The sequence below is a fragment of the Rhinoraja longicauda genome, chromosome 3 (assembly GCF_053455715.1).
Source record: "Rhinoraja longicauda isolate Sanriku21f chromosome 3, sRhiLon1.1, whole genome shotgun sequence".
Taxonomy (NCBI): Eukaryota; Metazoa; Chordata; class Chondrichthyes; order Rajiformes; family Arhynchobatidae; genus Rhinoraja; species Rhinoraja longicauda.
Genome location: NC_135955.1, coordinates 79,437,367 through 79,509,455, shown reverse-complemented (window position 1 = coordinate 79,509,455; position 72,089 = coordinate 79,437,367). Strand labels below are relative to the sequence as shown.

The following is a 72,089-nucleotide window of genomic DNA, read 5'->3' as shown; positions in this document are numbered from 1 at the left end:
CCACGGCCCTATGTGGCAATGAGTTCCGCAGATTATCTACCCTCTGACTACGGAAGTTCCTCCTCACCTCCTTTCTAAAAGAGCACCCTTTAATTTACTTCTCCAATTGCAGAGTAAAGACAGCAACCATTTTGTGTTTCTCGCTTAAACAAATTATTTTAGTTTAGTTTATCACTGTCATGTGTACCAAGCTACAGTGAAAAGCTTTCGTTTGCATGCGAGCCAGTCAGAAAAAAGACTATACATGAATACAATCAAGCTGTCCGCATTGCACAGATAAAGGACAATGGGCACAATATCCATCACAAGATAAAACGTTGAAATCTGATAAAATCTGATTAAAGATAGTTCAGAGGTTTCCAATGAGGTAGATGGGTGGCCAGGGCCACACGCTAACTGATGGAAGGAACATTCAGTTGCCTGATAACAGCTGGGATTTTTTTTTCCTGAATCTGGAAGTATGGGGTTTTTAAAATTCTGTACCTCTTGCCTGATAGGAGAGGGGAGAAGATGGAATGACCGGGGTGAGGCTGGTCCTTGATTATGCTGGCGGCCTTTCCATGGCAGGGTGAAGTGCAGATGGAGTCAATGGAAGAGATGCTGATTTGCGTGATGGTCTGGTCTATGTCCACAACTCTCTGCAATTTCTTGCGGCCTTGACTGGAGCTGTTCCCAAACCAGGCGGTGATGCATCTCGATCAGATGCTTCCTACGACACATCTGTAGTAGTTGGTGAGGGTTGTTGGGGACATGCCGAACTTGCTTAGCCTTCCAAGGAGGTAGAGGCATTGTTGTGCTTTCTTAGTCGTAGCTTCGATGTTGCTGTTCCAGGGCAAATTGCTGGTGACATTTATTCCTAGGAACTTGAAGCTTTCGATCATCTCTACTTCAGCACCATCTATCAAAATGAAAGAAATGCAGATGCTGGCAATCTAAAATAAGTAAATGTTGGAAGCATTCATTGGTTGAAGTTGCATCTATGGAGAATGAAATAGAGATACCATTCAGATTCGTGACTTTGAACTGAACCAGAAATAATATAAATCAGCATTTTTTAAGTTGCAGAAAAGAGGAATGGATGTTAAGAGCAAATAGACTATCTGCCTGAGTGAATGATTCAAGTGTGGTGGTGACTGAAAGGTGGGGATAAACCTTCATTGCGGTCATGTCCTTGGAGGAGATATGGTTAGCAGGAGATGAATGAGAATGGAGAGGGGAAAAGAAAGCAGAGCTCAGGCTGTGAGATACAGGATAATACAGTTGCTGGAAATCTGAAATAAAAGAGAATGCTGGAAGTAGCCAACTGTTCAAGCAGGTTCTGTGGAGAGAGCAAGCTACAGGGTGACTGATGACCCCCTGTCAAGACTGACCAGGGTGGTTATTTGTACTCAAGGTTGTGTGCTGAGATGAATATGCTTTGACAGAAGATGAGTTTTTTGAAGAAGTAACCAACAAGTTTGAGGGGGGCCTTTGATATGATTCCGCATGGCAGGTTGCTCTGGGACATTAGATCGCATAGAATCCAGGGAGAGTCAGCTAACTGGATACAGGATAGGCTTTTTGGAATGAAGCAGAGAAGGTTTGTGGAAGATTGTTTTTCGGGCAGGTGTGCCTCAGGGATTGGTGCTGGGCCAATTGCTGTTTATATTTCTACATCAATAGTCTTGATGAGAATGTACAAAGCATAATTAATGTTTGTGGATGGCACTAAAATAAATAGTATCTTGGACAGTGAAGATGCTTATCCGGAATTATAGCAGGATTTTGAACAGCTGGGTAAATGAGCTGAGGAATGGTTAATGGGGTTTAAGTGTGAGTTGTTTTCATTTTTGGGTTGTGTGAGGTGGAACTATTATGGAATAATCTGAAGCTGCATCAATATTCGTGTTGACTTCTTGATTATTAAGTCTTATTCAGATCTTAAAATTGATATTTTTCTTTTTTTATCACCATTACCCTTTTTAAAACTTTTAAAAGTATACTCCTCATACTATTCAATTGCATCATTGCTGCGTTAACTTCCCCATTGTGATTTTTTAAAAACTATAATTATTTACCTTCTTTTGAAATAATGTCACGATGTACTAAGACAGAAATGTCAGAAGGTTACAGCATTAAAGGCCTTTCAGACCATCAAGTCCATGCAAACTTTATGTGAAAGCAATCCGGATTGTGGGTTCAATAAAATGTAACATGGTATTCCTCAGCAATAAATTTCACCTGTCATCTCACCAGTCCATACCAATAGCCCATGTAAATCTCAGAACAAACCTATTAATATCCACAAACCTATAATACAAACATATTATCAAGGCCTCCAAATTTATTGTATAAGAAAATAACTGCAGATGCTGGTACAAATCGAAGGTGTTTATTCACAAAATGCTGGAGTAACTCAGCAGGTCAGGCAGCATCTCAGGAGAGACGGAATGGTTGACGTTTCGGGTCGAGACCCTTCTCCAGACTGATCTGCAATTTATTGTGATCTGCAAATATGGCAGCTGTATTCGATATACATTGCAACAATAGCAGAGCTTTCCCCTAGACTTGTTTTTGTGTCACACAGGCTCACATGACCCAAACCCAATGTCACAGTTTCCACCATAGCCTCTGCCATCAGCTTGTATAACAGGTTTACAGCCAACTAGCCACAATTCATTTGAAGCATATGCGGAGGCCATTTCCATTGAGACAGCTATTTTGCATACCTGTTCAATTGTTAAATCATTTCATGGTACGCTACCAGACATAGACATGCTCATTCACTAGTCCATGCTCAAGATTGTTTCTCAGCTCACATTTTGAGAGTGCACTGCCCTGACAGATCTTTCAGAGCATCTCTCTGGTTACTGATTGTCTCCACTGACCTCTGCTGATGTGTTCCAAACTTTCCATAATCTCTCATGATGCTGGGTTGAAATGTTATTGTAACTTCTTTGGTGCTTTGTTAACTGAAATATTAATGGTCTTTTAAGATGCAAGTAAGTTTGCCAACTTTGCTTTAGTATCTAATCCTATAGAATAATACAATCACATAGCATGCCCTTTGGTTCACCAAGTCCACACCAATTTACCTGAATTATGGAGTCATAGAGTTAAACAGCAAGGAAGTAGATCCTTTGGCCCAACAAGTCTGTGCTGACCATCAAGCACCCATTTACATGAGTCCTTCACTAATTTCTTATTCTTCTCTCCACATTTCCATCCACTCTCCACAGAATCTACCACTTACCCCAGTCTAACACTAAGGACAATTCACAGTGGCCAATGAACCTGCCAACCTGCATGTCTCTAGATGTGGGACACAACCAGATCGTCTGAAGGAAACCCACAAGTCACAGGGAGAATATCCACACAGACAGCAGCAGGGGGCAGGATTAAAACCTGGGCCACTGGAGCAGCGAGGCAACTGCAGAACTATGTCATCCTGGTTGCTTATGGCCTCATTACTGGCATTTTCATCTCAACTCTCTACTTCAATATTGTTACTCACGCAAAAAAACATTTCCATCCTTCTGTGAACATATTGAAGATCCCCGCACCCTCCCGAAAACCACCAAGGATTCTATTACAACTAGTCGGTGACTGCGCTATCACATTGTATTGTGTTGGAAGGAACTGCACATGCTGGTTTGAACCGAAGATAGACACAAAATGCTGGAGTAACTCAGCGGGACAGGCAGCATTCCTGGAGAGAAGGAATGGGTGACGTTTCGGGTCGAGACCCTTCTTCAGACTGGTCTGCCACTTTGCCAGTTAGTACTTTGACTTTTATTTGCTACCATTTCTTGCATTTGAGTCTGTATCTTAGACTATCTCGTACATGGAGAGCTTAACAGATTTCCGCAGCGTACACAGTCATACAGTATAATCATCGTCAGACTGAGGGGTATCCTTTCTCCAGTATGTGTGCTCAGTGTTTACTTAACCTCTAGTGGTCCATTGCGGGATTTTTACATACATGGTATGTGAGGAGCTCAAGCACAGCATGTGCAGTTCATTCAAAGAGTCTTCATACAGATTGCTCCAGTTCCACAAACACTGGTGCAATGTGGAGGGAAGCCTGACCCATGATAAAATCCTAAAGGGTTGACAGCCTTAAAATAACAATTATTGTTCACGACTGATATTATATATGCTATAGCCACCTGTCTGACAATATGAAAAGTTGTCCAGATATGTCCAGTCTACCAGCAGTAGGACAGATCCAATGGGAGTTATTACTGCCCATCTAGTCTACTTTCAATCATCAGAAAGGTTGTTGAAAGATGCTGTTGACTGTGCTATCTAGTGGCACTAACTCATCAGCAATGCTATCTAGTGGCACTAACTCATAACTGTCGATGCTCAGCTTGGCTTCTGCCAACATCAGTCATCTCCAGAACACATCAGAACCATAATCCAAATATAGTCCTGCAACAAGTGTTCTCCTGACACCCAAAAACCTTACCGCCATTTACAAAGCACAAGTGATGGAACACGTCCTACTGGCTTAGAAGAGTACAGTTCCAACTGACCTCAGGAAACTTCAATTTCTCTCGAACATAAAGCAGTCCACTTGATTGGCATCCATCAGAATAAATATTCTCTCCCTCCATCACCAATGAACCATGCTGGTAGTGTTTACCATTCACACACCTTGGCTTGTCCAAAGGGGCATCCCAAAGCAATGACCTTTGCCATTAAGAAGGCCAAAATGCATTAAGTGCATAAGAATACTACTTCAAGTTCTTCTCCATGTCATACTGGCACAGCGGTAGAGTTGCTTCCTTACAGCGCTTGCAGCGCCGGAGACCCGGGTTCGATCCCGACTACGGATGCTGTCTGTACGGAGTTTGTATGTTCTCCCCATGACCGCGTGGGGTTTCTCCAAGATCAAAAGAAAGCTAATGGAATGTTGGGCTTCATAACAAGAGGATTCCAGTATAGGAGTAAAGAGGTTCTTCTGCAGTTGTATAGAAACATAGAAACATAGAAAATAGGTGCAGGAGTAGGCCATTCGGCCCTTCGAGCCTGCACCGCCATTCAATATGATCATGGCTGATCATCCAGCTCAGTAGCCTGTACCTGCCTTCTCTCCATACCCCCTGATCCCTTTAGCAAAAAGGGCCACATCTAACTCCCTCTTAAATATAGCCAATGAACTGGCCTCAACTACCTTCTGTGGCAGAGAATTCCACAGACTCACCACTCTCTGTGTGAAGAAATGTTTTCTCATCTCGGTCCTAAAAGACTTCCCCCTTATCCTTACGCTGTGACCCCTGGTTCTGGACTCCCCCAACATCGGGAACAATCTTCCCGCATCTAGCCTCTCCAACCCCTTAAGAATTTTATATGTTTCTATAAGATCCCCCCTCAGTCTTCTAAATTCCAGCGAGTACAAGCCCAGTCTATCCAGTCTTTCCTCATATGCAAGTCCCTCATATATAGGGCCCTGGTAAGACCACATCTGGAGTATTGTGTACAGTTTTGGTCTCCTAAATTGAGGAAGGACATCCTTGTAATTGAGGCAGTGCAGCGTAGGTTCACGAGATTGATCCCTGGGATGGCGGGACTGACATATGAGGAAAGATTGAAAAGACTAGGCTTGTATTCTCTGGAGTTTAGAAGGATCAGAGGGGATCTTATAGAAACATATAAAATTATTAAAGGACTGGACAAGGACTGCAGGAAAAATGTTCCCAATGTTGGGGGAATCCAGAACCAGGGGCCACGGTCTTAGAATAAAGGGGAGGCCATTTAAAACTGAGGTGAGAAAAAACGTTTTCACCCAGAGAGTTGTGAATTTGTGGAATTCTCTGCCGCAGAGGGCAGTGGAAGCCAAATCTCAGGATAGATTTAAGAGAGAGTTAGATAGAGCTCTAGGGGCTAGTGGAATTAAGGGATATGGGGAGAAGGCAGGCACGGGTTATTGATTGGGGACGATCAGCCATGATCACAATGAATGGCGGTGCTGGCTCAAAGGGCCGAATGGCCTCCTCCTGCACCTATTTTCTATGTTTCTATGTTTCTATCTTCAGTTTCGTCCAACACTCCAAAGATGCACAGGTTTGTAGATTATTTGGCTTGTTATAAGTGTAAATTATCCCTAGTGTATGTAGGATACTGTTGGTGTGCGGGGATGGCTGGTCAGTGCGGACAGTGGGCCGAAGGGCCTGTTTCCACGCTGTATCTCTAAACTGAAAGAAACTAAACTAAACTAAACACTCCCACCAGACTTAGGAATAAATCACTGGTCCATCATTCACCAGAATGATACGTGGATTGGGGGGTATTACTACAGGGAGAGGTTGGACAGACTTGGATCGTTTATTCTGGAACACTGGAGGTTACGGAGAGGCTTGAAAAAGTACATTCAATTATAAGAGGCATACATTCAATTATAAGAGTGCAAACATAGTATATACTTCCGAGGATGAAAATATTAAATACTAGAGGGCACAGCTTTAAGATGAGAGGAGCACTGTTTAAAAAAGGTTTTATACACAAAGAGTGTGTGATGCTGGAGATGCAGATGCAATAGTGGCATTTAAGAGACTTTTAGATAGGTAGATGGATATGCAAGGAATGAAGGGATATATGGAGGGTTGTGGAATATGTGCAGGAAGATAAGAGTTGGTCTTGACATTAAGTTCAGCACAGACATTATGGGCCAAAGGGCCTGTTCCTGTCCTGTACTGTTCTAAGTTTATTATGAGGTCTAAATCTTGGCATTCACCCACATTGTTGGAATACCTTTATTGAAAGGATTGTAAAATTTGAGAAGGCAGCTCACCATATTCTTAACGATAATCAGGGAGGGGTAATAAATAGTGGGCTTGTTAGTGAAGCTCACATTCTGTAAATGAATAGATTAAAAAAATAATTTATTTAAAAAATGGCTGGAATTCAATAGGCTTGCTGAACACAGGTGTGGAGATCGTGAATGAGAAAATCACATTGTCACTCCTATTTGACTAATCCATCCGTGACTGAGGTTTAGAATTCATCACAAATTATAACCATAAGAGAGGGGATTTCTTGATGTGAATGTGCATCATAAACCTATCCTGCATATTTATGTTCTCAAGCATAGTGCACAAGGGAAATGTTGTCTTATTGAAATATTACTGGACTGCTGGCACTCGTGGAACTATTTCCCGGAATGAGTCAACAGCTTTTGAGGCAAAAGAAAGCAAGAAGAACGGAAAGCAAAACAGGGAAAATGAACCTTGTGTCAATGTTTTAACAGCTGCTGCCAGGAGCACGCAATGGAAAATATCAGTTGCAGTAGTTCAAGTGTGCTGTCGAACCCAACACAGATACAAAAAATATTTTGCCTTCAAAGCTTGTATTAAATCCAGGAATTAAATCTGGTGATCATTTAAAATTTTGGTCGACTTTATTTGCAAATGTTGCTCTTGCTTGTAGCACACACGCTGGCTGTGAAGACAGGGTGTGTGAGCATGATAGCAGCTGCTGCTGTCTGATAATCGAGAAATGGCATGTCAGGAGCAGAGGGACTGAGAGAAATGAAGGAATACATTTGACAGACATGAGTCAGCGTGTGACAATGTAAGGTTCCCCAGCTCTAACCTTATTGTGGTGGTCAACAACTTAAGGGCTGGTTAAGGGTTTGGCCCTTCGAGCCAGCACCGCCATTTATTGTAATCATGGCTGATCATCCACAATCAATAACCTGTGCCTGCCTTCTCCCCATATCCCTTGATTCCACTAGCCACCAGAGCTCTATCTAACTCTCTTTATTCTCTTTATTCTCTTTATTCTCCACTTTATTCTCAGACTGTGTCCCCTGGTTCTGGACTCCCCCAACATTGGGAACATTTTACCTGCATCTAGCTTGTCTGATATGATTTTATGATTTTATGATTTCATACATCTCTTTAAGACCCGCTTTCATCCTTCTAAACTCCAGTGAATACAAATTGACTCCAGCATCTTCCCCACCACCGATGTCAGGCTAACTGGTCTATATTTTCCCATTTTCTCTCTCGCTCCTTTCTTGAAAAGTGAGATAACATTAGCTGCCCTCCAATCCACAGGAACTGATCCTGAATCTATAGAATATTGGAAAATTATCTCCAATGCGACCACGATTTCTAGAGCCACCTCCTTGAGTACCCTGGGATACAGACCATCAGGCCCTGGGGATTTATCAGCGTTCAGTTCCATCAGCCTACTCAATACTATTTCTCGCCTAATGTAGATTTCTTTCAGTTCCTCTGTGTCCCTTGATCCTCTGTCCACTAGTACATCTGGAAGATTTTTTGCGTCTTCCTTAGTGAAGACAGATCCGAAGTACCTATTTAACTCTTCCGCCATTTCCTTGTTACCAATAATAATTTCACCCGTTTCTGCCTTCAAGGGACCCACATTTGTCTTTACTAATCTTTTTCTCTTAACATTCCTAAAGAAGTTTTTCCTGTCAATCTTTATATTCTTGGCCAGCTTTGCTTCGTACCTCATCTTTTCAGCTGTATTGTTCTTTTTGCTATCTTCTGTTGTCCTTTGAAAGTTGCCCAATCCTCTGGCTTCCCGCTACTCTTTGCTATCTTATACATCTTTTCTTTTAGTTTTATTCCATCTCCAACTTCCCTTGTCAGCCACGGTTGCCTCTTCCTCCCCTTAGAATCTTTCTTCCTCTTTGGAATGAAATGATCCTGCTTCTTCTGGATAATTCCCAGAAATTCCTGCCATTGCTGTTCCACCATCATTCCTGCTAGGGCCCTTTTCCATCTGACCTTGGCCAGCTCCTCTCTCATGTTTTTAGTCCCCTTTATTCAACTGCAACACTGACATTCCTGGTTTAACCTTCTCCCTCTCAAATTGCAGATTAAAACTTATCATATTATGGTCACTACCTCCTAGTGGTTCCTTTATACCTTGAGTTCCATTATTAAATCTGGTTCATTGGACAAAACTAAATCCAGAATTGCCTTCTCTCTGGTAGGCACCAGTACAAGCTGCTCTAAGAATCCATCTCGGAGGCACTCTACAAACTCCCTTTCTTGGGGTCCAGAACAAACCTGATTTTCCCAGTCTACCTGCATATTGAAATCCCCCATAACCACAGTGGCATTACCTTTGTTACATGCCAATTTTAACTCTTGCTGCAACTTACACCCTATATCCAGGCTATTGTTTGGGGGTCTGTGGATAACTCCCATTAGTGTCTTCTTACCTTTACAATTCCTCAACTCTATCCACAGTGACTCTACATCGTCAGTCCCAATGTCATCCCTCGCAAGGGACTGAATTCCATCCCTCACCAACAGAGATACCCCACCTCCTCTGCCCACCTGCCTGTCCTTTCTATAGGATGTATAACCCTGAATATTCTGTTCCCAGTCCTGGTCCTTCTGCAGCTACGTCTCTGTAATCCCCACAATGTCATACCTACCAATCTCCAATTGAGCCTCAAGCTCGTCCACTTTACTTCTTATACTTTGCGCATTCATATACAGTACTTTTAATCCTTTGCACATCTCAGCTTCCACATTGACTCCTATTCTCTCCCATTCTCTCCCATTGCTTCATGAGCTTTCTGTCCCGTTAATTCTGGGGTGTTTCTTAATTATTCCTATACTCTCTTTCCCCTTAACTCCATCCTTGTCTATCCCATTTGAACCCCCCCCCCCCCCCCCCCCCCCCCCCACTATTTAGTTTTAAACCACCCGTGTAGCAGTGGCAGGGACAGTTGGCAACCCTATTAGCAGTTGGGCGGAGAACCATCGGCTGCCCGTTGGTCCGCGCAGCCCCGCCAACACATCCAAACCTCGGCGGTTGGGGAGCAACAGCGCCCCTCAGTGAGATGCCGATTTCAATCATTTAGCGCGGGGCCCTCGAAAGTGCAGGCCCCGTAGCAAATGCTACTTTTGCTACTATGTTAATCCGACACTGGACATAGTTTCAAAAATAGGGTTTAACTGTCCACGATAAAGATGAGACTAATATCTTCACCCTATGGATGGGGAGTTATTATCAAATAGGCTCAATTTTCAGAGTAAGGTTGATAGAATTTTGGATATTAAAGGAATCAAGGGATAAGGGATTAATGCTGGACCACAGTACTCAGGAAAAATATCAGTCATTATTTCATTGAATGGTGGAAAAAGTACAAGGGGTCATATGGGTTGCTCCTGATTCTTTCAGTGTTTTATGTTCTTATGGGCAGAAATTTGTGCATGATCTTGGAATGGACAGAATTCCTATCTGCTTCAAACATGGTCATTGGAGGCCGAGCCAAAACATTCCAATCTGGGAAATTCCTAGATCTTGGCATCTCAGAAAATAAGTCCCACTCGGCAAATCATTGTTGCTATCCCTGTAATTAATTAGTAGATCGTTTAACTTTTTACAACAGATTCATGTTCAATGTATTGTTTTACTCCTTGCCATTTTTCTGACTGAATATAACCATTTTTAATCTAATGTTCTCTAGATTAGCTTGTTTTTGAGGACTATGCATCCAGCTGCCAAAGGAACATTGAAAGAACAGTTCCAATGTTTACCAGCACTGTTTTGCTTAAATCTCCCCATTCAATGCCAAACATGTGTCTAAAGTGGATTAGGCACCAACCCAATCATAGTTATCATGACATTATTCTAACCCTGAATACTTGGATGGTGTCAGGACTTTCAGTCGTCCATGTCCCCTCTCCCACTATCTACACCGTCAAATTGGAGTGAGGGAGTTTTAAACTTCAATAATCACAGGAATATCACAAATTGGACCAATTATTTAACTGCACCAGGAGATATTAAAAGTGTTAATCGCATCATAAAGCAGCTTTGTGTTAATAGACAATAGACAATAGACAATAGGTGCAGGAGTAGGCCATTCAGCCCTTCGAGCCAGCACCGCCATTCAATGCAATCATGGCTGATCACTCTCAATCAGTACCCCGTTCCTGCCTTCTCCCCATACCCCCTCACTCCGCTATCCTTAAGAGCTCTATCCAGCTCTCTCTTGAAAGCATCCAACGAACTGGCCTCCACTGCCTTCTGAGGCAGAGAATTCCACACCTTCACCACTCTCTGACTGAAAAAGTTCTTCCTCATCTCCGTTCTAAATGGCCGTCCAAAAGGTTACACATGATGGCTCAATTGTAATCATGTATTGTTGTATTGTTTTTCCGTTGACTGGTTAGCGTGCAACAAAAGCTTTTCACTGTACCTCGGTACACGTGACAATCAACTGAACTCAAACTCGAAATCTTAACATTTTATGTCTTCGGAGATGCCTTCAGACCAGATGGATGAAACAGCATTTCTTGTTTTTGCTTCCAATTTTCCAGCATCTGTTTTCTTACCTGCCATCTACATGCACATATGCTTCTAGTACGCAATGGCATTAGGAACAGAAACAGGGATCTAAGCCAACTTTCCACTCCTTAAAAACTAGGGGCTTGCGCTACATCTCTGACTACATTGTACAGCTGATGCCAGCTCAATCTGTGAATTGAACCTTCACCATATGGAATAGTTTAATTGTCTATTGAATAAACTCACCAAGTTTTGGAATCGCAGCCAAATCAAACCTTTAACCTTTGATGAGCTGATGTCAATGGAAAATGTCACATTATAATTATATTTACGAGGCAAGTTCGAAAACCTCAAAATATGAAATATTTGTCTATGTTTCTGGACCATTAAATGAAAATACACAAATGAAACAACGTCACAATGAGCAAACTCTTCTTCATGTTGCAATCTGGCTGTAATATTTTTAATAAATTTGCAACTGTCATGATACAATGTGACCCTAAAAGTAGAGTAACAAAAGCCCTAAATAACTTCACAGCCAATTATTTAGTTGTGAACCACTGTGTTACCGATAAGCATAGAAATCAGCTGCAAGGAAGTTAATGATAATTTTACCTTTCTTTGGTGGGGTTGCTTGAAAGATAAATATTGATCAGGCCGGAACATATGTAATAACTACAGCATAGTTATTGGGACTACACCTTTAGGTTATGAGAGGTCCATTTAGACATAGAGTCTTAGAGTCATAGAGTGATACAGTGTGGAAACAGGCCCTTTGGCCCAACTTGCCCACTCAACCTGTCCAAGTCACCCTGCAACCTCCTAGCATCCTCTTCGCAGTTCACACTGCCAGCCAGCTTTGTGTCATCCACAAATTTGCTAGTATTACTTCTAATTCCATCATCCAAATCATTAATATATATTGTAAATAGTTGCGGCCCCAGCATCGAGCCTTGCGGCACTCCACTCTCCACTGCCTGCCATTCTGAAAAGGACCCGTTTATTGCTACTCTTTGCTTCCTGTCTGCCAACCAATTCTCTATCCATGTCAATACCCTACCCCCAATGCCATGTTCTCTAATTTTGCTCACCAACTTCCTGTGTGGTACCTTATCAAAGGCTTTCTGAAAGTCTAGATACATTACATCCACTGGCTCTCCTTCATCCATTTTACCTGTCACACCCTCAAAAAATTCCAGAAGATTAGTCAAGCAGGATTTCCCCTTCATAAATCCATGCTGACGCCGGCCATCATGTCCCAGCTACACTAGTCCTACCTGCCTGTGTTTGGCCCATATCTCTCCATACCTGTCCTATCCATGTATCTGTCTCCCTGTTTCTTAAATGTGGGGATATCCCTGCCTCAACCACCTCCTCTGGCAGCTTGTTCCATGCACCCACCACCCTTTGTGTGAAAAGGTTACCCCTCCAATTCCTATTAAATCTTTTCCCCTTCATCTTAAACCTATGTCTTCTGGCCCTCGATTCACCTACTCTCGGCAAGCGACTCTAATCATCTATCCGATGTATTCCTCTCATGATTTTATACAACTCAATAAGATCATCCATCATCCTCCTGCACTCCAACCCTCTTCCACTTGTGCTCCATTGTAGTCATTTGACAACAATGAGGAAGAAGCTGTTCCTGAATCTGTTTTCGTTTTTGTGTCTTCTGCCTGATAGGACAGGGGAGAAGAGGGAATGGCTGGGGTATAAATGGTCCTTCATTGAGTTGGTTGCTTTCCCAAGGCTACATTGCAGAGAAATGTGTTCACTCCTCGGTATAGTAGTTTGGAGGTGAGTTTGGTTGGGATTATGGTGTTGAAGGCAGAGCAATAGTCACTGTATCTCAGTACACATAACAGTCTTTCGTAGGTGCCTTTATTAGCCCGATGATCCAGCAAGGTGTGTAGGGCCAGGGAGATGGCATCTGCCATGGTCCTTGGTGATGGTTGGCAAACTGCAGTGATCAAGGCCGTTCGGAAGACTGGAGATAAACCTCTCAAAGCGCTTCATGATAGTGAATGAAGGTGCCTGAGTAATGAATCATTGCAATTAGTTATCATCATCATCATCATATATATAGAGCCGGAAACAGGCCTTTTCGGCCCTCCAAGTCCGTGCCGCCCAGCGATCCCCGTACATTAACACTATCCTACACCCACTAGGGACAATTTTTACTTTTTTTTTTTTTTTTTTACCCAGCCAATGAACCTACATACCTGTACGTCTTTGGAGTGTGGGAGGAAACCGAAGATCTCGGAGAAAACCCACGCAGGTCACGGGGAGAACGTACAAACTCCTTACAGTGCAGCACCCATAGTCAGGATCGAACCTGAGTCTCCGGCGCTGCATATGCTGTAAAGCAGCAACTCTACCGCTGCGCTACCGTGCCGCCCATGGCGGTAGAAAGGTGCTACTACTTGCATGGGATGCCTCAAACCTTGGAGTTTGGGTAGTTATCACTCATATATGTGTCACCAAATACAGATGCTTCTTGCATGCTGTTGTAGGGTGAAAGTAATGTAGTCAGTTCTCTTTGAGATCAACTGGTCCCAGAGGTTTCTTGTGACATGGTCTTTACAACTGTGACAGGTCATAAAGCTTTGCTTAACTCCCAGGATGCAAAAATGGGCTATAATGCTTTCCTAGTGTACAAAATATTGACCCTCAAAGCAAACAGTGCAATGGGTGCCATCTCTGGGCTTCCATTGGAACAAGCAAATGGGAGAACTTGGACAATAAGTCTTTCACAGTACAGGTGATCAATAGCTGTTTATTCTTGACAGATAGGAAAGAGCCTTAGTTTAACTTCTCATCTAAAAGATGCTCCGTTAGAAAATATAGCACTCATTTATTGAGTCAAAGTTCTGTAGTAATGATAACTCCACAACCTTCTGTCTCGGAATTGAGCATGTTATTGTTCATCCAGGTGGGCACTTTACAATAAAATGTAGAGGAAAAGGTTTATATTAAACATTACAGAGATGTCATTACTGAATTTATGATGTGATAGTCAGATTAACAAGCAATTATATGTAAGGAAAAATAGACACAAAAGTGCTGGAGTAACCAGCGGGTCAGGCAGCATCTCTGGAGAACATAGATAGGTGAAATTTTGAGTCGAGATCCTTTTTCAGACTGACGCCTCGGGTGGGAATCCTTCACCAGGTGTATATATTAAGCTGTGGCTCAGCGGTAGAGTTGCTACCTTACAGTACCAGAGACATGGGTTCAATAAAAAAAAAGGGGCGTGGCTGTGTTCTGCAGCTGCGGCTCACCGGCAGTCTCTCTGTCTTTTTTTTGTTTTTTGTCTATTGTCATCGTTTAATGTACGTTTTGTTCTATTTTTAACTCTGTGTATGTGGGGGGGTGGTGGGGGGGTTGGGGGAAACCTTTTTTCTAATCTCTTCCTCAACGGAGATGCGACCTTTACCGTGTCGTATCTCCGTTCGCGCTACGGCCTAACATCGTGGAGTCGGCGGCCTCCAGCTGGGATCGACCTTGAAGACTCCGGTCGCAGGGCCTGGACTTACCATCTCGGAGGCTTCGGCCGTGGGCCCTGCAGACCGCAACATCGGGAGTTCGCAGGTCCCTGGCTGGCGACCGGTTTTTGGGAGCTCCAGCCGTAGCAGCTTCGACCGCCCCGAAGCGCGAGGTACGATTGACCCGCTCGCAGGCCCTTCATCACCCTGTGTGGCTCGGCCGCAGCACTTTCCATCGCCCGGTGGGGGCTCAGGACTTTCATCGGCCTGCTCGGCTCGGCCCTGGGACTTTCCATCGCCCAGTGGGGGCTCAGGACTTTCATCGGCCTGCTCGGCTCGGCCCTGGGACTTTCCATCGCCCGGTGGGGGCTTCAAAAAGTTGGGAGCCTCGATCACCTCGTGGCACCACGGGAGAAGAATGAGGAGGAGATAAGACTTTGCCTTCCATCACAGTGAGGGTGTGTCTAGAGCAATCACTGTGATGGCTGTTTGTGTAAAAATTGTATCTGTGTGTCCTGTGCTTTTTGTTGTCTACTGCCGGACCCTGACGTGAGAGGACGCTGGCGTTGTTTATTCGCCGCTTTTCCGTTAGGATAGTTTGTCTGTTTGTTTTTATGTTGATTGTTTTTGTAAAGCGCTTTGAGCACCTGATAAGGCGCTATATAAAATAAATGCTTATTATTATTATTATTATTATAATCCTGACTACAGTTGCTTGTCTATGGAGTTTGTACGTTCTCCCCGTGACCTGCGTGAGTTTTCTCCGGGAAGCTCCTGTTTCCTCCCTCACTCCAAAGACGTACAGGTTTGTAGGCTAATTGGTTTGGTATAAATGTAAATTGTCCCCAGTGTGTGTAGGATAGCGCGGGAATCGTTGGTTGGCGCGGATTCAGTGGGCCTGTTTCCGCACTGTATCTCTAAACTAAACTAAATAATATATTTCAGAAATGTATGTATGATATAGGCACGACCAATTAAACCCCCAAATAATTTTTCTTATTTTTAATATTGTGAAAAATGGCACTGCAAAGGAAAAGGTAGATTTTACCCAACAAAACTTTGGTCGATTTGTAGTTTTTGACTAAACCATAAACCGAAAGGGTCTCCAGATGGATCGTGAGGCACCAGTCCAACATTAAATCAATTTCATTTACATTGCAGCTACCAGACTCAGCCCAGTAGCTGCCGTCTGGGTTATAACCAATCAAAATCATGTTTACATTGCTTGTTTCATGCTTGGCTGTAACTCTAAATATTATTTAAGTGATACCGCTCTCTGTGACCTGGTCTTCCAAGTGCAAACAGACATTAGATTGGGAAACTTTAAATTGGGATACGATCAATTTGAAAGAAATGTCACCATTTTCATGCTGAGGCGATGTCAGATTCCCTGACTTTGACAGAAAGTCCAGCCACTTCAACATATGACGGCAAGAATGTTGATCTGTTAAGGATATTATGTGCCTTTTGAAGAGGGGAGTGTAAAAGATTTTGTGAAAGGACAGGGGAGATGTGTGGGCCAATATTCATCCATCAATCAGAATTATTAAAAACAGAACGGCTTGTAATTTATCACATTGCATTTGGAAGATCTCACTTTGCAACATTGACCACATATCTTAGACTAAAAACTGCTTTGGTATAACTCAGATCATAGAATCGTGAGTAAAGACAATAGAATAAAAATTATCGTTTGCGTAAAATATGCCCTAATGGTACTAGGCATCGAATGTTTATTCTGGTGGCCTAATGAACATAACTGATGTCATGCATATTTACATATGCTGTTCTGCTTCCCTCCTTTTTTTAAATAGTATAACATGTTTAACAACGTCCACAATCTCAGATGTGTAATTGCTTTACGGATTTCTAAATTCCCTTCCACCCATTTAACTATACTGGTATTGATTGTTGGTGTTGTATTAGCTTCTGGTCCCATTGAAAATATTACTTCATGAATTTCTCCAATTAAGTTCTGTATCAAGTTTTCATCAACTATTATAGGATGACCTCAGATGTATATTCAAATTCAGAATCGTCCTTACTATTTTCGTAGGCATCTCGGACTGAGAAAAAAAAGATTCAAATCGATATTTTCTGAACCTCTCAAGCATTCTCATGAAGTAAAACTTGATAACTAATCTTCCAATTTCCAAGCTACAAATCTAAATCGGAATGTAGAAAATGCTGGAAAAGCTCAGTGGATCAGCAAATGTGGAATGAGAAACAATCAATGTTTTAGGTCTGCAGCCTTTTTGCCAGAAATGGGAAAGAGCAAACAAATAAAGGTTAAAGGTTGGACATACGGAATGAATGATAGGGTCCTAGGAAGCATCAAGGAACAGAGGGCTGTAGATATGCAAGTCCAAGATCTCTGAAATGTGGCAAACAAGATAGAAATGTGGTGAGGCAGATGGGACACTACGCTCTTTAACTAGGGCAAAGAGTATATGAATAACTTTATAAAACATTATCCAAAATCCAAAATCCAAAATAGCTTTATTTGTCATTCGTTCAGAACGAGATTACTTAGCCAGCAGTACAAAAACATAAAACACAACCCCAACACAAACATCCATCACAGTGACTCCAAACACCCCCTCACTGTGATGGAGGCCAAAAACTTCAGCTCTCTCTTCCCCCATGCCCCTCCCAAGTACAGACAACTCGACCCCTACCGAGGCGACCGACCCGCACAGCCCCCGCAAGGAGATGGAAAGTCCACGCGGCCGAGCCGCACCGGGCGATGGAAAGTCCCGCGGCCGAGCCACGCCGGGCGATAGAAGACCCCGCGGCCGAGCCGCGCCGGGCGCTGTTCAGTCCCGCGGCCGTGCCGCACCGGGCGATAGAAGGCCCCGCGGCCGAGCCGCACCGGGCGATAGAAGGCCCCGCGGCCGCACTGGGCGCTGTTCAGTCCCGTGGCTGCACCACACCGGGCGATGGAAGGCCCCACGGCCGAGCCGCACCAGGCGATGGAAGGCCCCGCGGCCGCACCGCACCGGCCACTGTTCAGTCCCACGGCCGAGCCGCACCGGGCGATAGAAGGCCCCGCGGCCGAGCCGCACCGGGCGCTGTTCAGTCCCGTGGCCGAGCCGCACCGGGCGATTGAAGGCCCCGAGGAAGAGACCTAAAAAAAGAAAGATTCTGCCCCCCCCCCACATACACCCCCCCCCCCACATACACGTCCCCCCCCCCCACACATACACAACCAAAACAAAACACCCCAACACCAACACACAAACAAAAAAGGACAAAGGACAAACAGACGGCCAGCGAGCCGCAGCCGTTAGGCGCCGCCACACGTGACCAAATTATGTAGGCAACAGGTGTACCGTGTGCAGCTCTGGTCACCACACCACAGGAAAGGACATGTTTGCACCTGAGAGGCTGTAGAGAAATTTCATCAGGATTGTGCCAGAGATAGAATGTTCAGTTATGAGAAGGTACGAGATAGACTGTGTTTTCCTTGGAGTAGAAAAATCCGAAGGAATATTTACGAGGAGCAGAGACAGGCTTTATGGTAAGAAGCATTCTTAGAGAGGAAAGCTCTTCAGCGGGTAGTCCATAGGGCTCAGAGGACCATCGGAACACAGCTACCAGCCTTGGAGGGCATCTACAACACATGATGCCTCAGAAAAGCCACCAGCATCCGCAAAGACTCTTCACACCCCTGCAACAGTCTGTTCGAACTTTTTCCATCGGGCAGACGATACAAGGCCTTCTACGCCCGCACCTCCAGACTCAGGAACAGCTTCATCCCCAGGGCCACAACTGCTATGAACCGGTCCTGCTGAGCCGGATGGTCACATCGCACAGTGATCCGGCACAGATCTACTTGCACTTTATTCTGTTTTAAAACTGCTACAATTTGTTTCATATCATATCATATATATACAGCCGGAAACAGACCTTTTCGGCCCTCCAAGTCCGTGCCGCCCAGCGATCCCCGTACATTAACACTATCCTACACCCACTAGGGACAATTTTTTTACATTTACCCAGCCAATTAACCTACATAATTGTACGTCTTTGGAGTGTGGGAGGAAACCGAAGATCTCGGAGAAAACCCACGCAGGTCACGGGGAGAACGTACAAACTCCTTACAGTGCAGCACCCGTAGTCAGGATCGAACCTGAGTCTCCGGCGCTGCATTCGCTGTAAAGCAGCAACTCTACCGCTGCGCTACCGTGCCGTTCCGTTTCATTGGGTTGTTTAAATTAGTATTGACTAGATAATTAAATTATTGCATCGTATGGGAGGCGCATTCCCAATCCCGTTGTACCCCTGTACAATGACACTAAAGATATATTGTATTGTATTGTATTGTATTGTATTGTATTGTATTCACAACAGCTGTGGTGTCTAAACCTGGAGGCCATACCTTTAAGGATGCTTGGAGGGGGTTTGTGGAAGTATTTCTTTATCGAGAGGGTGGTTAGGGTCTGGACCACGAATCTAGGCAAGGTACAGAAGGCTATAGACAAAGTGTTGGTACATGGAATTAATATAAATGTTTGTGTGATGGTCAGCATGGACGTGGTGGGCAAAAGGATCCTTGTTTACACCGTATGACTGACTTGAAGAGAGGGAACAGAGAGGGAAGAAAGGGGAAGGGTGGGCCGGGGGTGATGAGAGTGAAGAGAGGGAGGAGAAAGTTGGTATTGGGTAAAGGAGGGTAGTAATAGGAATCTGAGGGGTAACTTTTCACAGAAAAGTAGTGGGCGTATGGAACAAGCTGCCAGAGGAGATGGTTGATGCAGAGACGAATCCCAACATTTAAGAGATAGTTAAACAAGTACATGGATAGGACAGGTTTGGAGGGATATGGACCAAATGCGGGCAGGTGGGACTAGTGTAGCTGGGACATGTTGGCCGCTGTGGGCAAGTTGGGCCGAAGGATCTGTTTCCACACTGTATCACTCTATGACTCTATGAGGGCTGGGGGAGAGAGGGTAGTAGGTGGAGATGTAATGGGAGGATGGATAGAAGGATGAATAGAGAAGGAGGGAGGAAGAAGTTGCAGCTGTAGCAACAAAAGCAACCAATCTGATCTGTTCACTGTTTTATGATTGATCTCAACCCTGTGGATCCTTCCTCTGACCTTCAATCTTCCTCATTTCAACCTCGTCATTATTGGCCAACCCTCCTCCTGAGCTCCAACCCTCTCACCCTCTACATCCCAAGCACCTTCTCTGACTTTGCATTTTTCCCCTTCTTAGCTTTCTAATGCCTGGCTGTGGCCTGTTGCCAAATGATAACAGTTTTTCCAGATTGAGCTTGGAAATGCTCTATTGTTTAAAATAAAGATCCATCAGCATCAATTTTAGAACGAAAGCCTGACGCCAATGAAGCAAAAAACATTTTAAGTCAGATTTTTAGCTCAATGTTACACAAGTGTGCTTGATTTAACAACCCACCTGTGCTCAGTGCTTGGGGCAAGCATTAAGCTGTAAAGAGTAAAGGGAGCGTTCAATGCTTCCTGTGTAGATTATTGATCAGCACTGCTGGCTGGAAAATATGAATCTTTCTTCTTTATAGGATTACATAAAATAAAGTATGGAAACTATGGGTATGAATGTCGATGGAAATTCCAAATGGAAACGTGTGAACCAAAGTTATGGCAGAATTCCCAATATTTACATTGTGTAGGAGAAAAATAGAAAGGCCAAGTGGAGTTGGCGTTCGAAGTAAGAGACGATTTATTAAAACTGGTGCGCACCAGGAGACCAGCTGATCTGAGCTGATCTGCCGATTGTGACTTTGGTACGGTTTTTATATTCTCTGATGACAAGATCACGCAGAAACTTGACCATCAGTAAAATGAGGTCTTACGATGCCATTCGATAAGATACGATACGATAGAACTTTATTTATCCCAGGAGGGAAATTGATCTGCCAGCAGTCATAAAATACATGAAACATGAAATTAAAGTGACGAGTGGAAAGGATTGGCGATGTGCAAAGATTTGTGGATGGGGATGGGGGGGGGGGGGTCAATCTACCCCACGACCGAAGGAAGAGGAGCTGTTCAGGTTGATAGCCACAGGGAAGAAGGACCTCCTGTGGCGTTCTGCACTGCATCTTGGTGGAGCCAGTCTGTTGTTGAAGGTACTCCTCAAATTGACTAGTGCGTTGACTAGTCTTGATTATAGAATGAAGCTCAGAAAGATCACAAACAGAATAAGATGATTATCCACAAGTCTAACTTTGTTAACAGTAGATCCAATTTTCTGTTACAATGATGGGTGCATGCTATGACAATAATCAATGATGTTCCTGAAACTTGGGTGTGGTCACTGTTGCATTCCATTTCTCTACTTTTAGGCTTTGCCTGTAGTTCTTTGTCACCATATTAGCACAATCCACATCCCTATTTACAAGTTATTAGCCCTCATTATTCTTTCCACGACAACACATTGTTTCCACGGAAATTCTCCAAAGTTAATAAAAAGACGAAGAAAAGCTATCCTGAAATTCAAGCTCTATATTAATAGCACAAATATTAGCACATCTTATGGTATAAATCAGGAACATAGATACATAGAACATAGAAAAACATGTGCAGGAGGAGGCCATTCAGCCGTTCGAGCCAGCACCGCCATTCAATGTGATCTTGGCTAATGTGATCATCTAAAATCGTACCCCATTCCTGCTTTTTCCCCATATTCCTTTAGCCCTAAAAGCTAAATCTAACTCTCTCTTGAAAACATCCAGTGAATTGGCCTCCACTGCCTTCTGTGGAAGAGAATTCCACAGATTCACAACTCTCTGGGTGAAGAAGTTTTTCCTCACCTCAGTCCTAAATGGCCTACCCCTTATTCTTAAACTATGATCCCTAGTTCTGGACTCCCCCAACATTAGGACCATTTTTCCTGCATTCCATTGCTGTTACAGATTTCCTCTCTTTACAAGGTACTCTTTCAAAATCTTTATTGCTGGCCTCTCCTGCAAACAGAAGTCACAATTATTTTGCATTAAGAGTTTAGCTTTCCTGCCCAGTATAACAGCAGAATCCAGCAATCACACCAATGAAACTCACTGCCTGTGAAATAAGGATTGCAATCATACATGTGACTCTTCAACAATTTGTTCATATCCTCTGTAGACAAATGAAAACTTAGTGAAAGAGTCTTAATTAAAACTTTAGACAACCCTGCAGCAATGACCAGCAGATCATTTGTTTGATTTCATAATTGCCCTTATCGCAGTAATCTAATATGTGTGTTATGCCATCCCTCTCTGCACTTTTCTAATCAGCAAGGTGGTGACTGAACCAAGCGAAGATTTGGAGATGTGGTTCAAAGGTCCTCAAATGGACCGCAACTTTACATCATTCTCTGCCACCACAGCCATGTGTGATTCCTCAAAACTTTCTGTGCCGCCATCTTATGCCTCATGGTTTCCAGCCCCATTTCCTGGCCTCCCAGTTCTGTTCCGACCCAGATTTTAGGTTCCTCAATCCACTGCCTCTCGCAAAGGTTGTCCTTACGTATTGTGTGCTCTACACTGGCTGCCATGCGCCGGCACCAGCTAGGGTTGCCAACTGTCCCGTATTAGCTGGGACATCCCGTATTTTGGGCTAAATTGGTTTGTCCCATACGAGACCACCCTTGTCCCATATTAGGTCTGGGGGGCGCTGTAGGCTCGGACGCTGAAGGTCCGTACAGTGTAGGTCTGGACAGTGTAGGTCCAGACATTGTAGGTCCGAAAAGTGTAGGTCCGGACAGTGTAGGTTCAGACAGTGTAGGTCCAGACAGTGTAGGTCTGGACAGTGTAGGTCCGGAAAGTGTAAGTTGGGAGGCCTGGGCACCACCTAGCGGAGGTTGCATAGCAACCCGCCTATCGGCCCGGGCGGCCGCCATTGGTGGAGCGGGAACATGTGGCCGCTGGCTGGGTGAGGTCACGTGGGGCACGGGGCAGTGACATCACCTTTTCCCTTATTTGGGAGCGAGATAGTTGGCACCCCTAGCACCAGCAGGCCCTTGCTCCTACTGTCCCACACCTCCGGGCCTCACTCGCCTGCAGTGCACCCCAATTTTACATCATTCTACGCCAAGTCTGACGGAAGGTCCTGACCTGAAAGATCTGTGTTCTCCAGAGATGCTGCCTGACCTGCTGAGTTACTCTAGCACTTGCATCTCACAAATCTCCACTTTTCACATCACATTATTTAATTTCAATCTACTTGTTGGTGCTCTCATCTGTTTTCTGACAAAATGGAACATGGTGGGGTTCTACCATTTCCTGCCTGACATTAAAGCTGTAACTCCCAGAGAAATGACTGCCTGGGCCAGCTTGTCACACACCAGTCTTTTTCCAATGCTATTCCAAGTTCTACGCTATTGATCCAAGTCCTGATTAGACTGGAAGTGTGATTGTATTACTGGTACCATAATACGATTATACACACTGGATTATTATGCAAACTTTGTTTAAAAATTATTGATCCTAAATGATTAATTGACCCGAACAACCACTTTCTTAATTAGACAGGGATAGAATTCCTTGGGCATTCTCTGATTTCCTCAATAGCTTCAGACAGGAATCATTGGAAAGCTTGAAGAAAATATCTAAACAAGTGGGGTTTTCATCAGAGTTGCAGCGGGACATCTTGTGCTCAGGAAGGGGGGAAGGGGTGGAGGAGGGGATGGGGGGGGGGGGGGAGGAGAGAGTGCTGCACCAATGCAGGAGAGGTTTGGGCCCAATGGGTCCACTTGGTCTAGTGAGTTTATAAAGTTCCACATCCCTTAGCTTCCAGCACTCCAGGAGAAAAAAAAGCCCCAGACTCTTCTTATAAATCATGCCCTCCAGTACTGGTAATATCCCTCTGAATCTTTTCTGCATCCTGTGCAGCTTAATAATATCCTTCCTATACTATGGCGATCTGAACTGCACACAATATTCCAAGTGTTGTCTCACCAACATCTTGTACCATGTAACATGACATCCAAACTCTTGTACTTTATGTCCTGACTGATGAAACAAGCAGCCAAACTCCTTGTTCACCACTCTATCTATCTGCGATACCAACTATATACTTAACTATGGGATTATCTATCTATCTGTGATACCAACTATATACTTAATCCTAGTTCTCCCAGTTCTACAACACTACCATTTACTGTCTAAGTCCTGCCTGTTTTTAATTTAGCCAAATCCACACTTTGCATTTGTCTGAGTTAAATTGTATTTGCCATTCCTTGGCCCATTTTCCCAGTTGATCTAGATCTGCAATTGATCAGAAAAATAAGATTGATAAGTCTTAGGCACCTGTCCTCATTTGATTCTGATGAAGGGTCTCGACCCAAAACGTCACCCATTCCTTCTCTCCAGAGAGGCTGCCTGCCCCGTTGACTTACTCCAGCATTTTGTGTCTTCCCTCATTGGATTCTATCTGTTCAAAGATCAACGTCACTGACAGTGGGTCAGGGTTTGGTATTTTGGAGTAGAATTCCTAACTGTTTTTTCTTAATATCCAGAGCTTATGAAAAAAACAACTGAGCACTGGTAAATTAGTTGTGGCTCCTTCAACTAGTGTTCTGCTCAACAAAGGAACAGCTAGATTTCAGTGAATGCTTTTTTAATCTATCGCTTACAGCGTGCAATGATTTAACTGCACAACTGAATCTCACACCTGCCCAGCTGGAACCTTTAACAGAGATGATTCTGCTCTGACACTTTTACGTTCTGGGATTAGATGCATTTTTGGAATTTTTGAAACAAGGCTTTTTTTGCAGCACAGCAGTGAATTGATTATTTGGCCTGGTAAACTTGTACAAGAATTGACTGGGTCTCATTTACCTGATAGTGCTTTCTCAAATAACCTTTCACCGTCCAGCGCGGCCTGGAACGTGGCAACTTCAACAGCCTGACCGTGGGAGAAGACAGCAGGGGAAGAGAAAATACATTCTGGCCTCATCACAGTGAGGAGGTGACTGGAGGAGACGCACTGTGATGGATGTTTCTTTTTGTTGTTGTGTGTTGGTTGTGATTGTGTGTGAAATTGTTTATTTTTATTGCTCTATTGCTGGACTGTGGGTGACCTTTCATTTCACTGCACATCTTGTATGTGTATGTGACAAATAAACTTGACTTGACTTGACTTGAGTAGTTACTTTACGGGACTACTATCCATGGATCAGAATCCAGTCCAATGTGCAGAGAACTGAAATTCAAGTAATTAACTAACCTGAAATAAAAAGATGTGTTATCAGTAATAGATCCCATGAAATTACCAAACTACTGTGGCGGTCCCGGGGGATCAGGCCACTCCTTGGGTCAGCCCCCTCGTTACGTGACGGACAGGTGTAAGGGGTTAAAAGCCAGCCCGTGGGGAGGCGTGGCTCATCCCTAGGTGGACTACGCTGTGAGCAGGAGCTCACAGCCTAATAAAGAACCTTACCTTAAACTGCCTGGCGTCTTGCCTTTTCTCTGGCCTCCGCCAGGCCACTACATTGGTGACCCTGACGTGATTAGCGTAGTCCACGTTACCCCCGCCAGTGTCTGCTACGACCCCTCCACCTGTCGGTCAGTCGCCGGTCCCTGCGCCGGTCATGGTGCGCACCCGGGCTGGTCGCCTCGTGCGCCCTCCTGTCCGTTTTGTACCTCCGGTTCTTGGGGGGGGGGGTCCTGTGGCGGTCCCGGGGATCAGGCCACTCCTTGGGTCAGCCCCCTCGTTACGTGACGGACAGGTGTAAGGGGTTAAAAGCCAGCCCGTGGGGAGGTGTGGCTCATCCCTAGGTGGACTACGCTGTGAGCAGGAGCTCACAGCCTAATAAAGAACCTTACCTTAAACTGCCTGGCGTCTTGCCTTTTCTCTGGCCTCCACCAGGCCACTACACTACTATAAAAGGCCCAATGGTCAGCTACTGCCTTTCATGGCAGGAATGCTGTTTCTCTGACACGTCGCGGTCTGTATTTATCTCCTGGCTTACTAATGTGGTTGGTTCTTAAGTAAATATGGTGAGAAGGTCCAGTAAACTATTCAATTCTGAGGCTATCAGAGCTGGAAAGCTGCCTGTCTAAGGGCACCCACATCCCGTTAATGAATTACGTTTGTTGAAATTGTTTGCTCAGCTCATTTTGAAACACAGTTATGTATTCTACAACCTCTGCTGCATCTGGAGGAGTGTTTTCTGTCTCAACCATTACTTTCATATCTCCCGACAGCCCCTTTGAACAATTTGTGTAAGAACATCTTCTCTCCATGTTATGAAATAATGGGTTAAACAATATAATGGGTTAAACAGCACAGTGGCAAATAGAGAACAGATTACGTTGGTGTGGCAAAGTAAGGGACCTTATCAAATAAGCAAAATGTAATTTGTATCTTAATCCAAGTGAAACTATTTCTTATGGTGCTATTTTTAATCAACACTCAATATTAATTTCTGCCATTCCTCTCAACTATTGGTTCCATGTTTTGTTCCAAACGAGAAAACTGCTTCATTTAGTTGCTTTTTATTTTCTTTCTATTTATTTTTCTTTGCCCTGCTTCAAAGATTATTCTGTTGCTGAAATATAATATAATGTTTAAAAATAATCTTATAATCTTCAACCAGATATAACTAAAGTGATGTTTGCTAACATCAGCAAATTATATTTATATGTCATTGCTAGCATAATAAAATGTTCACAGGAATAGTTGTTGAACGAACAGGTTGTGACACCAAGGCACATACTTAGTTTTGGTTAAAAAAAAAAGCTTTACCAAAAAGATAAATTTAAAAATTGAAAGGGAGAAGAAAAGCTTATTGCATTTGGGGGCTTGACATCTAAAGGCACAATCACCAACGCAGGAAGGATTCTTAGATCTGTGAGCAGTTCTTAGAAATTGTGGGTGACCACGGTGGCGCAGCGGTAGAGTTGTTGCTTTACAGCGCTTGCAGCGCCGGAGACCCGGGTTCGATCCCGACTATGGGTGCGGTCTGTACGGAGTTTGTACGTTCTCCCCGTGACCGCGTGGGTTTTGTCCGAGATCTTCGGTTTCCTCCCACACTCCAAAGACGTACAGGTTTGTAGGTTAATTGGCTTGATGCATGTGTAAATTGTCCCTAGTAGTAGTAGTAGTGTAGGGTAGTGTTAATATGCGGGGATCGCTGGTCGGTGCGGCCCCGGTGGGCTGAAGGGCCTGTTTCCGCGCTGTGTCTCTAAACTAAACTAAATTAAATCTGAAATGGAGAAGCACAGAAGCACAGAGATGATAGAGTAATAGTCATATAGCACATAAACATGCCCTTTTGCTCACCATGTCTATACAGACCATTGTGTCCCTATCTGTACTATTTTTTTCCCATTTACCAGCACTTGCTTCATAGTCTACTACACCTTGCCAATTCAAGTGCTCATCCAGATGCTTCTTATATGTTGTGAGAACACCTGCTCCCCCAGCTTCAGTGAAAGGTTTGGATAGAGTGCATGCGGAGAGGATCTTTCCACTCATGGGAGAGTCTTAGGGCTAGAGGTCATAACCTCAGAGTTAACGGACGTTCCTTTAAGAAGGAGATGAAGAGGAAATTCTTTAGTCAGAGGGTGGTGAATCTATGGAATTCTTTGCCACAGAAGGCTGTGGAGGCCGGCAATGGATATTTTTAAGGCAGAAATAGTTAGATTCTTGATTAGTGTGGGTGTCAGGGGTTATGGGAAGAAGGCAGGAGAATGGGATTAGGAGAGAGAGATAGATCAGCCGTGATTGAATGGCATAGTAGACTTGATGGGCTGAATGGCCTTGACCTTATGGCCATATGACAAAATTCCATAATGCAACCAATATTTGTTTCTCACATCCCTTCTCAACCCCTTGGTCCTGACATCAAAGCTATGCCCTCTGATCTTAGACATCTCTACCATGAAGAAAATGTCCTAACTAGAACTCGATCTACGGCTCTTCCAATTGTGCACATATCTTTCATATCTCCCTCAATCTCCTCTATACAAGGGGAAAACAAACCAGTCCACTCTCATTATAACTGAAATATTATCTAGGGCAGGGGCTCACGTTGTCGACCTCCCCGTGGTTAGCCTTGTCAACTGACCTCAGTCAGGCGAACGACAACAAACAGCCAACAGAAGCAGAAGCAGCTTCATAACTTCTCAAGCTGCCTCAAACTCAAGAAGAAGTAGATCTAGGGCAACATTCTGCTTAATTTCCTCAACCCTCTTCTGTGACCTAAGCAATGTTTTATAATGTTGTACCTCCCTGCAGATATATTGGCTGTCCAGGCTAATGAATGCAAGCATCCTGCAAACCTTCACCACCCTATCTAACTGTGTTGTCCACCAAGATCCCTTTGACCCTCAATTCTGGTGAGGGGGAGGGGGGGCGGGAGGGGGAGGGGGCAAGGAGGGGGGAGGGCAGTGGGGGGAGAGGGGAGGGGAGGGGAGGAGGGAGGGGGTGAGTGAGGGGAGGGAGGGGAGAGGGGGAAGGGGGGGATGGGGGGCGGGAAGAGGGGGAGGGGGGAGGTTGGGCAGGGAGGGGAGGGGAGGGGGGAGTGGGGGGGGGAGAGAAGGGAGGGGGAAGTGTGGAAGGAGAGGGTGCTGCACCAATGTAGGAGAGGTTTGGGCCCAAGGGGTCCACTTGGTCTAGTTAATAATTAATATTTGGAAGTGGGTGGATGGTTGATAGCTCTAATAAATAAAGTGACACTCTTACTAATCAAGAATTGCACACTAATCCTATTTTATTCTTTCCATATTCCCATCAACTTCCACCAGATTCTGCTCCTTACCTATGCAATAGGGTCAAATTAGAATGGTCTACTGACCTCCACATGTTTGGGATGCGGGATGAAACTGGAGCATATGGAAAAAACCATCATGAAGAACACACAGATAGCACTGGTTATTGGTATTGAATAACCAGTATTGAATAACCGAGCTGCAAGCTGGCTTTAATTTATCATGTTTTTTAAAATCATTATTACTTTGGATCGGTGGTTTGTGAGTAGGAGGAGCTAAGCAGTCTGGTGGTAAAATAAATCTTCAAACTGCCTATTTTTCATTAAGCTCCTCCCCTTCTATCTCCACCTCCACTTCTTTCTTCATCCTGTTGCAAATTATAGAGAAAGTGGAATTACGATGGCAATCTTGTGAAAACCATAGGACATCACATTGAATCTGGAGCTCACTCTCCTAATTGTTGCAAGGCTTCTCCATAGTAATCCAGGTAGTAGCGATGTTGTTCTGGTGCACCCGTGTTCTTTTTCTATCATAGTGGACATGGCAGTGTAATATTTTCCAAATACATTTCAGCAGTGTGCATGAACTGCACGTCACATTCAAGAGCCAAGTTGTCATATTTTAACTTTTGTCTTTCCTTTTGGTTTGTTAGACCGCACCTGGAGTACTGTGTGCAGTTTTGGTCTCCAAATTTGAGGAAGGATATTCTTGCTATTGAGGGCGTGCAGCGTAGGTTCACTAGGTTAATTCCCGGAATGGCGGGACTGTCGTATGTTGAAAGGCTGGAGCAATTAGGCTTGTATACACTGGAATTTAGAAGGATGAGGGGGGATCTTATTGAAACATATAAGATAATTAGGGGATTGGACACATTAGAGGCAGGAAACATGTTCCCAATGTTGGGGGAGTCCAGAACAAGGGGCCACAGTTTAAGAATAAGGGGTAGGCCATTTAGAACGGAGATGAGGAAGAACTTTTTCAGTCAGAGAGTGGTGAAGGTGTGGAATTCTCTGCCTCAGAAGGCAGTGGAGGCCAGTTCGTTGGATGCTTTCAAGAGAGAGCTGGATAGAGCTCTTAAGGATAGCGGAGTGAGGGGGTATGAGGAGAAGGCAGGAACGGGGTACTGATTGAGAGTGATCAGCCATGATCGCATTGAATGGCGGTGCTGGCTCGAAGGGCTGAATGGCCTACTCCTGCGCCTATTGTCTATTGTCTATTGTCTATTGTTATACAAGGCCAAATGCAGCTGGCACAGAGGCCTGTTGCAGAGTGAATCATCTTGACTGTAAACCAGGTATTGACTGCATCATATTCTCCATTTCATCACATACTAGGTGGACACTGAGAAAATGAAGTCCTACCAGATGTATTATAATGTAGAATTGACACACAGGACAAGCAAAATGAGCATTAGGGAGTCAAAAGAAAATACGATCTTTGTTAAGTGTGCATGGTCACTCCAGCTGCCAAATCAGTGCATTCACAATCAGACTGATTCACAATCTACACATCTGAGACTAGGTACATCTGCAGATGAGGTGCAGATTGTGAATGAATGAATGAATGAATGAATGAATGAATGAATGAATGAATGAATACTTTATTGTGAAAAGTCATAGTGATATTCTTTGTTTTGCAAAGCCAAGATCTGCAAAGAGTTGTCCCAAAAGGGCGCCGACAAAGCTAGAGTACCCCGCACCAGGTCCTACTTTGTTCTCCCCCCCCCCTCCTCCCCACAACAGTTCCCCCACGCAGGGTCCTCCTTAAAAATTGTTGCAGATCTTCAAGATAACTCGTCTGAACCCAAAATGTTTGGTTTGTGTTTATGCTATTTTGGCACCACTCAACTTGAACATGGATTTGAGCCACATTAGAGGAGTTAGGCCTTGTATGTTACAAAACTACTAACTAGGAGTGTGTGTATGTAATTAATTCTAAGGGTCACGAGAATACATCTTGGGTCTTACATGCAGGTACAGAAAGAGAAAGATTGTTTACCCCCAAATAAGCCTTCAGTAAACTATGAGCTAAAGGTTGTTGGACCATCCAAGCCAGGGCCGTTTTTACAGCATTATGGGCCCCCGGGCAAAGCAGTGTACTGGGGCCCCTACCGTTACTCTCCCCCACCCCCCTTTCCCTACCAGCCCCCCCCCTGTCGTGCCGGCAAAAAGCACTTAGCGATGGACTTAGGGTGCTACATTGTTGCGAAAAGCACTTACAGATTGCTGTGAGAAGCACTTAGTGACCGAAAATGTTGCGAAAAAAGCACTTATTGAACCTACATTTTTAAAGTAGTATTTATTTATTGCAAGTCACAACATACACAGATCAGCATGGGGCCCCTATGCTCGTGGGGCCCCGGGCAAGTGCCCATCAGGCCCATGCGTTAAGACGGCCCTGATCCAAGCTCTTGGTTTCAATAACTGAGTAGATTGCACCCTTCTCTTCCCAACTAGGTCCATCATTGTTTATTGAGACCGTGCTATGCAAAAAGGTTGGCGGTATCACTGATGAAAGCCTGTGCGGTTTAAGTGTCAGCTTCAGGTGTTATCCAGTCCATCCTTCTACTGAAGGAAATTGTGCTCTGCAATAAACAGTATAGTTTAACTGGTGTGGAGGTGAAGCAATGTGCGGGAAGAAGGAATAATTCATGTGACTGGTTGCTACACAATATAAAAATGAGATCAAACTGTTAGACTATAAGTCTCAGTGGCATCATTAGCATTCTTACAACACCGCGGCCTCATCCTCTGCACATTGTTCTCAGCATTGATGGAATCTGCTACTTCCAGAGAATATATTCATCTGAAAGATATCTCCTTGCTTCTCTCTGGATATTAATGACTCTCCAACATGCTAAGCAATGTGATTCTTTAAAAATTGCCGCAGAACTTCAAGGTAACTCTTCTGAACCCAAAATGTTAGATTGTGTTTATGCTATTTTGGCAACTTGAACATGGATTTGACCCGCACTCGAGGAGTTGGGCCTTGTATGTTACAAAAGTACTAACTAGGAGTGTTTTCACAAACATCTCACCAGAAAGTTGAAATACACATTTGAAGTTTGAACGTATGGCCCTGATATGATCTGAATTGCTAAGTGATATTACAGTCCTTATGCAGCAGTTCCTGGTTATGAAGCAATCTTGGGATAATGCTCTTGAATACATTACGATCATGAAACACAACAAAAAATGCCTTCCTCTTCCCAAGGTCTTTATTGAGAGCTCACTGCTGACATTCAGGATAGTGCAACTATCCATCCGCAACTGCTTCCAAAAGGACATCTCCATCCTTTAGTAATTTGTCACCAATTACCACAGGTTACGATAATGCTTTACAAATCTACTACAAACATCTGCTTTGCCATTGTCAGTGTAAACACCTCTAGGTTTTTCAGAGACTGTTATGTAGATACTCCCACGGGCGTTTAGATACTTTCAGCATTAATAAAAAAACTTTTTGCTATTGTGTTTATTTTTCTCACATTTCCTTACGACAGAGAAAGAAACTATTCGCTCATCAAGCTCAAGCCAATTCTCAGATCCTGTCAATGCCATTCCCCCACTTATTTCTCTGCATACTATTCTCTAACATGTGCAAATTAATATCCACCCCAACATGCTCCAACCACTAGGGGTCAGTAACAGAGCCAATATCCCATTGAATGGTGGAGCAGACCCGATGGGCTAAATGGCCTAATTCTGTTCCTACGTCTTATAATCATGAACAAGGGATGCTGCAGCTCCTCAAATGTCTGTTTAAACAGCAGAGACAAATAAAGTAGAAGCAAAAGATAAATTTACCTCCCTCCCAACCTCCCTTCCATTAACTCCATTTGTACCTCACGCAGCCTCGGCAAGACCAGCAGCATAATCAAGAATGAGTCACACCCTGGCCACTCCCTCTTCTCTCCTCTCCCATCAGGCAAAAGATATAGAAGTGTGAAAACTCATATCACCAGATTCAGGGACAGTTTCTTCCCAGCTGTTATCAGGCAACTGAATCATCCTACCACAACCAGAGAGCAGTGCTAAACTACTTATAGATTGATGATAAAGAAAATGAATTTCATCCATTTTAAAATAAGGCTGTAACGTAACAAAAATGTGGAAAAAGTGAAGGGGTCTGAATACTTTCTGAATGCACTGTACTTGGACGATTTCAGCATTTACTATTTTTATTTAAGTTCATCTGCAACTTTGACATTTGTTAATTGACCAAGGTCGCTTATTAGAGGTCGTGTTCTCCTTTTGCTCATGTTTACGAGTTCAATCTCAGATTAAAATTCCCTTCCACAGTACTGTGAACTGAGGAATCTGATTTTTTCAGAAGCTGTAGAATAAGAGATGCCAGTTTGAAGTCATTCCTGCAATTGTAGAGGATTTGTATGTGTACCTTTCCTGAAGTTTGTGTGTTGTGAAGCTGAATTGATTTGTACTAAATGAAAGGAACCTTTAATAAAGCACGGGATGCATAAATTGGAAGGTAATTGGTTAACAATAAATTGATCTATTGCAATGTTTTTACAGTTTTCAGTAAGACAGTTACCATGTAAATAACAGCACGCTCAGGCTTTCAGTACATACGCTTCCAAATAGAAAATACCAGAACTTGATGACAGATCTGCCAGTAAACCCATAAGATAAGGTAAGATAAGGTACTTTTTTTTAGATTAAAAACAAATAAGAGCTTGAAATACTGGCAATTGCATCTGTGGCAGGAACAACAGAATTTACTTGTTAGGTCAATGACTGCATCAAAATAGTTTTAAATTATTGATTGTAATTGTTTTATTTATTTAAAACCTAGAGTACAGAAAATAGAACAGTACAGCACAAGAATAGGTGCTTCAGCCCACAACGTCTGTGCTGAAAATAATGTCAAGATAAATTAAATTCAACTGCCAGAACATGATCCATACCCCTCCATTCCCTGCATATCAATGTGCCTAACCAAAAGCCTCCCAAATGCTACGATTGTATCTGACTCCACTACCACTCCTGGCAGCACGTTCCAAACACCCATTATGTAAAAAATCTTGCTCACACATTTCCTTTAAAGTTTGCCCCTTTCACCTTAAAACTAATCCCTCCAGTCTTTGACATTTCCACCTGTCTACCCCATCTACACCTCATACAACTTCATATACTTCCATCAGGTGTCCCCTCAACCTCTGGCATTCCAAAAAAAAACATGGCAAGTTTGTCCAACCTCTCCTTGCAGCTAATACCCCCTAATCCAGGTAGCGTTCTGGTAAACGTCTTCTCCACCCTCTCCAAAAGCTGTACATCCTTCCAGCAATGGGGCAACCAAAACGGCACAGAATACTCCGAATGCCTAACCAAAGTCTTGTGAAGCTGCATCATGACTTCTTTACTCTTGCATTCAATGCCCCGATCAATGAAGGCAAGCATATGATATGCCTTCTTTATCACTCTACCTACTTGTGCTGCCACTTTGAGAGAGCTATGGACTTCCACCCCAGATCCCTCTGCACATCAATGCTGTAAGGGTCTTGTCATTGACCATTTACCTTCCCTTTACATTGGACCTCCCAAAGTGCAACACTTTGCACTCGCCCGGATTAAGCTCCATCTGCCTTTTCCCCACCCATTTCACCCATTGTGTACGTTGCAGCCTTCCTCACTGTCCACAACTCCAGCAATCTCGGTGGTGTTTGCAAACTTGCTAACCAACCCATCTAGATGTATGTCCAAGTAATTATATACCGCAAACAACAGAGGTCCCAGCATAGATCCCTGTGCAACTCCACAGGTCATAGGCCTCCAGCCAGAATAATGCTTTTCCACCTCAGTGTTCATCTTCTATGTATAAACCAGTTCTGAATCCAAGCGACCAACTCACTGTGTATCCCATGAATTAAAAAGTTTTAAGTACATTTGAAAGATGTTTTTTTTTTTTGTGGACAAATTCATGTTCATAAGTGATAGGAGCAGAACATTAGGCCATTCGGCCTATCAAGTCTACTCCACCATTCAATCATGGCCGATCTATCTCTCACTCTCAATCCCATTCTCCTGCCTTCTCCCCAGACACCCGCACTAATCAGTTTATCTCTCCCTTAAAAATGTCCATTGACCTTGCCTCCACAGCCTTCAGTGGCGATGAATTCCACAGATTCACCACCCTCTGACTAAATAAATTTCACCTCATCTCCTTCCTAAAGGATTGTCCTTTAATTCTGAGACTAATGTAATTGTCTGCTCTTTTTAGTTGCTTTGCAGGCTTCTGAATGTGATAGGAAGGGGTGTAGCTTTGACATTTTTCAAATACTTTTTCCCTGATTTCCTCAGGCAGGGTTTGTTCAATCTCACCCACATGACCTAATTACATCATGAAGGGCCCAAGCATTGCTCAAGGCTATGACGATCAGGAGGCTTTTACCCAAGTGTATTTTTCTATTGAACAGGCATTAAGAACAGAACAATTGTACATCCAAAAGGTGGAAAACACTTTTTCAGCAAAATCCAAGCCTGGATCCTCTTCTAGGGTTATTAAATGTAAATATCAATTCATTTACAAAGTATATTTGATCAATCTCGGCTTTCTGCAATTAATGAACTTGGGGAAAGATGTCAGACATGTCTTATTCCCCTTGTAAAGAGAGAGCTATCAGCCCTCAGACTTTATTGTTTTCGAAATAAGACAATGAGAAGCTTAATTAAATGGGAAAACGTTAAAATTGTGATATTTAGCGATTTCTGAACAGAATTAAATTGGAGTAGTTAATTGATTAAAACTCTCTTCATAATTTCATGATCTTATAGAGAGAAAAACATTCAGAGAATGCCTGAAACAGACAGAGACTCCTTGAAACATAAGATTATTAAGGGATTGGACACGTTAGAGGCAGGAACCATGTTCCCAATGTTGGGGGAGTCCAGAACCAGGGGCCACAATTTAAGAATAAGTGGTAGGCCATTTAGAACGGAGATGAGGAAAAACTTTTTCAGTCAGAGAGTTGTAAATCTGTGGAATTCTCTGCCTCAGAAGGCAGTGGAGGCCAATTCTCTGGATGCTTTAAAAAGAGAGTTAGATAGAGCTCTTAAAGATAGCTGAGTCAGGGGGCAAGGGGAGAAGGCAGGAACGGGGTACTGATTGTGGAATGATCACATTGAATGTCGGTGCTGGGCTCGGAGGGCCGAATGGCCTACTACTGCACCTATTGTCTATTTGGTCTTACTTGAGCAGGACAAATTTGAAGTGATGTAGGCAAAAATAAATCCTGCGGCATGGAACTGCATTTGGAGAGAAAAGCAGCACTGTTCTGCGAGACAAACCAGGCTGTTTGTGTACCGTAAATTACTGTATTTTTTATTCCGTGACCCTGGTGTGACCGGATCTCAAAGTATCTCAAAGAGACAGTAAGTTTGAAAACTGGATTGCAAAATGTCTTGAAACCTTGTAACAAATGAACTGGTATGAAATAAAAATGTTATTTACCTCATTGATCTTAAGAAATGAGCGTCACTCAATGTAATATTGCAATGCGGGCGGCTCCCCCCGTTACAATGGCTCAAGTAACGGAAATTCACACTCACAAACTTCACATATTACTACCCAGAAATTTAAGATATATAATACAATCCCCTCTCGTGGAATTTATATGAAAATGTAGATGCGTGCGGCACGGTAGCGCAGCTGTGGAGTTGCTGCCTTACAGCGAATGCAGCGCCAGAGACTCAGGTTCGATCCTGACTACGGGCGCCGTCTGTACGGAGTTTGTACGTTCTCCCCGTAACCTGCGTGGGTTTTCTCCGAGATCTTCGGTTTCCTCCCACACTCCAAAGACGTACAGGTATGTAGGTTAATTGGCTGGGCAAATGTTTTAAAAAAATTGTCCCTAGGGTGTAGGATAGTGTTAATGTGCGGGGATCGCTGGGTGGCGCGGACCCGGTGGGCCAAAGGGCCTGTTTCCGCGCTGTATCTCTAAATCTAAATCTAAAAATCTAAATGAATGCAACATTTATTTTTTTCACCTTGTGTTTCTTGACACAGGCACAAAAGATGTGGATTTGCGTTACAGAAAATTGCGATGCGGACCATTTTTGTGAAAGGCAACCCTGCCATAATGCGGAGATCACTTGTATATTTATCTGCGTCCTACATTTCAATGACTGTATCTTTACCCAGCACTTCACAAAATGTGTTTTAGCTGCAAGGATATTATTTCCCTCACCAAATTTCTTAACAGTTACTTGCACTCTAAGTTACTTACATGATGGGAATTAATTATTGAACTTTAGTTTATTATATATTATCTGTGTGTTTCCAGGCCTGTAATGCTGCTTTAAGCAAAAATATAATTGTTCCACTGTCATTGCATATGACAATTAAACACTTGTCTCTTGTCTGGTAAGGCTCAGCTTTTAATTGTGCATTTGCAGCATTTGGTGAAGACGATTTCCTTGAAGTGCATTTACTTTCAGCAGATTTGTAATCCTTGCAGGAGCTGCCAAGGGCATCGCTGGAGTAGAGAGGGTTTATTCAACAAAAAGTTTCCAATGACTAGCACCCTGACCAGGATATCTATTATGGTGCATTTGTTGTTGATTTACAATCTTATATCTGAAAGTGCTTCTCAAATATCATAATTGTCCCAGGTACAAGTATCAAACATTCAAAGAACAATTTAGTACAAAACTATTATTTGCCAAGTTAAACTGAGAAATACTAGCAAAAAAAATAATAATAATGCTAACATTGTTATTAATTTCACCTGTGTTCAATCTTCATGTCACTAGTTTCTTCTGTAAACAATTATAATTCCACATGCATATGGGACTATGTTAATGGTCATAACAATGAAATCTCTTATGTAAACTGATTTCTATGATATAATGTGTTGTTCATTTTTGGAAAATTGGAAAATTAAAAACAAAGGAAATTCAACTCAAACACGAAACACAAAGTGCTGGAGTAGCTAGTCAGGCAGCATCTGATTGGTCTGAAGAAGGGTCACGACCTAAAACATCACCTATCCATCTTCTTCGGGGATGCTGCCTCATCTGCTGAGTTACTCCAACACGTTGTTGTTGTTTTTTGTAAACCAGCACCTGCAGTTCCTTGTTTTTACTATAAGAACTCAGTGGGTCAAGCAGCATCTGTGGAGGCAAAAGCTGTAAGTTAATATTTTGGGTCAAGATGCAACATCAGGACTGAGAGGGGACAGTGAAGATTACCAATACATAGAAGGACCTCGGGAGGTGGGATAAAGGTTGATAGATGATAGATGCAAACAGATGGCGAGGGAATGATGGGTAAATGGAACCAGGCGGGAGAGAGAAGCTTCTGTTTGGGGAATACTTAGAATATTTTTGTCGGTGCACATTCATCTACACATTTCAGTGACAAAGTCAATGTCGACAGTGGCATATTAATTGAGGCCCATTGACGATATTCTCCCTGAAGCAAAGAATCATGCTTCCTTGGGAGAGAACTATGCTCTTTATCTGCAGTATACTAATTCTTCATGAAAAGTTTTGTTTCATTTAATGTAGTTGAGGTTAAATAACTAAACTTTGAATTTGACCCAGCTCCCTGTTGTCCAATTGAATTGTCAATATACATTAGTTCATAAATTCTAGGAGCAGAATTAAGCCATTCATAAGTGCATAAGTTCATCAGTGATAGGAGCAGAATTAGGCCATTTGGCCCATCAAGTCTACTCTGCCATTCAATCATGCTTGATTTATCTTTCCCCCTTAACCCCATTCTCTTGCCTTCTTCCCACAACCCTTGACACCCGTATTAATCAATAATCTATCTATCTCTGCTTTAAAAATATCCATTGACTTGGCTTCCACAGCCGTATGTGGCATTAAATTCCACAGATTCATCACCCTCTGATTAAAGATATTCCTCCTTATCTCCTTTCTAAAGATAGGTCCTTTTATTCTGAGGCTATGGCCTCTGGTCCCAGACTCTCCCACCAGTGAAAACATTCTCTCCACATTCACTCTATCCAGGCCTTTCACTATTTGGTAAGTTTCAATGAGATCCCCCCTCTTCCTTGTAAACTCCAGTGAGTACAGGCCAAGTGCCTTCAAACGCTCATACTGTATGTTAACTCAATCCTTCATGGTATTATTCTTGTAAACCTCCTCTGGGCCCACTCCAAATCCAGCACATCCTTCAACAGATATGGGACCCAAAACTGCTCACAATACCTCAAAGGTAGTCTGACCAGTGATTATAAAGCCTCAGCATCACAACCGTGTTTTTGTATTCTAGCCCTCTCAAAATAAATGCTATTATTGCATTTGCCTTCCTTGCTACCAATTCGACTTGCAAATGAACTTTTGGGGAATACTGCACCAGCACCCCCAAGTCCCTTTGCACCTTTGATTTCTGAATTCTCTCCCCATTTAGAAAATAGTCTACGCCTTTATTCCTACTGTAGATGGGCTATTGCATGCTAGCCAATCGTTGTGTTTGTTAGTAGTAGTCCCGCCTAGTACGTGCTTTATAATATTAAGAACTCGCCTACGTCAGGCAGTAGATGTGGCAGCTCGGAGCTGCAATGTACTGCAGGTCCTATGCTGTAAGTGCTTCAATAAAATGATGCATTGTATCTTTGCATGTACTTAAGTACTTTGTTACACGTAGGCGAGTTCTTAATATTATAAAGCACGTACTAGGTGGGACTACTACTAACAAGCACTACGATTGGCTAGCATGCAATAGCCCATCTACACCTACTATCAAAAATGTGTCTACCACCTTCAATCTGTAATCATGCCTAACCATGACATTACATGGATGTTCATTTGGACCTTTGCAACTCTGAGCCCTTTGATCTGCCTTTGTGATATAATTAAATATTTTGTGTAAAGTCAGTACGTCACAATTAAATCTATCATTATCAACATCCACTGACGGAGCAAAGGGATGAGCATTAGCCACATCAGAAATAAGGGTCTCACTAGAAGACAGGTAATTTTCATAAGTAACAAGTGCAAAATAAAATTTCTCAATGCAATTTATGCCATCTTCCCCTCATTACAAATCTCAGCAGCAATATAGCAACGGTCAACCAGGAGATCCCAGATGGTCATAAGGTCAAAAGTGATAGGAGTAGAATTAGGCCATTCGGCCCATCAAGTCTACTCCACCATTCAATCACAGCTCATCTATCTCTCCCTCCGAACCCCATCCTCCTGCCTTCTCCCCATAATCTCTGACATATGTGCTAATCAAGAATCTATTTATCTGTGCCTTAAAAATATCCACTGACTTGGGCTCCACAGCCTTCTGTGTCAAAGAATTCCACAGATTCATCACCCTCTGACTAAAGAAATTTCTCATCTCCTTCCTAAAAGAACATCCTTTAATTCTGAGGCTTTGACCTCTAGTCCTAGGCACTCCTACTAGTGGAAACAACCTATCCACATCCACTCTATCCAAGCCTTTCACTATTCTATATGTTTCAATGTGATCCCCCCCCTCATTCTTCTAAACTCCAGCGAGTACAGGCCCAGTGCTGGCAAACGCTTGTCATAGGTTAACCTACTCATTCCTGACATCATTCTTGTAAACCTCCTCTGGACCCTCTCCAGAGCCAGCACATCCTTCCTCAGATGTGGTGCCCAAAATTGCACACAATATTTTAAATGCGGCCAGACCAGCGCCTTACAGAGCCTCAGCATTACATCCCTGTTTTTGTATACAAACCCTATTGAAATAAATGCTCGTATTGAGTTTGCTTTCCTTACTACCGATTCGACTTGCAGATTAACTTGGTGCACAAAATCCCCTGATTTTACAACATAAATGATTCGTTCTCAACTTTGGTTCCTGATGAATAGCACTTTGTGTTAACTGCTGTGACCTCTGCACAAGGTACACTTTCATTGCATTAGTTCCAATCTTCAGGCTGAAACATTCATGGTAACCATGACCCTTTGGACTATTGTTCAACACTGATGGTGCTAGTCAACAGCGTGGCCACGGCAGAGAGTGAGATTCCCAAAATCCGGCATGCTCAGGAGTTTGGTGGTGTTGGACTGGGCAATTAGCTTAAATTACCTTAAATTCAATTGCACCAGTGTGCACTGAAATCCATTGTTCACCTGAAGCTCGAAGGTTAATGGGATATATACGGTAAATGGTCTTGAATAAATAAAACAATAAATGCAATACAGCAGAATGTTGCAACATTCCGAGTAAATCTGCAAAATCTGAGCAATACAAAATAATATTAACATACAATAATGGAATAACCGTATGAAGTACAGTAGTTAAGAATACCTGGTAGTACCTCTGAGCAACGAGGCGTGAAAGAGGTGATAGGTTCAGGGTTTAGATAACGGTGGGGATGAAGCTGTGTGGATCATAAGTCTGTGTGGATTTCTAAACGCCTGCGTCTTTTCACAGAAGGGAATGGCTAGGATGGCAGGCACTCCCGACAATACCCAGCCTTCCTGATGCAATGCCCCATAAATATGGACTGGATAGAAGGAACTGATGAACAAGTGATGGACGGGGCTGTGTTCAGCACTCTTTGCAGGTTCAGGCAGGGCCGTCTTAACGCATGGGCCTGATGGGTACTTGCCCGGGGGCCCACGAGCATAGGGGCATTTCATTTACTCCTCATTTCTGCATTGCTGTCATCCCACGAGAGCACACAGCATAGCATTGTCTGCTTCTGTAGATGTTTGAGAGAATCCTTGTGGACATGCCAGATCTTCTCAGATGCCAGAGGGGCTGATGCACTTTCAGTATCACCACATCAGTGTAAAGAGACCAGGATAGGTTGCTAGTGATACAAATGCCGAGGAACATGAAACTCTCGACATCTCTACTACAGTTCCGCTGATGAGCACAGGGTTGAGGTTACCCTCTCACTTCCTTAAGTCAACAACTATCTCTTTCATTTGCTGATGACATTAAGGGCCAGGTTAGACACAAAAAGCTGGACTAACTCAGCGGGTCAGACAGCATCTCTGGAGAAAAGGAATAGGTGATGTTTCTGGTCAAGACCCTTCTTGTTGTCCTTTCTCTGGAATATTATTCTTATTAATACACAAATACACTTTTATTTCAAAAAGCAAAATGTTTGAGGTAGCCAACTGATCAGCCTGAAGGATCCTAACCCAAGCAACATCTGCCCATTTCCCTCCAAAGATGCTGCCTCCAGAACTTTGATTTTTGCTCAAGATTTCAGCATCTGTATTTTCTTGTGACTACACTTTAAAAAAAAAATGTTATACAGTATTATAATAAATTTCTAAATGGTCACAGTAAGTTAAAAGGAAACTCGGGAAAACGGGTCCCTTATCAGTTTAAAAAAGTGCAGCGACTGACTCAGTTGCGTGATTTAACATTGGTATATGCAGCAGTTATGGCAATTGTCTGGAGTTTTATCTTGCAGTGCCAAGCGGTGTTCTTTGCTGAGAGTAGCTAATTGTTGAGGGCAGCACAATGATACAGCTGCCTGCCTTGGCTCATCCCATGAAAATCTTCTGCAGCACAACTGGTGCTTGACTATTCACTGTCGGGATCTGGCACCCACACTGCAACTCGCCCTGCTCTGGCCACAAGCCACGCACGTACGATAACTTACGATGGTCTTAATCCCAAGCGCAAGGCATCCTCCAATTAACACTTAAGTCTTGCAAGATGTGACAGTATTTTTTCCTCTCAATATTTTCAGATTCTTTTATCACTGTCTGTCCAGGTCAGAGTTCTCATCTCCACTGCTAGTCATGAACTCAGCAAAGACTGCATTTATAATGCTGATCTCCATCTGCACTACTGGGGAAGGAACAGGTCATCCATCACATATTCTGGTTCATTGCTTCTGCCCTTGTTTACGTGGTACTTGACGTGTTAAGAGATCGGGAGGTTTGCTGCCGAGTGTTTGTTCTGGTTAAATCAACAGCCTAGTGCTGGCTGGATGCTGCAACCATAACATGACGAGTTAGCACAAATCTTTTCGTGCTCTCTTCATTGTATTGAATTGTACAGGTTACTCATGTATCATAAGCCCCACATCAATCTTCTGGACTGCAGGAACGTGTTAGATATGTTAACAATTCCCCCATTGCCTCATTCCTGTCAAGCCAATATACTACATCCATATCTGGGCCATTTCTTTTTAATACAAACAATATCTCCTCTCCTAATTTCTTCCATTATATTTTTGCTATATTCAAAAGGATAAACCTTGATTTTTTTTAAACAAATGGTAAGAATCGTAAAATTCACAATTAATATCGGTTTAGTATTTCATTTTTTCTTCTGATTATTTTTTGACTGGTTACCACACAATGTGACTGTACACCTTTGTCATAGTTATACAACTGACCTTAAAGTAATAAATACAGGAACAGAAAACATACTACAGGAGGAACACAGATGGACAGGGAGCATCTGTGGAGGAAAATAGATGATGTTTTGGTTCAGGGCCCGTCTTCAGACTGATGCGAGTAGAGAAGATTGAGCTGATAAGAAGAGGTGATGTGTTGGGGCAAGAGCTAGCAAGTGCCCGTGAATCAGGTGAGGTTGGAAGACAAGAGGCCAAGAAGCCATCCTTCATTTGGATCTGCTCATATATCACATACTGAGGTAGCAAACATTTGATGTTGCTTGACCCATCTATCTGCTGGAGAGGGAAGGGTTTCAATATTGAAGGTACAAGGTCTGGTTCATGCTATAAAGTCAATAGTTTTGGTTTTCATTTTAAACGATAGCAACTGTGCTAACTGTGAAAATTAATATTAATTAAAAATTAGATATCCAACATTGCGATCACGCTATGCATATAAAATGTTTAAAAACTAGACCTAACAAACCATATCAGAGCACCAAGATGGGAGGGATTTAAAAAAAAATCAACAATTCTAATAAAACTGCACATCTCCACATTCAAGAATAATTGTCAAAAGGGATGGCTTTGACTTTACCTTTGAACAAATCTGTAACATTTCTACTAAATTTATACTGAGATAGGGTATCTTTCAAGGTGGTTTGAGTGGATAATCTATTTCACAATATTCAAATAGTTTACCTATTTATATATGAGCTGCAGTGAATTACCCTCCCTGTCCAATTTTACTTCAAGGATTTATTTATAACTGTGGTCAATTTGAACTCTAATGGTTCCTCAATCCTATATTTGTTATGAACGATCAAATTGGGCAATACACTGGCACAGCTGCTAGAGCTGATGCCTCACAGCACCAGACACCCTGGTTCAATCCTGACCTGGGGCGCTGTGTGTGTGTGTGTGTGTTCAGTTTACACATTCTCCCTGCGACTGCCCAGGTTTTCTCCAGGATCTCCTTTTTCCTCCAAAATCACAAAGCCGTGCGGAGTTGTAGGTTAATTATCCTCTACAAATTGCCCCTAGTCTGGAGTGGATGTGTAAGTAATATAATAGATGCAAGGAAATGCAGGTGCTGGTTACAAGTCAAAATGCTGGAGTATCTCAGCAGGTCAGGAGGCGTCTCTGGAGAAAATGGATAGGTGGCAATTCGGGTTGGGGGCCCTTCTTCAGAATAAAGTAGGGTCCTGACCCAAATAGTCACCCGTCTACGTTCTCTAGAGATGCTGCTTGACCTGCTGAGTTCCTCTGACATTTTGCACTGGTGTAACATAAAACTAGTGTGAATGGATGATCAATGGTCCATATGGACTTGGTGGGTGAAAGGGCCTGTTACTATGCTGGAAATATCATCAATCAAATTTGACAGCAAGTATTCTTGGACCTGTTGAACCATGGGGCATCAAAACTCTTATTGCTTCAGCTAGTTACTTGCAGATATGTCTTCCAGCAAGGGGTGCCAGATAGCAACAATCATGGACATGTTTTCCAATCCTTTGCTCAATGCTAACCATTGCTGCCTGCCTGGATGAGATCAGCTACTTCAGCTCAAGAATCAAACCTGGTATTTCCCTGTACTAGACTGTTTGGAACCGTTTCGTTTTACGGCTTTAACATTATTTGACGTGCATTTTGAAGCAGGAAAAATGCGAAATAATTAGTGCAATATTCAATAGCAAAACATTTTAATTTTACACGAACAGCTAAACAAAAATGAAACCATACAGAACATGGATCTTTGTTTCCTTAACAAAATCTACAAAATTACAGCACCAAACTAAAAAAAAAGTCAGTACACCGTCAAGGAAAAAATCTTACAAAAATTGTTAAATATTGCACTTGGTTTCTAGAACATATTGGATTTTAAAATTAATTCCCAATTTTTTAACAAAAAAACAGGAAACTGGATTGAATACTGGACTGCAGAGTCCTTCGTCTTTTAAGTTGGGGATCGACCAATATTGAAATATATAGTTATATTTAAAAATCACGATTAAATTCAGATTCAGCAGATATCCGAAGTAAAGAACTCCATTCAAATATGTGCACTCATGATCTGAAATGAAAAAAACCCAAGCATTATCAGCAATGACCATGTTTGGTCTGCAAAGGGTGTGGAATAATTTTGATCGATCCCTTTAGTTTTTTGTAATTTTTTTTCTTATTCTATGGAAATCAGGTTTCATACGTGCTTAAGCAATTTGTTGATCCCTAGTTTGGAAAGAAAGAAATAAGGGTTACCCAAATAGAAACATCAAATGCCCTATAATGCCAAATACCCCACAAAACAATTCATACACCAGGGACACTCGCAAAATACCGTGAACCTCAATGCCCTCTCTGGAAGAAAAAAAATGATTAAGAAAATGTAACTAATTAACAGTCAAATCCTTCCACCAAACTATTCCACGTTGGTGCTGCACCCAAGTTTGGCAAAACAGAATAGCATACTTAAACTTTTTTTTTTACAAAAAGGCCACTTGTGGAATAAGACATTCGCTTCTGCAACTGATTTAACTGTGAGGAGGACTTGCGTTCACAACAGAAATGCCCACTTGACCTTGGTGAACAGTTAACGTCCAGTACGAAATGAAGTCCTCCAGACAAGACGCCAATTTTATTTTGTGCGTGTTAACAGGTTAACTAATTCTTGACCTGATACGTCGGGAAGAAGGTAACAAAATAGAAGGGATGTAACTACTGTCAAATATGGCGGCGGCAATGGTGGAAAATAGGAATTCAAAGTCCAACCATATTTTGCAATCGTCCCTCATTTTGAAACAGTGCAATTTAATCAAAACACAAAAGAATACCAACAATTTGGCAAGTGACAAATTCACCTGAGATTTGTGTGTTTTAGGCAGTCTGAAACACAAAGATACTGTGTATAGTAGAAATGCAACAAATAGGAAAACAAAAGACAGCTCTCCCGAGGAAGTCTTTGCAGTCTTACTCCAAGTTTTTGATCTGTTGCTATTCTACTATATTAGGTTGCAAAACAAGTAGCAACAAATATTGGCTTGAAGGCATTTGATGTTTGAAAAGAAGCCACAATTAGGTTGGTGTTGCAAGGCCAGCCTGAGAAGACAATACTGAGCACGTGCAAAGCAGGTACGGTCCAGGCTACATAACCTCAGTGCATTCCATCAGGTTGGTACACTGCTGACTTGATCTTCGAACTGTGCAGACCCCAGGCAAAAATCACTAACTTGATGTCTGCAGTCAACACAAATGAAAATGTAAAACAGCCATCATCAAGACTGAATGGAATATGAAGCGCAACACAAGCACTGAATAATATGTGCAAATTTCAGTTAAGGTTGAGACCCCAGGAAAATGGTGTTAAAAGTCATGGCAAACTGTGGCCACTGTTCACACTTCAGCTGCTTCTTGCATGTGCCCCACGAAAAAGTTACGATTTCATCTGGCATCTACAGCAGCTTTCCAAGCCACAGATTCCGGCTTTCATTAGCATTGGCTGTCTCTGTCTGTCCATTATCACAAAGCATCACTGAGCTTCCTTTTTTGCCTTGCGTTGAGTCTTCTGCCCTCAACGGTGCAGTGATGCATTTTTATAACCACAAAAGAACTGGCTCGATGGCCACATAAAGTCCATCAGCGGGTAGAACAATTTGTTGTGTTTGCTTCTCGGTTCTGACTTGACTGATCTGGATTAGGATCAATCTGCAAAATAGGAGATTTAAAAATTAATAAGAACCCAGCTGACAAGATTCAAATAGAACACAATTTAAGCACTGAATGTACTAACGATGTCACTATGAATCTAAGGAAAGTCATGTAGATCTTGCATATAGTTTTTGTGAATAAAGTCAGATGGCTGGGACAGGTCTAAGAGAGAAGGAGGCTCAAGCTCAATGTTATTAAAAATTCGAATCAATTTTGTAATCAATTAGTTAACCTCTACAGTTAAATTAGTTCAATTCTACTAAGTTCCTCAAATTTGTAACCAATTAGTTAACTTCTACAGATTCGCCGTAGAAAGCATTTTATCAGGGTGCATCACGGTTTGGGAGCAGCTCCATCCTACACTGCCTGAGATTGCAGAGAATTGTGGACGCAGCCCAGACCATCACACAAACAACCAACCTCCCTTCCATTAACACAATTTATATCTCATGCTGCCTCGGTAAGGCCACCAGCATAATCAAGAACAAGTCGCATCCCTGGCTACTCCCTCTTCTCCGCTCTCCCATCAGTCAAGAGGTATAAAAGAGTGTAAACGCACACTTTCAGATTCAGGGACAGTTTCCTCTCAGCTGTTATCAGGCATCTGAACCATCCGAACAACAACTAGAGAGGAGTCCTGAGCTACTATCTACCTCATTGGAGACCCTCAAACTATCTTTGATCGGTATTTACTGGACTGGCATTAAACGTTATTCCCTTCATCACATATTTGTACACTGTGGATGGATCGATTGTAATCATGTATTGTCTTTCCGCTGACTGGTTAGCACGCAACAAAAGCTTTTCACTGTACCTCGGTACACATGACAATAAACTGAACTCCAACTTAAACCACAATTTATGCTGATTTTGTCATTGGGAGCTTCTAATAAAATTGGGAATAGTATTGTTCAAGAGCAGCATGCAAAATAAAAAAATCCACAACCAGCATCATATAGACAGGGTTTGAAGCAACCATGACACGTTCTTACAGATTTTCATGCATTTAAATTAAAATGCTGGAGGCTTCAAACTATCTTATATGCAGAATAGGCACACAACTTTAAGAAAATGCAGATTTATTTATTTTTAATGCAGTTCATTCCGTTGCAGTTAAACAAAAAATTGCATTCATGGATCAAGATTTTAACAATAAATTAAAACTGGCTAGCATGCTGCTCAAATATGGTCATATTTTGTAGCAGTAAAAAAACCTGACATTGCCATTATTAGAGCCTGTGTGAAAGACCCTTCCGCCCAACTCATCCATGCCGACCAAGAAGCCCCATCGAAGCTTGTCCCATTTTCCTATATTTGGTTAATATCCCTCTAAACCTTTCCTATCCATGTACCCGTCCAAAGTGTCTTAAATACTGTTATAGTCCCTGCCTCCTCTGGCAGCTCATTCCATATACCCATCTCCTTTGGGTGAAACTATTATTCTGCAAAATAGAAGCAAGTATGGGATTTTGCAAATCTTAATATTTTCAGTGATCCAGCAGTGGCACAGCAGCGGAGGCTCTAGTTCGATCCCAACTACAGGTACTGTCTGTGCAGATTTGTACGTTCTCCCTGTGATCGCGTAGGTTTTCTCTGGGTGCTCTGGTTTCCTCCCCCATTCTAAAGATATGTAGGTTTCTGTAATTTGTCCCTTGTGTATAGGACAGAATGAGTGTATGGGTGATTGCTTTTCAGCGCAGACCGAATGGGCTGAAGGGCCTATTTCCACGCTGTATTTCTAAACTAAGCAGCATCCACCCCCCAATTTGGGATTCACCAAACTGCTTCAAATGTACTTAAACTGACGGAATTTTCACAAACTAATCACATGATAAAATACCATGGGAAACTGTAAAATCTTAATAAGAAGTAGTTTCAACTTTAAATAGTGTACTGAACTATAATTATTGGTTAGTTATTTAAGGCCTTAGCAGTTTACTAAATGTAGGTACATGAAGATTAACAAGAAGTGACGAGGAATTCGAGTTTAGCAATGGACGTGTTGGATGTCAGGGGAAAGTCTGCAACACCCAGACAGACGTGCCTAGACTTTTGAGAGCATTATATTCTTAGACAATAGGTGCAGGAGTAGGCCATTCAGCCCTTCGAGCCAGCACCGCCATTCAATATGATCAAGGCTGATCATTCACAATCAGTACCCCGTTCCTGCCTTCTCCCCATACCATTAGCATCAAAAACATGCCACATCATTGTAAAGACTATGCTCTGCATAGCAACAGTTCGCTGGACCTGCACATGTAGAGAAAAGATTGGGAGAAGGCTTGGGAACGTGTCCCATGTAGATGGGAAATGTTGGTTGGCCTGGGCATTTTGTGCTGAAGGGCCCGTTTCCACACTGCGTTCCTCTATGATTCCAAGTCAACTAATTCAATCTGTACTGAATCCTTGATGACATCACAATTGTCGTATCCAAAAAGATCATGTGGAGCTAGCTGGTGTCCAACAGCAGCGGTATGCTAAATCTTTGCTGCTAACTTATATATATATTTTTTTAAAGGTCAAAAGGAGGAGCCATTTCTTCACTGCTGACACCAAATTGTTAGCCTATTTAACCTAATGGGTTAAGAAAAGGTAGTTTATGTAAATTGGGCAACATTAGCAATATACAAGAGGTGAATCAGTTGAACAGATGGGTAGGTATAAGAGTTGGATGAAAAGCAAAAAAGGTTAGATACTGCTGGCATTGAAAGCTTAAAATGGGCAAAAGGAAGAGCTTAATGGTTTATGACATCTCCATATTATTAAATGGCTTAAAGAGCTGGAACATGAGAAAAATTGATGACTAAAAGATACCAACCCAATGTTGTGTTGTTTGGATGTAGTTGATTGGGAACATCCACGACACAAAATAACAAAAGATGGACATAAGAATTGGACTCGGCCAACAATCGATATCCAGAAGATCCATGAAAACAGCAGATACATTTAGCAATGGCAAAACTTTACATGGTCCTCAGTACAGAAATGGATGGAGTGAGAGGTTAAGAAAGGCCGAAAAAGTGCAGCAGAGGCAATGTGACTGGTGTTATAGAAATAGTTGAAGTGATTAGCTTTGTTCCGATCAACGAGACCAGATTGAATTCTATGACTACTGGTGCACCACATGCATCAGTGCTGGGATGCTAATGTGATATGTTAATAACCTGGATGTAAATGTAGGAGCAGGTTTAAAGATGACATGAAAACTGAGGATAGGGTGCTGGACTCAACCTTCCTTGAGGATAGCAAGGAATGCTGCTCACGGCTACTGTGGGATATCGTTCAAATGGAACGTTGGCAGATGGAATTTAATCTTGACAACTGCGAAGTGATGCATTTTAGGTGATCAAAGAGAGCTGGGAATATACAGTAAATGGCAGGATGTGAAAGAATGTTACTGAAGAGAATGACCTTGCAGTTCAAGTGCATTATTCCTTGAAAGTGACAACATGGATGGAATGGTGAAGGTGGGTCATATATAGCATGTGTATCTTCATAGGTGAAGGCATAGAATACAAGACTTGGGTTTAAAGGTGAGAGGAAAGAGTTTAAAGAGGATTTGAGAAAACGTATTTTTAGAAAGCAGATACTAGTGGATATCTGGAACACGCTGCCAGAGGTGCTGTTGAAATGATTTACAATCACCACATTTAAGAGATTTTGACAGGTGCTTGAATAGGCAAGGCATACAAGGATGCAGTTCCAGTGAAACCTTATGGAATTTGTATAAACAGGCAATAAGGTCAATATCGGCATGGTGAACCAAAGGGACATTTTCACTATGTCCCTATACCTCCCCCTCAACTCCGTCCAAGGAGTTTTAAGATGCGTTGGAGGTTCTCTTGCACCTCCTCCAACGTCATCTACTGTATCCGCTGTTCCAGGTGTGAACTCCTATATATCGGTGAGAGCAAGCGCAGGCTCAGCAATCGTTTCGCTGAACACCTCCACTCAGTCCACCTAAACCTATCTGATCTCCCGGTTCCTAAACACTTTAACCCCCCTTCCGATTCCCACAATTACCTTTCTGTCTTGGACCTCCTCCATTGTCAGAGTGAGGCCCAGTGCAAATTGGAGGAACCGCACCTCATATTTTGCTTGGGCAGCTTACACCCCAGTGGTATGAATGTTGACTTCTCTAACTTCAAGTAACTCTGGCTTTCACTCTCTCTCCATCCCTCCGCATTCCCAGTTCTCCAATCAGTCTGACTGTCCCTGATAACATTTTATCTGATTGCTTTGAAACCTTCTCTGAGGTAACAATGATCTATTCAACATTTTCCTTGATCTCCATCCCCTTTGATGTCTTTCTCACACTTTCTTATCTCTGTATCGCCCCCTCCCCCGACTCTCAGTCTGAAGGGTCTCGACCTGAAATGTCACCCATTCCTTCTCTCCAGAAATGCTGCCTGTCCCGGCTAAGTTACTCCAGCTTTTTGTGTGTATCACTGCTGTTCAACACTACAACTGATGCCGAGATACTTCACGAAAACACTAGGAAAATTTGAGTGCATAGGTTATTGGCATAAATCTTTGAAAGGCAATTTTATAATCCAATTGGTTGGGAAGATTTAGAGAATTTGTTAGTTTGGGACTTGGGCAGATGAAGGAATGACTAGCTAAAGTAGGAAGTGCGAGAGGCCAGCATTAGTGAAGAATAGATGTCTCAGCGTATCAGAGGAAGCCTCAGAGGTGGAAGGTGACACGATGAAAGGCAGTTTGTGAATATTACTTCCATTGGTGCATATTTGGATGGGTCAGTAATAAAAATGGCAAATAGAGCTGGTTTGGAAAAATAAAAACACAGGGTCACAATTGTTGAAATTAAGCAACTTTTTTTGTTTCATGATAGTTCTAATTAAGTTTTTTCATCTCTGGGCTGCCTGTACTGCCCAAGAAATTTAGACACGAGCATGCCTACTGCCCATGGTGAGACATAATGGTTACAGGCAGAGATGTGGCCAGATATACATAGACAGTCCACTTCCAGTAACTGCTGGAGAGCAATAAAGTCTACAACTAGAAAGGGTCCTGACATGGTTTTTACAAAGCCAACTTGCTGGATTCTTTCTTTGTGGTAATTGTAAATCTTCAAATGGGATCTTAAGGATGGAGTGGACAATGATTCCATGTGCATCGTAATTGAACATGGATCTTCTGGTCCCAAGATGGGAACATTCTTCCAACAATGTTCCAAAAAGGACAGATGATGCCCATGGCCGACCAAAGGAAGTTGGATTCAGATCATCAAAATCAGTGTCAGAGATGAGAACCTCACAGCACACGTCCAGTTTATCAACACACACAATTGTGGAAAAGACGGAGGGAGACCTGTTTCTTTGTTAAGGGTAGATCAAAGGAGCCAGACGTCTGGTCTATGGAAATTAAGGCACAAGTCCTTGCAGAAACATCCTTTATACCTTTCCCTAAGTCATGCTCTCAATAGTCATGGTTTAAACTGCAAAACCTCCTCTGGCCTCATTACCTTGGATATAGAGCTTGGAAGTAGGGACAGTTGTCTACTTCCATAGCCGCAGGACCAGTTATCGTATTTGGAGGTGCCAAACAAAATCAAGATTCAACAACTGTTTACGTTTTCCTCTTTGTTCCCAAGTACAAGAACTACACATGTCATAACATTAAATGCCTTCTAAAACAAGTTCTAATTGAATTAATTATCTATACCTAGAGATTCCAACTACTAAGAGGTCCATACCCCTTACTCTTCCAACTGACCAAAAATACTTACCTCTGAATATACAGGCGGAGGCTGGTACCTAAATTCCTGGATGTAGGCAAACAATGGTCCCTCGAACAATCTTTCTAATTCATCCCGTACTGCCGTTGTTGTAGCCAGATTATTTCGTCGTTGCTGCTCGGACACAATTTCTGCATAGCTGGGCGGAGCTAAAATGAAACATAGTCAATGGTTATTATTTAAAATGGCTAGCAATTAGTCCAGCCCACTGTGATGGCAATATTGCTTAGAATGCCAAACTTCTATTTGATCGGTTAAATAACGATCAGTTTAATTAGTTCATACACAACATTGCTGCATCTATCTGATACAGTTATTTCTGTTTATTGTCCCTCCACTTGAAAACATAAAACAGTACAGCACAGGAACAGGCCCTTCAGCCAACAATGTCTGCACTGAACATGATGCCAGGATCTCCATCACAGGAGACAGACTAGTGACTGACATCTACTATAAACCCACTGACTCGCACAGCTATCTGGACTACACTTCTTCCCACCCTGTCTCCTGCAAAAAGTCTATCCCTTACTCTCAATTCCCCCGTCTACGCCGCATCTGTGCCCGGGATGAGGTGTTTCACACTAGGGCATCAGAGATGTCCTCATTCTTCAGGAATCGGGGCTTCCCCTCTTCCATTATAGACGAGGCTCTCACTAGGGCCTCTTCTACATCCCGCAGCTCCGCTCTTGCTCCCCCTCCCCCCATTCGTAACAAGGACAGAATCCCCCTCGTTCTCACCTTCCACCCCATCAGCCAGCGTATCCAACAAATCATCCTCCAACATTTCCGTCACCTCCAACGGCATCCCACTACTGGCCACATCTTCCCATCCCCTCCCCTTTCTGCGTTCCGCAGAGACCGTTCCCTCCTTAACTCCCTGGTCCACTCGTCCCTACCTACCCAAACCACCCCATCCCCGGGCACTTTCCCCTGCCACCGCAGGAGATGCAACACCTGTCCCTTTGCCTCCCTCCTCAACTCCATCCAAGGACCCAAACAGTCTTTCCAGATGAGACAGAGGTTCACCTGCACCTCCTCCAACCTCATCTATTGTATCCGCTGCTCTAGATGTCAACTTCTTTACATTGGCGAAACCAAACGCAGGCTCAGCGATCGTTTCGCTGAACACCTTCGCTCAGTCCGCCTTAACCTGATCTCCCGGTGGCTGAGCACTTCAACTCCCCCTCCCAGTCTGACCTTTCTGTCATGGGCCTCCTCCAGTGCCATAGTGAGGCCCACCGGAAATTGGAGGAACAATACCTCATATTTCGCCTGGGCAGCTTGCAGCCCAGCGGTATGAACATTGACCTCCAACTTTAGATAGTTCCTCTGTCCCTCTCTTCCCCATCCCCTTCCCAGTTCTCCCTCTATCTTCCTGACATTGGCAAGTATGATGTTGTGGGAATCACTGAGACCTAGCTACAAGAGGACCAGGGCTGGGAACTGAATATTCAGGGGTAGGGGGTGGGGTCGCTCTGTTGGTGAGGAATGATATTCACTCCCTTGCAAAGGGTGACATAGAATCAGGAGATGTAGAATCAGTATGGATAGAAATTAGAAATTGTAAGGGTAAAAAGACCCTAATGGGAGTTATCTACAGGCCCCCAAACAGTAGCCTCGACATAGGGTGCAAGTTGAATCAGGAGCTAAAATTGGCATGTCGCAAATGTAATGCTACGGTGGTTATGGGAGATTTCAACATGCAGGTAGACTGGGAAAATCAGGTTGGTAATGGACCCCAGGAAAGAGAGTTTGTGGAGTGTCTCCGAGATGGATTCTGAGAACAGCTTGTACTGGAGTCTACTAGGGAGAAGGCATTTCTGGATTTAGTGTTGTGTAATGAACCAGATCTGATAAGGGGACTCGAGGTAAAAGAGCCATTAGGAGGCAGTGATCACAATATGATAAGTTTTACTCTACAAATTGAGAGGGAGAAGGGAAAATCGGAAGTGTCAGCAAAGGGGATTACAGCGGCATGAGGCAGGAGCTGGCCAGAATTGACTGGAAGGAGGCCCTAGCAGGGAAGACTGTGGAACAGCAATGGCAGGTATTCCTGGGAATAATGCAGAAGTCGCAGGATCAATTTATCCCAAAGAGGAGGAAAGATTCTAAGGGGAGTAAGAGACACCTGTGACTGACAAGGGAAGTCAAGGACAGCATAAACATAAAAGAGCAGAAGTACAACAAAGCAAAGAAGAGTGGGAAGCCAGAGGATTGGGACTATTTTAAAGAGCAACAGAAGATGACTAAGAAGGCAATACGGGGAGAAAAGATGAGGTATGAGGGTAAACTAGCCAATAATATAAAGGAGGATAGTAAAAGCTTTTTTAGGTATGTAAAGAGGAAAAAAATAGTCACGGCAAATGTGGGTTCCTTGAAGACAGAAGCAGGGGAATTTATTATGGGGAACAAGGAAATGGCAGATGAGTTGAACTGGTACTTTGGATCTGTCTTCACTAAGGAAGATACAAGCAATCTCCCAGATGTTCTAGTGGCAAGAGATTCTAGGGTGACGGAGGAACTGAAGGAAATCCACATTAGGCAGGAAATGGTGTTGGGTAGACTGATGGGACTGAAGGCTGATAAATCCCCAGGGCCCGATGGTCTGCATCCCAGAGTACTTAAGGAGGTGGCGCTAGAAATTGTGGACGCATTGGTGATCATTTTCCAATGTTCTATAGATTCAGGATCAGTTCCTGTGGATTGGAGGGTAGCTAATGTTGTCCCACTTTTTAAGAAAGGAGGGAGAGAGAAAACGGGAAATTATAGACCAGTTAGTTTTACATCAGTGGTGGGGAAGATGCTGGAGTCAATTATAAAAGACGAAATTGCGGAGCATTTGCATAGTAGTAACAGGATCGTTCCGAGTCAGCATGGATTTACGAAGGGGTAATCATGCTTGACTAATCTTCTGGAATTCTTTGAGGATGTAACTAGGAAAATTGACAGGGGAGAGCCGGTGGATGTGGTGTACCTTGACTTTCAGAAAGCTTTCGACAAGGTTCCACATAGGAGATTAGTGGGCAAAATTAGAGCACATGGTATTGGAGGTAGGGTAATGACATGGATGGAAAATTGGTTGACAGACAGAAAGCAAAGAGTGGGGATAAATGGGTCCCTTTCAGAATGGCAGGCAGTAACTAGTGGGGCACCGCAAGGCTCGGTGCTGGGACCGCAGCTATTTACAATATACATTAATGACTTGGATGAAGGGATTAAAAGTACATTTAGCAGATTTGCAGATGATACAAAGCTGGGTGGTAATGTGAACTATGGGGAAGATGCTATGAGGTTGCAGGGTAACTTGGACAGGTTGTGTGAGTGGGCGGATGCATGGCAGATGCAGTTTAATGTGGATAAGTGTGAGGTTATCCACTTTGGTGGTATGAATAGGAAGGCAGAGTATTATGTGAATGGTGTCAAGTTAGGAAAAGGGGATGTACAACGAGATCTGGGTGTCCTAGCGCATCAGTCACTGAAAGGAAGCATGCAGGTACAGCAGGCAGTGAAGAAAGCCAATGGAATGTTGGCCTTCATAACAAGAGGAGTTGAGTATAGGAGCAAAGAGGTCCTTCTGCAGTTGTACAGGGCCCTAGTGAGACCGCACCTGGAGTACTGTGTGCAGTTTTGGTCTCCAAATTTGAGGAAGGATATTCTTGCTATTGAGGGCGTGCTAGGTTTACTAGGTTAATTCCCGGAATGGCGGGACTGGAGCGACTAGGCTTGTATACACTGGAATTTAGAAGGATGAGAGGGGATCTTATCAAAACCTATAAGATTAAGGGGTTGGACACGTTAGAGGCAAGAAACATGTTCCCAATGTTCGGGGAGTCCAGCACTGTCCAGCATTTAGCACTGAGATGAAGAAAAACTTTTTCAGTCAGAGAGTTGTGAATCTGTGGAATTCTCTGCCTCAGAAGGCAGTGGAGGCCAATTCTCTGAATGCATTCAAGAGAGAGCTAGATAGAGCTCTTAAGGATAGCGGAGTCAGGGGGTATGGGGAGAAAGCAGGAACGGGGTACTGATTGAGAATGATCAGCCATGATCACATTGAATGGCGGTGCTGGCTCGAAGGTCCGAATGGCCCCCTCCTGCACCCATTGTCTATTGTCTCCACCTATATCCTTCCTTTGTCCCGCCCCCCTGACATCAGTCTGAAGAAGGGTCTCGACCCGAAACGTCACCCATTCCTTCTCTCCTGAGATGCTGCCTGACCTGCTGAGTTACTCCAGCATTTTCTGAAATAAATGATGCCAAGTTAAATGAATCTCCTCTACCTGCATACCCCTCCATAGTCATGTGCCTTTCCAAAAGCCTCTTAAATGCCACTATTTGTATACGTGTCTAGCAGTACATCTCAGGCACCCACCACCCACTGTATAAAAGACATCATCCTGACACTCATTTAAACTTTGCTGCTCTCACCTTATAGCCATGCCCTTTAGCCATGGGCATCTCCAAGACTTGAGACTCTTGCTCATTGCTGCTTCTAAGTGGTTGTTTGACCCAGCTGCCAAATAGTGGGCGATGCTCATTATGGATTTCAAACTTTCTGGAGTTTTCACCTACCTTCAGGTCGTTCAGGCAGTGCAAGACTCAACCAGTTCAAATTCATGCTACACTGGCTGCTGACGCTGGATGTCCTGCTACCGAAGGGATGCAAAGGAATCGTTCCAATGACTAGCGGTAAATTTAAAGTTAAATTCATTGCCCCTGGGATGTCCACGTAGACCTACGAGAAAAAAATAGGGAGATTTTAATTGCCGATTCATTCTCCTTCACCTTTCCATCTTACTCCCCTTGCCCCTCTTCTTCAGAGGGTGGTAACTCATGTTGGAGCATGGTTCCAATGGCAGCAGCACAGCCCTGTGGTACCTCACCCAAGTGGCTACATTTCACATGAACACCTGGATAATGAAGGTGGTTGTGCCATTACCGGGGTCCAACTAATACAGTTTCCAATATATTTCCATACACATGCACTTCCAGCATGCCCGCTGGATAGCAATCTGTAGAACAGGAAACTTGATCAGTTTTGTTAGGCAAATACTAACCCCTGAATTTTGGAAACATTGAGGCCAAAAGTAGTGCCTTCACCAATGTCCGGCTGATATCATTCATATTGGTAGAACTGGAACCAAAATTGTGAGAGCTTCCCTGTCTGTGAAGCTCACAACGTACTCTGGTGTGCATCAGCCCTATGAGCTTTGGGAGAAGGCACTGCAATTAACCCCAGAATGCTCCACTACTGAAAAGACAAGGTTAAATGCCAAGAGTTGTATTCAGAAGTATAGTGATACACTATTCATTAAAACTTGGGTCTCTTCTCAAAAAAAGTCTGTATTTGAAAGCAACTTTTGTAGACTTTCAGAAATATTTTACTGTGTGCAGTTTACTTTTGTTCCTAATGGTTTGGATGTGTGTGTTCAAATAAGAATTCCTTCCAATTTTCTCCCCCGCCACCATCCTCCACCAATGGTTTTGATTCTTGTCCAATATTGGATAGCTGCTAACCACAACCTTAATAGTTCACATGTGGTAACCACGTTTCATTCGGGACCCCTCATAGTTGCAAGTTATTTAATACAAAGGGCATCACAAATCCTGTCCTCAATTTATGCTTCTATATCAATCACTTAAGTTGGAGGTAAAGTTTTTGATAAGTGATCACGAACTCCAGCTGATTGTTTTTCTCATCAATTCTTCATTCAGATTAATGCGGGGAATAAAAATATTATGTCAGTTAAGGATGTCTAATCTTTATGTAGGGTATATAGAGAATCTGCAACTTCGATATATGGTGTATGGAACTGTTTTTAAACACTCTAGCCTTGCATTTTCATTTCAAGGAAAATTACACAAAAATTAAACAATTTAAATTTGCATTCATACATCCACAGGGAGTTGAAAAGTGCATTAGATTAAGACTGCCTACGAAGTGGAGGGAAAACAAAAACAATTGACTGGAGTTTTAATGCAAGACTATTTTCTAATTCAGAACAAATATCTTCATTTCTGAATCGTAGAGCTTTACAGAAAGGAATTTTTTGATTTGACCACACAGTAACAAGTGTGCATTTCTTTTTAAAAAACGTTGTTGGTACTAAACTCCCTGTAGGAAACCACAGTATATCCTCAAACTCACACACTTTTGGAGAAGGACGTTAACGAGGTTAGATTTTTAAAACACATCGTGGTAACGCACTCTAGAGTGGTCACGGTTAAACTAGCTACCGAGGAACAAAAAAAAAGTGCAGCAGAGGTTTGCACTGGCAAGTTACTCGAGAAAGGACAAATTCTTCCAAAATATAAAATGACATTATTCCCAGGACAGTGAGTTTCCAATCTCAACCGGGCCAGCACAGGAGGGATAAGTGGAAGCTAACTGTCTCCCCGTAAGAATAATTTAAAAAAATGTTTCAACAGTTTTAAAAACAGGGCAAGTCACCCCGCGCACCTCCTGACAGCCGGTTACAGAGCGGCATTGGCCTGGGAGCAGGTCACCTTCACGCCCTCTTGGCCGGGATGTAGTGCGGGTTGATCTAGATAAGGGAGAAAATAATTTTTTAAATGGGAAAGAAATATACACAAACATTAAAAAGACACTAAATTTTTTTTTTTGTCTCTACAACACCTGCATTCACAAACGTTACCTGGGGAAAAGGGAATTTTGCACTCTTCAAGCTTACAGCAGGAAACCTAAAAAGGGTTAGGAAAAATATCAAGAGCATGAAAAATTCCCATACAGTTTCTTGGGCCTTCCTTGACAGCCAATTTCACACCTTGGACACATAATTCGGAGGGAAACTGGCTGCTAAAGGATCCCCACTTATCTACAATGTTCCTACAACTAAATATACTTAACCAAAGACTCGGGAATGGGGAAAAGAAGAAAACAAAAAGGTAAACAGAAACTGAAGAAAATGATCACATGGTAAACCACCTTCTTTAAGAGGTCCGTCCGGTGTTACCAATGAAATGTTTTTCACGCATCATTTTGTAATGTCAGCACGCAATTCAACACCTACCGTTAGTGAGTACTCCACGTGAATTATACTGCAGTCGACAATCGACGGCGATACTGGTGGAATTTTCAGTAGTTTTCCATTCCAACTTTCTGTTTTACCAGACGACAGTGATTCTCCTCTCAAGTTGGCTACGAGGTGTTTAACTTCCTTCATTTTCCCTTTGGCATAGAAAGTCTGTGTTTGGTAAATGGCTGCCTTTGGCACAACCATGCGGGAAGAACAATTCTCAATTTCTGCAAATATGTGAATTGATTCACCTGCACAGGAAGAGACACACAGTGCACAATGTAATTTGTGTCACTATGTCTACAATATGTATTCAGTCTCATTAAAGACAATAATTTAAAGTGCCATTTAAACAACATGTATTCATCAACATATTCATCAGCAGTCTTCTAAATTGATAGTATTTGTGCCTTAATACTGTCTACCAAAAATGGTAATATTAACAGCATTGATCCCAGTACGAGTTATGGAAATCTGAACGCATTTTATTATCTTCATAGTAAAAATGTGATGGAACAAAATAAGTAAATATTTTAATTTACTAAAAATTAAAAAGAAAAGATTTGGAAAGAAAACAGATTTAACTAAATTTGTTGGCTATTGCCATCACGAAATAACTCTGTGGATAATCTCTCTGACTTCCACCTGAGATTGGTGACTGAATCTGGTATCAGCCATCTCTGGTATTTGATCAGGGCAAAATCAAATCTTGGTTGGAAGACATATGCTAGAGGGCTATTCGATAAAGGTTAACTGACAATAGTCAAGCCTAATCCTCTCCTCAACAGAATTTAAGACAGCTGTAATTTTCAGGAAGGGCAAGTTGAAGTACGACTGATTTGACCAAAATTGGGAACAAGAAAGCCAATTATTTCCCCCTCCCCCGGCCTTGTCGATTTGCAATGAATACAATTGAAGCACCAATCCAGCTACCTGGCTGATTCATTAATTAATCAAAGACCAAGGATTGAAATAATTTTTCAGTGCTCCAGATTTTTACCTGGTGTGTAGCCCTTGCGTTCGATTTTGGCACTTAGGGATATTGGGCCTGAGGAACAGAACCAGCAACAAAGAGTTTTCTCTTTTGTGCCTGCCTGTGGTGACTGCAAAAAGAACAGAAAGCACATTAAATACCCCTGCTCCCTTCAGAATAGACAGTCTCTCAGGATGACATATGGTGGTACATTAATAGCAAACTAGCTGACAATCTATGCTATGCACTTTCAAGTGCAAGATATTAATGGTTTATATGGAGCAGTGCACAAGTGGTGCATAATGCCCGTCCCCTTAACTGGTGGATAGTATTCTACATATTGTCTAGACAAGTTAAAATTAATACCACTTAAGTATTATAGGTCTTTTGGTTAATTCTCAACATCAGATGTATTTTTAAAAAAATTGTGAGCATTGTTCACAAAGGTGACCTCCACTTCATGAATATTTGCACAAAGGAGCACTAATTCTCCCAATGTTAAATCGCAAGAACTGCATTATGCGGGCAAGTCAGTGTCTAGATTAAACCATGATGATATCTGTTGTGGCACATTCTTACATTTACACAGTATGTCCAACGCTCCAATTTCCAATATATTTTCTAGCCTAATCTGACAAAAGTCACACTATTTCCCATTTGTAACGTTGATGTTTCAGTTTATCCATTCTCAATAACATGTTCATTTTAGTAATTATAATGCTCAATTTAGAGTTGGACTTTGAATATAAATTGGCAATGGCAAGGTTAGAGGAGTTTACAACTTCTCAGTGTTTTGTTTTAAATCTTGATAAGAGGGTTTGTTTCGTAGTTATCTCTCATTGGGGAACTTTTATCAGTGTCGTGGAGTTAATTATTTCAAACTCTTGAAATATATTAAATATTCATTATCAATCGGTCATAACTTTAAATACTATACCAATCTATTCACAATAATGGAAAGCCTATATTTACTCTATGAAGAATTTAATAATTGCTATCTAGTGTTTCAGACATTAGAAATATTTTTTTTATTGTAACCACTTGGTTTTAATTACAGGGCCCTACTGTGCATTCGTTAAATTGAGTTAAAAATTGACCTGTAGGGAAAATGTACAAAGTTTCACAGTGAGACGTTTCCAAAGCTTTCAAACACTCACCAACAACAATGGTGTGTTAATGTCAATGTGTTCAAAGACTGTAAATTCTTTCTTCACTTTCATTACCAACATCCACGGCCTGTGCAATTCAGCTTTCACCCAATAGCGCACACTGCCATATTTGCCTTCAAAGGAGGTAGCTAATGGTCTGTCAGGTAATAAAGAACCAGTCAATGGCAGCAACTAACAGAACAGCACAAGTCAACTTCTTTGGGATCAACCAATACAATAAAGTTTTTTCAAAATTCAGCGAGGTTACCCTGTTGAAATTATTGTAATTATATGTGCAACATGCTGGGAACCTTCATTGTGCAATTGAAGATGTTCAGTTTCCGGTATAGTAGGGTGGAAGAGAAGATGATGCAAACTAGGAAAGTGAAGCCAGGTACTGACAAAGGTTTTCCCTCAGCTACCTTTCTTCTGGTTTTGCAGGGCACAGATGCAAATAAGTTATTTACATTGGTTTGGAGAGACCAAACCTGCTGATAAATATCCAATTGAAAAATTCAGAGAACAACAAAGTGCTGAAAACAGGAAACTCGCTATTGCAAGGAATAAATAGTTCAGGTGTTCAGCATTTTAGGAGAATTGGATCAACAAAAGTAGAATGGATTAGTCATGCTGATAGAGTTAGAAGAATTAAACAGTGGGACAGATCCTCAGGGCCAAATACCCTGCTTCTGTGCTGTACACCTTCTGTAATTTTATGTTGATTTTCATGTGGATTAATCACTAACAAATGGAGCCCAGAATAGACTCATTTGGATTAAAAAAATTCTGTAGTGGGAAAACCTTAAAGCTGTTACTCTCAAAGGAGAACATCATATGGTCTGAACAGGCGTCTTCATCAGAATCACAAATAAGTCTAGGGCTTCTCTACCGTCGCTAAGAAAAATCACCCAAAACACAGATTTATAACAGAAACCTACAATTATTTGAAAATATTTAAATTTCCAGAAGCACATAAGAAGGAAGCAAAAAATTAAAAGCGCAAATCTTACATTTGTGGAAGCTCAAAGTTGAATGGATATTCATGTCTGCCTGAAGGTATTATGGTGAGGTCTTCTTCAGATTCATCATCATCTAAAAAATGTACAAAATAATTTAAATTAGCAAACATTTTATTTTACATACCAAAAGAATCAGATTTTTAAAAAAAGTTATAGAATAAAACAATCAACAGTTGATTTGGAACATACAAGTAAAATAACATTGATTTAGAAAAATAACTGCAGCTCAAAAACATAGGAAAGATTTATGCCAGAAACTTGATGTTTAGTTCTTTCGTGGGATGCAGATGTTGCTGGAAGTGTATTTAGTGTACATCTTATATCCCTCTGATCTGTTAATTATAGCACATATTAATGAATTTGGTGGAACACTTTAAGCCAGATCGGGTAAGGACAGATTCTTTTTCCGAAGGACATTAGTTTAAAAAAAAAACAATAACCTGATCATTCCATCGGTACATGACTGAAGCTAGCTCTACTTCCAGATAGATTGAAGTTTTTGAACTTTAGTTTCTGGATACCATGGATTCAAATATATAACTCTAGATCGATAGCTGATGGCCAGTAATTTACACTTGCACAGGTAAACTTGCGTAATGGAAATGCAAACAGGACCAGCTTTAATTGATATATATTGATGCTTTAATTCACTGTATAAACAACTGTATCCACAAATGTCAAGGACATATTATTATTTCATGGGCATCAGTGTATCAGTTGCCCATTCTGGATTGCCCTGAAAAGTCACCTTCATCGCGAACTCCTGGTAAAAGTTTTATTCAACTAGCTAATTAAGTTAGAGGCCAGTTAAGATATCTCCACAATAATGTGTGGCCAGAATCAGGCGCACAGCATTCCTGCTGTGAAAAGTAGTTGAATTACTTCCATGGAGGACATTATTTCACTTTATTTTCTCATGGCAAAGCTGAAGCAATAATGTTAGGAGCATTAGCCAAATACTAATCAATTAACTTTTGAGTTTGTTTGCAAATTAATAGTGAATGCAGGAAAGACGAGTCACACCATGGCCACTCCCTCTTCTCCCCTCGGTTAAAAGGCACACCTTCAGATTCAGGGACAGTATCTTGCCAGCTGTTATCAGGCAACTGAACCATCCTATAACAACAAGAAAGCAGTCCTGAATCCTGAACTACTATCTACCTCGTTGGAGACCCTTGTACTATATTTGATCGGACTTTACTGGCTTTATCTTGCACTAAACGTGCATCTGTACACTGTGAATGGCTCGATTGGAATCATGTATTGTCTTTCCGCTGACTGGTTTGCGCGCAACAAAAGCTTTTCATTGTACCTCAGTACACATGACAATAAACTAAACTCAACTAAAGACTTTAAAAAAAACTTGCTCTTTTAATTATACTGGTCTTGATAATCTAGTGTGGAATTAGCAACTTCCTTCTGGCCCCTAGATACCGACAGCACCCAGCCTCTGTACCCCTATTGGAGATGGGGAACGTACAGTGAATCTGATTGTTTGTAGTTACTAGGCGATCTCCAGCGAGTTGGTCCTATCAGGAACCACAGGGTCCAAAGTAGCTCCACCCCACACAGCCACCGTCGAGCCTTCGGGAATTTAATAATTTTACGATAAACAACTTGACCTTCATTATTCTCCTCAATGACGCGACCTGAACTCAAACTACATTTCATTTCATTTCCATATATATATATTAAGCTATATCTTTTCTGACGGACACCAGGGCAAAATAATGCAGACCAATTCTGTGTCTGTGACAACCTGATGCTGGTTTCCATTTGCTGGTGACCCTTTGCAACAGTGCACCTGTCTCATTTGAAAATCCCCTTTTCGTTGAAGAGGGAATTTTAAAAGGCGTGGTTTAAATAGGACTCATTAGCTTCTGTAACACTTTTTTTGCAAGGACACCATCGCATCCAATTATGAACGACCAGCTACATTTAAGGTTTTAAAAAAATATATAGATATATCTAGATATTTAAAAAATATAGATATATAAAATATGTCTTAAATTGTTACAATTTGTCTGTTACAATTTGTTTCGTTGGGTTGCTGTTGTTTAAATTAACTAAATTATTGCATCGTATGGGAGGCGCATTCCCAATCTCGTTGTACCCCTGTACAATGACAAGATATATTGTATTGTATTGTATATAAAACATATATATAATACAATATAGATATTAAAAAAATATATAGATATATATATATATAAAAAATATATATAGATAAATATATAAATACTGTGTGTATTTTGCATTAAACCCCCCTTTGTGCAGTAGCTGCTTTCCAGTGAGATCGTGTTCCAGATTCGTTGCCTCCGCCTTTTCTGCCAGCTCAGCAGACTGAGCTTTTTTTTTTGCAGTGGAGCGGTAAACAAGTAGCGAGCTGTCAATCAGGTCGGCAGCAGGCGGAGAGGCTGCGAGCGGAGAGAGCCGGCCTGAACCGGTGCGAACAGCCCAGCGCAGCCGCATCCACATGGTATTCATCAGCAACAGGACACACACTGCACAGCGTAACCCGCCGTGCTGGCTGACAGGCTGGCGTCGGGGCAATGGGAGGGGCCGTGCTTAACTTACAGTGAGCTAGGCAGGCATTGCATTGCAAAGGCAGCTCTGCAAATCGCGACTGCATGTGCAGCTTGTTCAAGTGCATTGCACAAAATAGCATGTCCTCTCCCCCCACACACACAAATTAAATGCCCACAAACGTTAATGCATTTTTTTTTTAAAGCTCTCAAACATCCAAGCATTTTTTTTTTAATGGCTCACAAACGTCAATGCATTTTAAAAAATGCTCTCAAACGTCAATGCATTTCAAAAAAAGCTCAAATGTCAATGCAATTCAAAAAAATGCTCTCAAACGTCAATGCATTTCAAAAAAAAGCTCAAATGTGAATGAAATTCAAAAAAATGTTCTCAAACGTCAATGCATTTCAAAAAAAAGTTCAAATGTCTGAATTTCAAAAAAATGTTCTCAAACGTCAATGCATTTTTAAAAAAAGCCTCTCATACGTCAATGCATTTTTGTTTAAAAGCCTCTCAAACGACAATGCATTTTAATTCCTACTCATTCCCCACCTCCAGTTCAAATATTTAGCACCTGTAGTTGGCAAGATTCTTATATAGAGTTGCTGTCAGAATTGATGGTACAGAGGGAGTGTGGAAACAAGCCCTTCGGCCCAAATTGCCCACACCGGCCAACATGTCCCAATCACACGAGTCCCACCTGCCTGCGTTTGGCTCATACCCCTCCAAACCTATCCATGTACCATGATCCATTATGGGAAATAGAGTCATTGCTTTTACTCACAGGAATAAAATGCATGCAATAGAATTGAATACAATGCAAATTGCATATTTTGGATGTATTATTACTAAGGCAGTTTGGCTGTTGCCCTCCCTGAAACGTTTTAAACTCTTTATCCAGAGAGGGTTTTTTTTGTTGCAAATGTGACTTGAGGCAGAAGAAGGGATGTGACTGGCAACTCCATTGACTAATGAAAAGTTAACAGCGCCTTAGCAACAGTCTAACAAATAGCACGACCAATCGGCGCTCTGGGGAGGGGCAACTGCAACGAAGCTTAACTGAGCGACAGAAACTTGAGTAAGATAATAATGAACGAAAACTCAATTACAAAAAAAAGGAAAATGTGAAATTCTTATTGCAAACATTCGAAGACGTCCACTGACTTCTCTAAGCTACCGCAGCATGCGTGTCAATAACTATTTTCTAGAGATTGCAAATAAAAAATCCATTTGGCACAATGCTAATTATTTTCTTACATATTAAGTAAAACGCAGCGAGTTCAAAATAAACGCATATGCAAAAGAGACCAAAATTATATATTCAATGCATCATGGCAAAATTGGAATAGAATATCACAATTTCATTGCAAAACTTAATATTGTGGCACATCGGTCAAAATCCCATCAATGTGTGGGGATAAAATTATAATTTAATGCAAAATGAACATTTTCACTGGCAATGTACATATTAAACAAAGGTGTAAAGTAGCTGTTGCAAATTGTTTTTCTGCAAAAAAGCATTAAGTCATCCTCACCATCTGACAGTGTGGACCAATGGGCGAAGAGAAGTCTCACAGCAACCGCCCCCCCTCCCCCAATACTTGTCCCAAACAGGATTGAACCGCTTTGAACAAAGGGTGGAAACTTAGGAAAACAACTAACCATTAAAAATAAAAACGATGCAGTAGCTACATTAGATTTGCAAAGGTATAATGCAAAACTTGCACTGTCAACGTTATTGCGACAAGATATGTTCTTGTATAAATCCACAGAATAAAATTCATTTGCTGTCACAGTACCTCATCGAAGTGATACTCCAATGATATTAGGTGTTACTGTATGCTGCTGTAAATTGTAAATTTAGATTAAATAATAGACAATTGATAGTCACTACATTAGCTGCTTGTATGACAAAAAAAACGTTAAATTCTGACTTGAAGTCACAGATTTAACGTGGAAGCCATTGCATGCAGGCAGGGCATTATATAAAGTACTGCAGTTATAAGATTTGTTCTACTGTAACATTTCTGCATGGTTCTCAAGGTCTAAGAAGAACCCAAAAAAACCTCAAAGCTTGGGGGAAAAAACAAAAAGCTTGGAGTTTGCTTGGCTGCGATTCTGCAGATGTGAATTTGGGGGTTGTATCACAAATTACATAACGTTCACAGGGACAAAAAGGGGGGGTTGAAATCTCAACGAATCGGTGAGATAGAATTGTAAAAAACAAAACAAGTGAGATATTAACAATTTGTTTCAGACTTGGTATCAGGCTTGCTATCCAACCTGGTCAAAGTCCCACCACTTTTGACAAACAAACTGCCAGTGAAAAGTGATCCATCTGCAGGATGTCGAACTTTTGCATCCATAGTGTCTTTTTACGGATGGGATAATAATAATATGCATTTTTTTTTCTTTTTCTTGGATATGACCAACGACGAGATTGCTAAAACACCTTGCATTAAGATAGAGTTACACAGTGAGATACAAAGAAAGACATCGGCACAATGCAAAACTTGCAGGTCATATTTTAAAGCCAGCAGTGTATGACATTCCAAGCTTACTTACCTCTCTCGTGTCCGATTAATGGGTCTTTGTGGTTGAAATACTCCACTTCTTCGGTGTAGTTTTGAGTGTAGGCAGTGTTAGAACCAGCATTTCGCGATTCTGTCCAGCGCACTTTCGCCTGCCCTCTCCCATGGATTGCAAGAGATCTTACCCTGATTTCACCAGTGACTTCGATAGTCACTCGTCCGGAGACTGAATCTCCACTGGCATAGACTGGGATGTTGTTCTCATTGGGACAGTCATAGCTTATTGTAAAACTCCTCACCTTTCCCAGCACCATGGTTATATATCTATGTGTAGATATATAGATATATGTGTGTGTTAGTGTGTGTGTGTGTGTGTGAGTATAAAAATGTACAAAAATGGAGATCTGAAAAATGGGATCCTCACACTCACACACTCACACACACCACTGATCAATGCCTTTGGCTGCAAAAGCTGCAGGCGCGACCAGTGGGATATTAAAAACGAGCATCTGGATCCGGACAGTCGGAGATGCTGTGCCCCGGCTTTTGGTCTGCACAAAAGACGGGGGTATCATACCTACCACCTCACTTAAAACGGGTTTTTTTTGTGAAAAACAACCCGAGTGCGCCTGTGCGTGATTCACTCTGCTTCCGCCTTCAGAGTGCAGGGCTGCTTGCTTGCTGCCAGCTGATCAACAGCTGATTGAGGTCATTCCCACAAAAGCTCCCCCCATCCCAGCAAAGCAAGAAGAGGGGGGAGGGGGGAGGGGGGAGGGGGGGGGGGGGACAGGCAGGAATCATCAAATGCAACAAAAAATTCACACATGCACCATCTCTTTTTTTTTTTAAAAAATTAAAAAAAAATTCACACAATTCATTACATTAAACGAAAAAATACCCAGCCTAATTTTTTTTTTTTTTTGCACCGACGAGCGTACAAAAGGGCATACAAAACCCAACCAATTCAATGCACACATGGCGCCACATGGCGGCTTGAAGAAGTGACAATATTAATCACACAAATAATTAGTCTCGACCCGAAACGTCACCCATTCCTTCTCGCCTGACCTGCTGAGTTACTCCAGCATTTTGTGAAATAAATACCTTCGATTTGTACCAGCATCTGCAGTCACAATATTAATCACACAGGATGCATCCGCAGGGGCATTGAGCATTGCATTTGTTAGTCCTTTGAATGCGAATGTAACTTTTATTCCGCAAACTAAACTAAACACGGTGAATACTAAAGGATATTGTAAGATCACAGAAAACTGCTAGCCAGGGTTGTTGCAATTGCCGGAGACGCATAATTCTCTTCCAGTTGGTCTTCTGTATCTCCCGCCACCTCGTGGTCGTTTCTGGTAATATTCAATTACACAAACTTACATATGAAGTAGTTTTAGTTTTAGTTTTAGTATTTACTAGACCAAGTGGGCCCAAACCTCTCTCAATCTGAATCTTTATTGTCATTCAAAATGAATTGAACGAAAATCATTTGCCACGCAGCCACAACAGTACAGAGTAAAAGACACAAGACACACAATTTTAACACAAACATCCATCACAGTGACTCCTCCAGACAGCCCCTCACTCTGATGGAAGGCAAGAAAAATTCTTCTCTCTTCCCCCATGCTTCTCCCACGGACAGCCCCCTGCATTGGTGCAGCACCCTGCCCTCCCCCTTCCCCTCTCTCCTCAACCCCCCCCCCTCCCCTCTCCCTTCTCCCCCACTTCCCCCTTCCCCCCTCCCTCCCCCTCCACTCCTTTTAAACTAAAAAATGTGAATAACTTTAAAAATATAACACCGATTTCAATAAAACTACTTGCATTATCACTAAAGTGACAACAGTGAGTAAGGTGGGCCTAAAATTGTCGCGCTATCGTGTACCGTTTTGGCTGAAGTTCAGTCACAAACAAGATAACAAACGAGAGTTTTAGTATATAGATTTTATATTCTGCATACTTTTCTAACTCTCTTCTGAATCACTGTTGTTTTGAGCTTTTTTTCCACATTCGAAACTTTCAGTTACCGATTCCAAAATCTTTACTTTTAATGAGCACATGAGTTAATTATATAAAGGGTGCAAAATGGAACATTGGAAGATAAAATCTATCCATACTGTTGTACTTGGTTTTTCCTTTTAATATTTGACCCAGGAACAGGAGAATCAATACTACCTTTCAGCTAAATTATGAGTAAATATGTAGCTGAATTCCATCTACCTAGTTTGATTCTATATCAAACAATTTTATGTTTCAAAATCTAGCAACCTGTTTTTCGATTTTGTTTGGGTGACATATCCTTAATATATTTAATGGGGATTATTCCAGATTCCTATCGCCTTTCGTGCAAATAACCTCTTCCTGACATCACCCTGGTATGCCATAACTTTAAAGTTATGTCCATTATTCTGAATTCCTCTACTGAAAAAAATGGATCTTTTCCCTAAACGATCAAACTTTTTGATCATATTACATATCCATCAGATAAAAATCCAGAAGCTAATTCATAAAGAGACTGGAAATGTGAATGAAGTAAAACCTGCGGGGTTCCTCTAGCAGTTTGATTTTACACCTTGAAGCAACATTCAAAGAAATGTCTTTCGAACAGCAGAATTATCATGGTGATTATGTTATTGGAATATGCGTAGGAAGGAACTGCAGATTGATTTAAATCAAAGATTGACACAAAATGCTGGAGTAACTCAGCGGGACAGGCAGCATCTCTGGGGAGAAGGAATGGGTGACGTTTCGGGTCGAGACTGATTGGGTCGGGTCTGAAGAAGGGTCTCGACCCGAAACGTCACCCATTCCTTCTCTCCAGAGATGCTGCCTGTCCTGCTGAGTTATGCCAGCACTTTGTGTCTATGTTATTGCATTAGTTGTTCAGAAAAGAATCCTGGATTTCTAATCTTGAGAAAATTAGTTTAAATTCCTGAAGACTGCTGGAGAATTAAAAATCGAATTTAAGAATTTCTATATAAAATTGGGGTGTTATCATAACAGTGATCATACAACCTTGTATGTGCAAGAAATCTAATCTGATCTTGCCTTGAAGGCAGCAACAGGTAGTGGAGGGGAAGCAGGGGAATGAGGGATGAAGAATGGAAGCTGGCATTACCAACAGTACATGTCTTCCGAGGATTATTTAAAAATCTTACTTTCATGACACCAGAATACATATGCATTGATGAAACAATTGGCATGATACTTCTGTTGAATCTTTCCTGGAAAATCACAAATAAATATGGATGATCAAAGATGTCTGGCCCATAGGTTAACTCAATTCCAAGTTTCTTCCATTAAATCATCCAATATTTTGACCTATTCCAAGAATTTTGCCTTCATTACTAAACTCAAACCTTTGTTCCTTTGTTCCACTCCCCCAATGTTACTGGGAGCAATTATCAGGAATAGATCCATGAATCCTATAGTGCCTCCAGTACTTCACACTATATGGCTTCATTATCTATTTCATTGAATTCTACAGCCTTTATGTAGTAGAAAAAAAATACTTGAAAGCTCAGGAAGCCCATGTTTTTCCAGTTTTTTTTGCACTTCAACTCTTGAATAAGCAAAGAAGTATTGAGAGTTGTCCCTGAATATCATACTGGACTTCCAAAGTCTTTATGTGTCCTGTGGATATTGTTGCTTCACCTCTTACTCAAGGTGGCTGGTCCTGAATTTGTTATTTTTTATCTGATTTCTCTGCTCTCTACACTTTAACTCTCCGAAAGTTCTTTTTTTTTCTATAGGACCTCACTATTGCACTCTTTACCCTTTTTCCTATTCAACAATTAAGCATCCCTCCTTTCTTTTAGTCCACTTTTAGACAATATAAATACTGAAAATCAGAAGATGCTTCTCATCAGATATATTCCCAATTTCTTTCCAAACGATCATCACCCTTCCCTTTACAAAATACCTGCTTTGACCCCTTTCTCCTTGCAAAATATTGTTCCATCTACAATCTTTTTCTTCTCTCAAGTCCATTAATATACAGTATTAGAAACATAGAAACATGAATGAATAGGTTTATTGGCCAAGTATGCATATACAAGGAATGTGCCTTGGTGCTCCGTCACAAATGACAACACAAACATACAGTTAACAATTACGAATAAAGCATAAACACATCAAAACAATAAGGATACACCATTACGGTCTAAACATGTGGGTGAAAATAAACCAGCGCGAAAAAGAGACTACAGACTTTGGTTATTGAGTCGAACTATCATTCGTGGAACAAAGCTAGTTTTTATATCTAGCTGTGGCTGCTTTGACAGTCCGGAGTCACCTTCCAGAGGGAAGTGCTTCAACGAGTTTGTGGCCAGGGTGAGAGGGGTCAGAGATGATCTTGCTTGCTCGCTTCCTGGCCCTTGCAATGTACAGTTCGTCAATGGGGGGGAAGGTTGCAGCCAACAACCTTCTCAGCTGTGCGAACGATCCGTTGCAGCCTCCGGATGTATTTCTCAAACCTGTACCATTGTTCCATAATCACCAATTATCTAGCCATAGAATCGAAATGGCCCTATCCAAAGTCACAAATCATATCCACATTGTTTGTGACAGCAATGACAATTTCTCACTCTCTCAGCAATCTTTCACATGGTTGATTGCAGTCTTCCTCCAGTGC

The 72,089-nt window shown here is 42.2% G+C and overlaps 1 protein-coding gene across 4 annotated transcripts; it reads right to left on the bottom strand.

The window, feature by feature from the left end:
• Window positions 1-44,475: 44,475 nt before the first annotated feature.
• Window positions 44,476-68,743, bottom strand: arrdc3a (arrestin domain containing 3a). Of its 4 annotated transcripts, none has more exons than XM_078396511.1 (8): window positions 68,558-68,743; window positions 62,388-62,469; window positions 61,387-61,534; window positions 60,257-60,359; window positions 59,251-59,507; window positions 56,792-56,954; window positions 52,214-52,371; window positions 44,476-46,461 (listed from the first exon to the last, which is right to left on the bottom strand). In XM_078396511.1, the coding sequence occupies exons 1-8, from the start codon at window positions 68,574-68,576 to the stop codon at window positions 46,393-46,395; spliced, it is 999 nt and encodes a 332-aa protein (XP_078252637.1). In that variant the 5' UTR covers window positions 68,577-68,743; the 3' UTR covers window positions 44,476-46,392. The 4 variants fall into 4 exon arrangements, with proteins under 4 accessions (XP_078252637.1, XP_078252636.1, XP_078252639.1 ...); XM_078396510.1 differs by lacking the exon at window positions 68,558-68,743 and adding an exon at window positions 67,488-68,111; XM_078396512.1 differs by lacking the exons at window positions 44,476-46,461; window positions 52,214-52,371; window positions 68,558-68,743 and adding exons at window positions 58,680-58,764; window positions 58,876-58,921; window positions 67,488-68,120 and having other exon boundaries at window positions 56,821-56,954.
• Between the last annotated feature and the right edge of the window lie 3,346 nt (window positions 68,744-72,089).

What these genes read in the sequence shown, in the direction of transcription:
- arrdc3a (XM_078396510.1), bottom strand. Translation starts at nt 67,767, where the DNA reads ATGGTGCTGGGAAAGGTGAGGAGTTTTACAATAAGCTATGACTGTCCC. An exon ending in ATTAATCGGACACGAGAGAG is followed by an intron (nt 62,470 to 67,487) that starts GTAAGTAAGCTT and finishes TACATTTTTTAG; the next exon opens with ATGATGATGAATCTGAAGAA. An exon ending in TTAACACACCATTGTTGTTG is followed by an intron (nt 60,360 to 61,386) that starts GTGAGTGTTTGA and finishes TTCTTTTTGCAG; the next exon opens with TCACCACAGGCAGGCACAAA.